The sequence below is a fragment of the Borostomias antarcticus genome (assembly GCF_949987555.1).
Source record: "Borostomias antarcticus genome assembly, chromosome: 2".
Lineage (NCBI taxonomy): Eukaryota > Metazoa > Chordata > Actinopteri > Stomiiformes > Stomiidae > Borostomias > Borostomias antarcticus.
Genome location: NC_140235.1, coordinates 10,755,309 through 10,826,817, shown reverse-complemented (window position 1 = coordinate 10,826,817; position 71,509 = coordinate 10,755,309). Strand labels below are relative to the sequence as shown.

Below are 71,509 nucleotides of genomic sequence, written 5' to 3'. Positions count from 1 at the left end.
GAGGAGTCGGGGGCTCAGAATTCTAGCCTACCTATACGATTATCTCCTGTGTTCGCTCTCTCGGGAGCAAGCAATGAGAGACACTCTTTTTCTTGTTTCCCACCTAGAGGGGCTGGGCTTCAAGATAAACACGACCAAGAGCTCGCTAATGCCAGCTCAGACTGTAGAATATGTGGGTCTCAGGCTGGATTCGGTGTCTCTCTGAGCCAGGCTGTCTGTCCCTCGCGTCGCTTCATTCAACCATTGCGTCAGCCTGTTTCGCAGCGGTCAGTCGGTCAAGTTCAGAATTTGTCACCGATTGCTCGGACTCATGGCATCCTCCCTGTCAGTCGTCCCTCTGGGTCGTCTGCATATGAAGGATTTTCAACGTTGGGTGTTAGGCCTTCGTCTGTGCCCAAGATGTCATTTGCATCGCACTGTGACAGTGACTCCCAGCTGTGTCAGAGATCTCCGGTTCTGGAGAGACCCAACTCTGTGCGAGACCGGGACCCCCTTGGGAGTAGTCTCACCCCGTTCGGTGGTCTCGATGGATGCGTCTCTCGCGGGTTGGGGGGCAGCTTACGAGGGCAGGATTGTGAATGGGACGTGGTCCCCACATCTCCGACATGCCCACATAAACCACCTCGAGCTGTTGACTGTGTTTCTGGCGCTACGGCACTTTCTACCCCTCATACGAGGTCGCCATGTCTTGGTCAGGACAGACAACACGACTACAGTAGCCTACATCAATCGCGAGGGTGGCACTCGTTCATCGAGCCTGCACGCGCTCGCGCGCAAGCTGATCCTGTGGAGCAGCGGCTTCCTTCCCTCTTTACACGCGGTCCATGTCCCGGGCGTATTGAACGTGGGAGCGGACTTGCTCTCCAGGGGAAATCCCCGGTACAGGGATTGGTGTCTCCACCCTCAAGTGGTGAGTGGGATATAAGAGATATTCGGCCGAGCTGCCGTAGATCTCTTCGCATCGCGAACAAACGCGCAGTGTCCTCTGTTCTTTTCCCTGACGGGAGAGGATGCACCTTTGGGTGTGGACGCGCTGGCTCATCCGTGGCCAGGCGCGCTGCTTTACGCGTTTCCCCCAGTCAGCCTCATAATCCCCACTCTAGCCAGAGTAAGAGAGCATAGGCTGTCTCATACTCATTGCGCCGTATTGGCCGGGGAAACTGTGGCTGGCGGAGATCACCCCGCTCCTGTCTGGTCAGCCTTGGCCTCTTCCTTTACGCAGGGACCTGGTGTCTCAGGCGAACAGGGACATTTTCCACCCCAGGCCAGACCTCCTGGCCCTGTGGGCTTGGCATGTGAAGGGTTAAGTGTTCATATGGATGATTTCTCACCCTCTGTGATTAACACTCTTCTCAGTGCCAGGGCGCCTGCCACACGTAAGTTGTATGACAACAAGTGGCGTGTGTTTGTGAGGTGGTGTGCTGAGCAGTCGGTGCCTCCTACCCGCTGCTCTGCTTCCAAAGTCATCTGCTTTCTGCAGTTTTTGTTGGATAAGGGCAGGGCCTTCAGTACTGTTAAGGTATTCCTGGCTGCTATTTCTGCCCGTCACCAGGGTTTTGGGTCCTCCTCGGTGGGGGAGCACCCATGGGTCAGCTGGTTTATGAGAGGTGCGAGGCGTTCTCGCCCCATGTCTAAACCACTGGTTCCCTCCTGAGATTTGTCAGTGGTCTTGGAGGCGCTGTATATGCAGCCTTTCGAGCCTCTGGGGGTTGTGGGAAATGAAAATTCTCTCAAGACCGCGCTGCTCTTGGCTTTGTCTTCAGCGAAGCGCGTGAGTGAGCTAAATGCCTTATCAGTGCATCCTTCTTGTATGCATTTTGCCTCTGGGTTGTCTAAGGTTTCTTTACGGCCTAACCCTGCTTTTGTGCCCAAAGTCGTTAATGACTCCTGCGTCTCCACGCTGGAGCTTATGGCTTTCCATCCCCCGCCTTTTTCCTCGGACGAGGATAGGCGTCTCCACTGTCTGTGTCCAGTGTGTGCGTTGCGCGTTTATCTGGATAGAACCAGAGCGCTGAGGAAGAGCTCTTTGTCTCTTGGGCTCCCCCTCGTTCAGGGTTACCCATTTCAAGTCAGCTTTTATCGTACTGGATTGTGGACGCCATCTCGATGGCTTATGAATGCAGAGGTTTACGTCCCCCAGGGAGTCTGAGGGCTCATTCTACCAGGGGTGTGGCTACCTCATGGGCACTGTTCAGAGGTCTGTCGGTGGGTAATATCTGTGCTGCGGCGAGCTGGTCTACGCCATACACTTTTGTTAAGTTCTACTGGTTGGATGTGACGGAGCCTTCATTGGCACACACAGTCCTGGCGGTAGGGTCCTCTTAGGACAGCTGAGTTGGCTCGGCGATGCGTCAGTGGCTATATTCTGCAATTCGGGAGTAGTCTATATCTGTCCCATAGGTGAGACACCGAAACGAATGTTAGAAAGAGAACTATAGGTTACTTGCGTAACCCCGGTTCTCTGATAACATGAGTGAGGTGTCTCACCAAAATTGCCCTGCTTGCATTCACGGGGCAAGAGCTTTGGCCAAGAAGGACATTCCCATGCGTCACAAGTGGTTTTATACGGGGGAGGTGCTCCCCGCCCACACGTGACAGGTCTGACTACGTCAGACGTTTTAAATATGACTTCCAGGTATATCATGGTTGAGACGATATTCCATAGGTGAGACACCTCACTCCTGTTATCAGAGAACCGGGGTTACGTAGCTGAAAGAGGAGCAGGAGAAAACATTGACCTATAGAATCACAATCAGCTGTATGGCCAGGTAGTTTTTACTCATACTAGGAAATTATTCTGGTCCGTTGTCTCCATCAGTTCTATGCACCATTAGACAGGGTGCAGGGACTAGACTAGACAGTACAAATGAACAGGTGCAAAATACAGAATCCAAAATGGTGTGGTGTGTGTACAGTTATGTGTACAGAGTGTTAATGTGAGTGTGATGTTTTTATATATACAGTGTGTGTGCCGTTGTGATATGTGATATGTACCTTATGAAGGCTTCTTTTTGTTGTGAAAGGTGCCTGTTCTGTGAACAGCCTAGGGTTGTGTGTATTGTTATTTCTAGGTTGATAAGGTTATCATTGTTCCTGTTCTGTGGACCAAAAAAAACAGCCCCAGCTTGACCTGCAGCTTTTTGAAGTCTTGTAATGCACTAGAAACATTGCCAAGGTGAAACCTTTCCTCTCCCAGACTGATACTGAGACAATACATGCCTTTATTACTAGCAGGTTGGACTATTGTAACGCTCTCCGGTCAGGCCTACTGTACCAAGAAAGCGATTAGCCAACTTCTTTCATCTCAGGAGAATCGGCAAGATTAAATCACTCTTGTCATCTGAAGAGGCAGAAGTGCTTATTCAATGCATTGGACTATTGTAATACCCTTCTGTCAGGGTTGCCTAAGAAGAGTTTCCATGGTCTACGAATGGTCCAGAATTCTGCAGCTCGCATTCTGACTGGGTCAACCAAATATTCTCACATCTCACCAATGCTTGCTGCCCTTCATTGGCTCCCAGTTCATGTTAGAGCAGACTTTAAGATGTTGCTGCTAGCTTACAAAGCTGTGAACGGTACTGCGCCATCCTACCTGAAGGAGCTTTTGATCCCATATGTCCCCTCAAGGTCATTGCGCTCCCAGGGGACTGGTCTGCTGACCCTCCTCAAAGTCAAAAAGAAGACGGTGGGTGAGCGGGCTTTTTCTTTCTGCGCACCGAACCTCTGGAACCGTCTTCCAATTGACATTAGACAGGCTTGCTCAGTGGAGGTGTTTAAGGCTAAGCTAAAGACCCACCTGTTATATATGTGTCTTGGAGTATGTTGTTGTTTTATTGATATTAAGTTTTTATTGAGTGTTGTTGTTTTTAATGTGTGTTTTCACTTGCCTTTTTAGCTGCTCTCTGCACTTTGATTGAAAGCGCTGTATAAATAAAATTATTATTATTATTAACTCCAACTGATTCAAAATGCTGCAGCACGTATTGTTACAAAGACCAGAAGGAGGGCTCACATCACACCAGTTTTAAAATCACTGCACTGGTTACCTGTCAGTTTTAGAATAGATTTTTAAGATTTGTCTAAGATTAGTCTATAAACACATACATAATCAAGCACCTAAATACATATCAGACATGCTTTTAAAATATACACCTAGCAGGTCCCTCAGGCCTGGGGAGGCAGCCTTCAGTTCTTATGCCCCCAGCCTTTGGAACACCCTGCCAGAGGACCTGAGAATGTCTGAGACCATGGTAACTTTTAAACAAGATTTTAAAACATGCCTTTTTAATATTGCGTTTACCACAGTTTTACTTGTGTTAATATATTTGTATTCTTAATTTGTATTCTGTTTTTATATTATTTTTTTTTAATTCTATTTTATATTCTCTTTAATTTTTTATTCTTTTACTTTTATTGTTTCTTTTAATTCTGTTCTCACTGTGTTTACATGATTTATGTTTTTATTCATCTCTTTTTATGTAAAGCACTATGTGCTACAATGATTTGTATGAATGGTGCTATAGAGATAAAATTACACTGTACTGATTCCGGGTCTCTAAGTGTTATGGTTGGAGACTGAGGGGGATCACAGTAATGAGTGTGGTGAGAGGGAGGTAAGAGAAGACGAAACGAGGCGTTGTTCAGGCGGCGTGCTGTGATAGGCCACATGGAGATAGGGAGTCCCTTTGATGTTCAATTGGCGCACTAAAAGTAAACTTTGCACACAAAGTCTTCTGTCCTGTGATTATTGTATTGTTGTTTACACAAGCACCAGAAATGAATGAGGGGTCATCCTAAGATCCACACACACAAAATCCTCACCCTTGTTTTCCAGTCGCTCTAGTTACCCTTACATTTATTTATTTTATGGAAATTGGTTTGAAGCGGCAGTATGCAACTTCTGCAGCCATGAGCCTGTCTTGAGCTAGCACTTTAAGCTAGCACTTTTTAAAAGTTTGTCTACAAAAGATGCATTTTTCACAGAGGAGCTCAATCACTCATAGAAATACTTAAATGTTTAAAATCTTAGGACAATCTGCGATACTGCAGCTTTAATGAGATTATTTTATAGGTGTTGTTTTCTCTGTCTCAGGTATCCAGGAGTATGTCGAGGCCGTGTCTTTCCAACACTTCATCCGCAACCGCACTCTGATCACCCTGGAGGAGGTGAACGCCCGGCTGGTGTTCATGAGAGATGACCAGGAGACCGCGGTACGCTCATCTCCACACACATTACATCATGGCTCATTATTACCTCAGCGCAGGACGAGAGGTCATGTTTTCGGTGGTATGGGATGGCTGGTTGGTTGATTGTTTGGTTGGTTGGCTGGATGGTTGGCATTTTACGCAAAAAACTCCCAGAAGGGTTTTCATGGAACCCGGTGGAGATTACTGTACATTCTGGATCAGATTCTAAATCATGCGGCAGATCCACAAATTAAAACAAAACTTTGAGCGTTTGGACTGGCATAAAGCTCTCGACCTAACAAATGCAGCAATACCAAACGTCTTGCTCGCATGCATGTACGCGTGCACAGAGCCGCAAAATGGGCGGAGGCCTATGCTCTTCAGGGACCATTTCTAGTTCTAATTATTCTATCTCTCTCTATTGTAATGTTCATCACCCAGTCTCTCATCACATGTGGTACAACTGAACAGATATATTTCCAGATAAATACAGATAGCTATATTTCCAAAGGACATTGTGTTCCATGCACAATATCACACTCAAATACACCTCAAAGGGAGGTGATGAAAATGGTTTGTTTTGCAATAACTGAAAGTCTCTGTAAACTCTCTCTGGGTGAGGAGGATGTAAACTCTCTGGGTGAGGGGGATGTAAACTCTCTCTGGGTGAGGAGGATGTAAACTCTCTGGGTGAGGAGGATGTAAACTCTCTCTGGGTGAGGAGGATGTAAACTCTGTGGGTGAGGAGGATGTAAACTCTGGGTGAGGAGGATGTAAACTCTGTGGGTGAGGAGGATGTAAACTCTGGGTGAGGAGGATGTAAACTCTCTGGGTGAGGAGGATGTAAACTCTGGGTGAGGAGGATGTAAACTCTCTCTGGGTGAGGAGGATGTAAACTCTCTCTGGGTGAGGAGGATGTAAACTCTCTCTGGGTGAGGAGGATGTAAACTCTCTGGGTGAGGAGGATGTAAACTCTCTCTGGGTGAGGAGGATGTAAACTCTCTCTGGGTGAGGAGGATGTAAACACTGTGGGTGAGGAGGATGCATCTGAGGACAGCTTTCCTCTCTTCCTTTTTCTTTTGTTGTTGTTGTTGTTGTTGTTGTTGGACACATCGTGTGTATTTTGATATACTCACCACCGTCCTAATCTGATGGGTCAGAATCCCTACGCGTCTCCCTGCTGCTATATTTAGAAGGAGATGATGATGATGCCCTCGCACACAGGATGTTGACAAGATTCCTTGAAAATAACGTTCCTGTAGCTGAATGGCAGTGTTCAGTTTTTACCGGAAGCTTACCCGGTGCTCTCCTTATCCACCTGATCTGTAGCGTTATTTCTGCTCTTCCCCTTTTGTTTTTAGACTGCCATGCATCTTTTGGCATATTGCTCCCTTTAGAATTCAGGCTACACAGCACAACACAACAACAGACCCATCTCTCAATCAGTTCATTGGCCTCTTTTGTTGACAAGGTAATTGTTTGTAAGTGGGCTATTGCACACAGCTGTCGAATGAAAAGTTGTCAAGGCATTAAATTGGTGTCCCTTTGTCCTTTCAAATATTGCACACAGTACGCCATCAGTGTTCCAAATCAACTATGTACTGGAGCTTTACATGAGGAAAGCCAAGGATATGGATTTGCAGATGATCTGATGTTGGTTCACTCTCTGTTCCGGTAGGATCCTCCCGAGGGCCAGCCTCCTGGGACGGCAGCGCTCACCTTCCAGGTCACGCCCACCGACTACCTGCTGGGCGTGGCCGACCTGACTGGCGAGCTGATGCGCATGTGCATCAGCAGCGTGGGCAACGGGGACATGGCCACGCCCTTCCAGCTTGGCCAGTTCCTGCGGCAGATCCACGACGGCTTCTCCTACATCGGCAACACGGGGCCCTACGAGGTGTCCAAGAAGCTGCACACGCTGCGGCAGAGCCTGGCCAAGGTGGAGGACGCCTGCTACACCCTGCACGTGCGCGGCTCCGAGATCCCCAAGCACATGCTGGCGGACGTGTTCTCCAGCAGGGCGGCGCTCATCGACCCGGACGAGGGCATGGGCTAACCTGGCCGAAGCTCCCCGCTGCACACGGCCTTGTTTGTGTTGGGGGGCGGTGCTGCTGTTTATTTCTATTTGACAATACGGTAATGTCTGTATGCTTGTTTTTGTGTTTTTTTTTTTTACATTTTTGCATTTGATGCTGTTGTAACATTCTACAGCGTGGTTTGTGAAGGGTTAGTTTGTTTTTCTCATTTGACATGCCGTCAGTAGTACTGTGCCAAACGAGGCTTCGTCAGTCATTCCTCATGTTAGACAAGGAGGTGGAGCTTCATTATCAAAGCATTGACTGCTCCCAGATATGGTTAGTGTGTGGAATGTCCACATGCTCTTATTTTATATTTTCAAACAAGTTCTTTGCATTGTAATGATATGAAAATAAAAAGGTTTTGTGAAGAAAGCTCCCTGTTTCTCGTTAGTGTTCATGTGTGATATGTGATAGTGGAATGTTTGTTGATATGTGCGTAGTCTAGAATGGTTGTATGGGCACAAACGATGCTTGAAGATAACAGTGCCATGCTCTAAATATGACAACCAGCAAACCATCTCTTTTGAGATCTGCTAATCGGTGTGTCTGAGTGTGTGCGTGCGTGTATGTGTGCGTGCGCGCATGCATGTGAGTGTGTGTGCGTGCGTGGCTGAGTTTATTTCTCCCTCCATCTCGTTCCCTCTATCAAGTGATCTAAGGTAGACGTAACGGTTGGCTCTGGTCGCTGCTGGTGCGTAGTGCGAGACGTGACCTCTACTTTGTACGTGCCTGTCCTCTGGCAAGCACCCTGGCACACGCAACACGTCTCCTCCCAGAGCCTGCGTCAGGCAACCCTCACCAGGCAGGAATGAATGAATGAATCAGGAATCAATCTTTGCTTACTGTGTTAGAGTGGCACCTAGTCCCATAGCTCGTGCTGGGCTGGGCGATGAGTGTCTGGGTTCAGTGGCTTTATGTTTGTGTCTCCACCACATTAACCCTGGTTGTGGCTTTCAGCATGTCACAGTGGACGACGATTTTATTATTTTCTGGGACCGAGCACCATTCGGCAGCCCAGTGTATTTATTTCAGAGTCTTAACTGGGAAATATGGCCCAAGTGAAAGCACTGGTCCTGGGCCTAATAATTGAAACCCACAAAAGACTTCTACCTCTGTGTGGAAGAGGACTGTTGTGATCTATTCTGAGCAACACATTAGTATGTTCTCATATCATTTATGATTTGCAGTTTGAATGAATAATACTTAAGTATGTTGAGTACTGTAGGCTACTGTAGACTGTGTATGTGCTCTACATTGTGTTTCATCCTAGGCAAGGCAAGTTTATATGTATAGCACATTTCAGCAACAAGGCAATTCAAAGTGCTTTACACGAAGACATTAAAAGCATCAAGACAAAGTGCAACACATACAAGGTCATATAAAACGAAATGCAAAAAAATGACAAAACAAAATGCAGGAAAAATAAAATACAGGAATAAAAGTTGCAGTGTATGAATGAATAATTATTTGATTCAATAAAAAGCAGCGGCAAAAAAGTCTTCAGTCTTGATTTAAAAGAACTGAGAGTTGCAGCAGACCTGCAGTTTTCTGGAAGTTTGTTCCAGATTATGTGGAGCATAAAAACTGCACGCTGCTTCTCCATGTTTTGTCCTAATGTCAGCGGTGTCAAGGCCAGATTGAATCTGAACATTATGCAAGTCTCCCACCTTGTGATGAATACCGGTATTACACATGGGCAGTCTGATGGCAGATTCAGACGTTTTTTTTTTTTAAGCATATTTACTGACGGCTGGGAAAATACCAGCTAGAAAGAAAAGCAAAATGAGCTGGTGTCAGCTGACAACGGTTTTTTCTGTATGTTACAGAAAATATGTTTGGGCCTGCCTACTGTTGAATCTCCTGAAGTAATAAATGTTATGAGGTCATGAGTTTAGGTCTGCTGATCGTCTGACAGTTGTCTGGTTTGATTGCCAGAAGGCAAAGTGCTTCTGATCTTGAAACTCTAGCCTAGATGTTCACTAGACATCCAAGGTACCATAAACCCTGTTAAACATTTTGACTGAACAGCCCAGCAACGGTGAGCACCACTAACTGTATACTCACCACGCTGTGTTTTATATGTGTTTTGTGTTCGTTTACGTTGTCCTGCTCACTGCAAGTTGTCGTTACACTGTCCCGTATGGTGCCTGTAGGCCTACCCTGTCCAATGTTGTCTGCATGTTATGCACCATTGACCTAAGCAAATGCCTAGCCTATGGTTTAAACTACCTGGCAACAAAACGGATTCTGATTCTGACGAGCTATTCTGGTTTACAGGGTGACTGCTGGGGTTCTCATCTCTAGACTGATCAGCCTAACTGAATGACGGGTTTTGGGGGATGGGAAGCTGTATGAAAAGACTCTGTTGGGGGGCAAGGAGATTTTTCCCATGCATTAGAACAGCAATGAAGGCATTTCATATGCATTTTACTCTAACGAGTCACTAGAAACACATTTTGTAGTTGTAGATTTTTGTTCTTGCAAGATTTATAGAGAATGCATGGAAACTAAAACAGAGAACACTGACTATGAAACAAAATAAGTAATTTTGTCAAGGAATGAGGATGTGTATAGGGCTATCTTTTGTTAAATGTTTGTGAAATGTAGATTATGTGGAAATATAGGTTATATTATGATTTGTCATGTGGCCATCCTTGATCCCTGTTTTATCATTGTTATCCAGTGTTTTATAAGCCCATATGGGCTGGGCATTAGAAATGGTGCAAGACACTTAAATAAACATATCAATGTAGAACAGGTCCAACTCAGAAGCCTTTGCGCAAGGTATATTACTATATAGACATTGTCTTTTCTCTGCTCTGTTGTAATTAAGTTCAAATCCTGTTTTTAAGATGCCTACATTAATTAATAGGCCACAGGCATAATACGTGTCGTCTTGGTTTTATTCTAGGCTAATACCAGTGTAAAATAGCCTACAAATGATCTTTAGGCCCGTTACTCCTGGAGCAACTAGTATTGGCTGTCTCATTTAAAAGGCGGCCTGGAGGAGTCGGGAGTCAAATTCCATCACACGTAGGAGAACAGAACTCCTCACCCCCTCCAACACGCCACATAACGGACCGAAGAGCGGCATGCTGTAGCCTACGCGAATACCATTTCCATCGACTGGATTATAGGCCTAAAGGCATTGATCTATTAGGATACAACGATTGTGATCTATTTTCACTTTCTCTCTCTCTCTTTTTTTTTGTTTTTTTTTTTAGATTCTTGAGTGCCTTTCCTTCTTCCCCCGTCCTATTTCGAGCCGTTAGATGTTTGCGCGCAGGACTGTCTACAATTGATTTATATTGTACTTTATTTATTATCGTTAATCGGAAATACAAATATTTCTTTAACAAGTATAGCAAGTACACGTTTTGAAACGGCAGAGTGAAAGCAATTAGCCTACGTTCCAGTGTGGAAGAACAGTCCACTTTCCACAGCGGAAATGAGATCAGTCGCCGTGTTTGGCTGCGTTTGGCGAGGGGATCCCACTTCTTAAAACATGACCATCTTTCTGTTGTGGGAAATCTAAACATTAATCATTCGCTACATGATCAAGATGTTCGCCGGGTTGATGAGGCTGGAATGTCAAGGTAACTACAATGACAACGGACGCGCTCGGCATCACCATTGCGCACAAGCAATAATGGAAGGTACGGTAGCCTACTAACTATTCCAAGTGATTTACTTTTTTCCAAGTAGTTGCTACAGCCGTTCCAATGTAAACACAAACATATTGAAACGTTAAGATTTGTTTACACGGTGGTTATATTTAAAATATAGACGGACACGCGTTGTCCCCAGCAGTACCGTAGCCAGTTGACTTCACCTCTTCTTATCTTTGTTTGCCTACAGAAGGCCAGAGCCAGACTGCTTTACTGCATTAAGTAGGCTAGACGACATGGCAATATCTTTTGAATTCAATAATTTATACTTGAACGTGTTTATGTGATATGAAGTAGGCTAGTGCATTTTAACACATGCCTGCCAGGCCAATTAAGAGCTCTAGCAAGGGCTTTCTCTACGTCTGATGGTCTGAAGTTTGCTTTCTGTGTCTGGAATCCAGATTCCTTCTGTGAGTGTGACCATAATATTTTCAAGCATATGAATAGAGGTTCACTGAGTGAAGATCACGAGCCTCTGAGCTCTTTGGATGGAGACCGTTTGCCAGGCTGGCCTATTGACATTTTGTCAGGAAACACTTTGTAAGTTCTCCCACATTTATCCAAATTGAATTTTCTCACGAGAGGCTGTTGCCCTCTTTGGTTTTCAAGTCTTTCAAAGACTGTGAGCATGAAATGGGCTTTTGTGATAAAATTATCAGCCAGACTGCTTTGGATCTCAAATCAAACACACAGATGAAATTCAGGCCGAAACGCACATCCCACTGTGGATTTTCTTTTGACATTTTTTTCAGTCTGCACTGTGAGAGGATTTTCACACCGTGTAAGTGGAATAGTGCCATGTTTCAAACTGTGTCCTCTCCTCTGTTTCTGTCAAAAAGAACAACAGTCACCCACCCATGTCTAATAACTTCGATATGCCTTCTGTCTGGAGGGACTATGTCCATGGTCATAATGCACAACACACTAACCAGTGACCTCATTGACTGCTGACCTGTCAGTGCTCTGTTTACACTAGCACACTAATGTATGGTAACGCGCTTACATGTCAATAAAAAGCAATTCAAAAATCAACTGATCCACCTCCTACTGACGTATATGCTGGAACTGTCCTAAATGCTTCAACCGGTCTGGATGATGTGGTAGACTGGCTAACTCAAACACTGCACACATCCCTCACCAATAGTCACTTTTGTCATCTTCTCTGCACTGTTCTTATTGTTGCAATGGCCAGACCCCGTTTGACTATGTACTGCAGTACAGTCCGCACAAAAGAGCAACCCAGATCAGATGGTACTGTCTGTGTTTTGTGAGCTTTTGTGTGTGTGTGTGTGTGTGTGTGTGTGTGTGTGTGTGTGTGAGAGAGAGAGAGAGAGAGAACAGTAGATCAATAACTGAAGACAGAAAAATGGATGGAGAGAGAGAGAGATTGATAGAGAGGGAGAACATGAAAGAGAGAGGCAGAGTGCGTGTTCATTATTTTTAGCTGGTACATGATTCCCATGTGACTTGACAGGAAGTACGTGGCTGTCTGAACCAAATCTACCAAGGAGCGACTGCGTTCACATACTCTCCTGTTCTTTCTCAGGTTCTCTGGAAAAGCTCCTCAGGACTCTGACATGTCTCTCATTACCCACACAGATTTCACCATAAAAGCCCAACAGGATGGAGGACTTAGCATCGTGCGTTCTCCTCTGTCACCCGGTAGGGTCATCCCACAGAACAGCTGAGCATTTGTGTGGCAGAGTGAGTGAGACTTTCACTTCCCCTATTTTTTTTGGTCACAAGTGGCAGAGAAGACATCTAGCCAGCAGTGCTACTTCCCAGGACGCTGTGGGTGTTGCTGACGGGCACATCTGTGCGCGCGAGGCCGATTAGCTTGTTCCTTAAACGTTTGTGTTTTTATGAGATCCTCCACATTCCTGTCCTCTTTGGCCGAAGTGCCTCCCCTCAACCAATGGGATGCTGTGTTTAACATAAGGGGGTAGAGGAAGGCGAGAAGGGCCTCTAATCTGCTAAGGTAAATACTCAGCCTCTCTTCCTGATAGAGACAGAACACTTTCCCAGGCTTGTCTGCTGTGGTTGAGAGCTGCTAGTTTTTGTAGTCTCTGTGACCAAATGTTATTTAACCAAGTTATTAATTCAGTGACATTGAGGCAAATGTTGTAATGGGATTTGGGTTCTTAAAGGATGTCAATGGATTGACACAAATATTTGTTTTTCAACCACAAATCTGCTCGTACATTTAAGATTAGCTTTTTTTTTGCGATTTCTTCCTGAATTCCTGGCAAACAATTTTTAGCTGCTGGCAGGAAGCCACAGTTGACGTGCTCAAGAGCTGCAGGCGCTATGCAGACGGTTCCTTCCTCCTCACAATGGATCGCTGGGAGTTTCCTGCCCCTTTAAGAGGAAGAGCAGTCCTTGTGTAATCCAAGCGTACGCAAGCCCACCCCCACGCTTATCTTTCAGCCTTTTTCTTTCTGATTCTTTACATAGTACAGCCCCCCTGGACACCCTATGTCAGATGGCCATGTCAGATGGCGTATGGGTGGCGCGGTTACAGTGTGTGTTCTCTGGGGGGGGATCTCAGGTTACGGAGGTGGGATATGGTACAGCGACCACGTCTAGAGAGAGAGACAGTCTTAATGGTCTAATGGAGAGGTGGTGTAACCTGACCGGCAGATTGTGGTCTCTGTGGATTAAAGAGTCTCGCTGGCTGCCTGGTCAATACCCTGTCTGTGTGCTGCTGCCCTCTCACACTGTGAGAATACTACATTACAGCCCCGCCCCCCATAACCCCCTCCCCCTCGTCACCCTTCATCGCTCCACGTCTCTCTCCTAATCTCTCTGTCCCTCAAGTGGAGTCTCTGCCCCCTCTTTCTCAGCTCTGGAGTCTCGGGGCATGACATCATCATCTGAGGGTCATGGAGGTCAGTGCGATCATGCAAATCCCTCGTGCGGGCCATCGTGTTCTTCTGACGTCTCACATTCCTTCCATAGTGCCTGACACGTCACTGTACAGGCCCTTTATTATTAGTACTGTGTAAGGGTAGTATTCTCTGTCAGGCCCTGTAGTATTAGTACTGTGTAAGGGTAGTATTCTCTGTCAGGCCCTGTAGTATTAGTACTGTGTAAGGGTAGCACGTCACTGTACAGGCCCTTTATTATTAGTACTGTGTAAGGGTAGTATTAGTACTGTGTAAGGGTAGTATTCTCTGTCAGGCCCTGTAGTATTAGTACTGTGTAAGGGTAGTATTCTCTGTCAGGCCCTGTAGTATTAGTACTGTGTAAGGGTAGCACGTCACTGTACAGGCCCTTTATTATTAGTACTGTGTAAGGGTAGTATTAGTACTGTGTAAGGGTAGTATTCTCTGTCAGGCCCTGTAGTATTAGTACTGTGTAAGGGTAGTATTCTCTGTCAGGCCCTGTAGTATTAGTACTGTGTAAGGGTAGTATTCTCTGTCAGGCCCTGTAGTATTAGTACTGTGTAAGGGTAGTATTCTCTGTACAGGCCCTGTAGTATTAGTACTGCGTGGTTTCAGGTCCTTTATTATAATTAGTTATCCAATCACTAGAATAGACTTTTAATGATGACCCTTGGACATGTTTGAGACGGACACAGTGGGTCGTCGCATCTTCAGAGGGAGGGAGAGCCTTTTCAGCCGTCTCTGGGGAATTCCTGTGCCAGCAGTTCTGAATGACCCCACTGTGGTGCTGCCCTTGTGTTGGAATACAACTACAACTCTTTGTGTGTGTGTGTGTGTTTGTGTGTGTGTGTGTGTGTGTGTGTGTGTCTGTGAATGTCTGTGTGTGTCTGCATGTGTGTGTGTGTGTGTGTGTGTGAGAGTGTCTGTGTCTGTGTGTGTCTGTTTGTGTGTGTCTGTTTGTGTGTGTGTCTGTTTGTGTGTGTGTGTGTCTGTGAATGTCTCTGTGTGTGTCTGCATGTGTGTGTGTGTGTGTGTGTGTGTGAGTGTCTGTGTGTGTGTGTCTGTGTCTGTGTGTGTGTCTGTGTGTGTGTCTGTGTGTGCGTGGGAAGGCCAGAGGGAGAACGAGGAAGCACAGCTGTACACAAAGGGTCTGTTGAAGCCTCCCCCCTCAGCCCGGCGCGTCCTCGGCACCCAGAGACAGGATCCGCAGCTTCTTTGTGTGTGTCCATTCTAAAGACAGGCAGCAGCTGCCCAGCCCTGGACTCACACAGCACTCTCTCCGCTCAAAGCTTTCTGAAATCATTGTTGCCTCTGTTAAGTTTCAGTACAAATAGTGTGTGTACACTGACTGGCGTTCATCAATGAATCTAAGAAACTTGTACAATACAATCTCACATGTCTAAAGCATAATATACAGACGCTCTGTCTGTACTGTCAGCTGTATGCCTAAATAGATGTGCTTGTATCCCAGCCTGTAGCTGAAGACGGTGACAATGACAGTTAGAGTTTGGTATTTTCCCTGCAGCTGGTCCCACCCCTCCCAATGGGAAAACGCACATCCTGCCAGTCTCAGTTCGACTGGACACGCTGTCAGAGCTTTGTGTGTGACATCACTGTGGAATTGTTTCCCTTTCTCTAAGGGAATGTACATTATCGAACACACAACGCTATTGTTTTAGATGCTACTCCTGCCACATACATACAGTAGTTAAAGAGCTGTCGATCGACCGCAGGAGCCGTCACTCCGAGGCTCCTGCGGTCGATCGACACGGTCACGGCTCTTCTCTGTCCTGGCCCCGCAGTGGTGGAATGAACTGCCCACTGATGTCAGGACAGCAGAGTCACTGCCCATCTTTCGTCGCACGCTAAAAACTCAAAACTCGTCTCTTCAAGAAGTACTACAACAATCCTCCCGCCTAAGCACTTATTGTATTTTATTGTATTATATTGCACTGTACTTTAGATTGCTATTCTTGCACTTTGATCAGCACTAGATTATGCTCTTAGTCACTTGTTTTAGAGAGAAGATGCACTTGTGAGTTCTGGCAAGTAGTAGTACATTGGCTTTTCCTACGTTAAATGCAATTATTGTTAGTCGCTTTGGATAAAAACGTCTGCTAAATGACTGTAATGTAATGTTAATGTAATGTTGTTTGTCCTTGTGTTGTAGTTAACATGCTCTACAGCTTAATGGCTAATCTGTGTTGACAGGTGGCTCAGCCTCAACTGAAAGCGCCGGCCGCAAGAGGCTTCATCGGAGGCCGGGGTACATGAGGACAGAGCTGCCCAGGCCACAGAGCGCCTCTGCTGGGGAGGAGGGGAACACCGCCTGCCTTATCAGCGGAGCACCTGACGGTCGCCTCGACCTAACCCCCGAGCCAGCCGACACCTCCACTGCCAAAGTCCTCCTAGTGAACCAGTGGCGATCAGATAAACCCGACTCGGTGCACTGTCAGCAGAGCCGGCGCCTCCTCTCCTCCTCCCCAGCTCCTCCTCAGGAGGGCTGCGGTGGCGTGAGGTGTCCCCCCGGCCCCCAGGGCGACCTCAGGTTGACCCCGGGGTCGGCCTTCAAGCCCCACCCTGCTGAGTCCAGCCCCTCCGCCTCCTCGGGAGACACCTTCAGCTCCAGCTTCAGTTTCATCCAGCAGTCGCTCACCTCCGGCCAGGGAATGCACACCGCTGAACGCTGCCCCCTACTGGAACCCCCACCGCTAGACCAGTCATCCCCTAAGACGCTACCCTGTGGTCCCGGGTTCGTCCTGTCTGCTCCTTCTGGACCTGAGTCTGCGTCTCCCTGTCACTCGGCGTCTAAAACATCAGGAGGTGGGATTTTGGGGCAGCCCGCCGCAGTACCTGTCCGATCAGACCTCGGCCCTGCCCCGGCCGGCCAATCAGAGCTGTCCCTGGGAGAGCGGCTGTGGCAGGACCGGCACTGGGAGGGCCGGGAGGGGGAGGGAGGCCGCGCCTCCGTGACCTCCGACCTGAGGGAGAGCCTGCCTGACTCAGATTCCTGCTCCCTGGATGCGGAGGCCGCCTCCTCCCTGTCTGTGGATTCGGACGCGGGCTCCGCTTCCTCCGTCACGTCCGGCTACGACAGCGCCACGCCCACCTGTGAGCGGAGCCGGGGCTGCTGGGACCGCCTGGCGAAGACGTACCAGGGCGTCCTGCAGGACTGCCTGCACAACAACCGCACCAACACCAAGGTGAGCTGCAGAGACTCAGACTACAGGGACTCGCATCACAATCACATCACAATCACATTACAATCACATCACACCACATCACGACCACATCACCATCACAACCACAATCACATCACCACATCATCACCACATCACCACATCACCACATCACCACATCACAATGACAATGACAATGACAATCACATCACAATCACATCACATCACAATCACATCACAATCACATCACACCCCTTCCCCAGAAGATTTTTGTTTGATTTTAACACATAAACGAAACATTCTGATGCCCTCTGAGAAGGACATAAAGGGAATAGACAACATTTAAAAAACACAACTATATTCAACTACATCACATACATGTAGTTGAATATAGTTGTGTTTTTTAAATGTTGTCTATTCCCTTTATGTTTTGTATTCAACTACATGTATGACATATACTGTCATACATGTATCAGTATGTATCAGACATACTCTGTGTGATATCTATAATACAGAAGGCTTTAGATCCTGTCAGGATCTGAGACTAACTTTCAACCAGCCCAGCTCATCCTTTTGGTTCTATTTACAATTGTGCACTGCAATGGGCACATACAGGGTTCCCTAGACTGTCCATGGTCTACCCATCCTCTCTCACTGGTAACATACGAGGTTCCCTGGACTGTCCAGTCTACCCATCCTCTCTCACTGGTAACATACAGGGTTCCCTGGACTGTTCAAGTCTACCCATCCTCTCTCACTGGTAACATACGGGGTTCCCTGGACTGTCCAGTCTACCCATCCTCTCTCACTGGTAACATACGGGGTTCCCTGGACTGTCCATGGTCTACACATCCTCTCTCACTGGTATTGAGCTGCATACGGGGTTCCCTGGAACTGCCCACTGTCTACCCATCCTCTCTCGCTGGTATTGAGCTGCTCAAGTGTCAAAAAGGGTTTTGTTTCCAGTATATACAACAAGCTACAAGAAAGATCAAATGTGTCCACTGGAAACGTTACAATATGGAACATCGATTTGAAAGCTTTCAACTCAGATATACATTGTCAGAGAGTGTGGAGTAATATTCCTTTAACCTCACGTAACCATAATAACCAATTAATCCACTATAAATTAATACAAAGATATTATTTATCTCCAAGGAAATGCTGTCAAATTCAGATTACCCAAAGCCCACTATGTTCCTTATGTCCACATAAAGCAATGGGCATTGGGCACATATATCCACATGATGTGGGAATGTCCAGGAGTCTTTTCGTTTTGGTCCCAAGTCTCCAATCTTCTTTCTGACATAACAGAGACGAACATACCTTGCATACCCCATATTTTACTTCTGAATGACGATTCAGCCTTAAATCTAACCCCACATATGAAGAGAGTATTCTTGACTGGTCTAACAGCCGCAAAAAAATATTAGTAATAAGATGGAAACCCCCCCACAAGCTCAGCATACATCAGTGGAAAATATCATTTTATGAGTTACTAAAACTAGAAGCATCCAGTGCTCGCAAGGTTGAAAATATACAACTGTATCTGACAGCTGCCCAAAAGGTCAGGGGCCTCATTTATAAACGTTGCGTAGAATCCACGTAACTAAGTTTGCTTAGCTAAGTAAGTATGAAAATATACGCACAAAAAATCTCCGATTTATAAAACGCTGCGTATCACAGCCCATGTTGACTTACGCCACGCCAACGCCAGCTGCCCTTTATAAATCACAATCAACACTTAACTTGGCGCACGTGAACGCGCGTTCTGATCACACCCCAATTAACGCCCACAATTGCCTATAAATGGTCAGTGATACGCCCCTAATACACATGCAACGAATATGGAGCCGAGTGCAAAAGGCAGAAAGAGAAAGAGACATTTTACTGAGTGCGAGGTGGAGGTATTGGTCAATGAGGTAGAGACGTGGCAAAAGGATATTTTCGGAACGATGATTTCACATGTGCACGACTGATAAGAGCACCTCTTAGGCCTGAGTGGTCCCATTTAGATGATAATGAATTATCTATCATGCAGGCTATATTGGCATTTATTTAGTGCGGTAGACCTTATTAGGTGGCTGCTTATATCCAAACTGATAATCATTATAAGCCTATAGTGTTGTTGCATGGGTAATGGGGTTTGGATCTATATTACACGTAGCCTAATGCTTCACAGGGTGGCCCATGAATAAAAGGCCTAACTTATCAACGTATAAATGGGTCAATTTACAATGACATCCATAACAATGCAAACATGTAGGCCTAGTGACTACTTAAGGCAAGTATCCCCAATTTAACTGTACGACAGATCTGAGGGTTCTTTGCAGCAGCCAATTTGTGTATTTTCCGGGATATCATGCATTTCACATACTTTCTATAAACATTCTGTAGGCATATAGAAGCTGCGTGTTCTAATAGATGTTGCGGGATAGCCAAGCACATATTAGAACATCTGTGCCAAGTCCCGGCATATCCAAGGCCCCGTGCGTCATGGCCTACTATAATCCAGCTATATCAGTGCCTGTATCCAGGTCTTGTAAATATATGGGGTCCATGGATGGGTTTCATGTGATTCTATAAAGCGTAATTATAGCTACACAGTACACACATGACGATTCGGCAAATTAATAATCTAACTTGCTCCCTTGTGTTCTTACAACTTGGAGACGCATCATCTCCATGCGCTGTTTTGCGCACAGCTAATTCTACCAAAGCGGCATGTGAGCTTTGGGATGACATGCGTTTTTAGGCCCACATTCCTCGCATGCCTGCTAAATGACAATCATATGGTAATATGAGGATATATGATGATGTACAATAAAGCCTAATGTAGCCTACAGTTGCCTCAAGTAGGACATTTCCATTCACCGCTCAACATCATTGTAATTGCGGCTTGCCTCAGTGGTCATTCGGGGTTACATAAAAGCCTAATCAAATATAGGCTATAAATACATAAATACATTAACGAATGAATAGGTGGATAATTAAACATACGAATAATTAACTAGGCTAAATAAATGATTAACTGAATAAATATACTTCAACGCCGAATGCAACATTTGTTTGGTGCGGTATAGGCCTTATTATAGTTGTAGGCCATCGACATACATCACATGCATTCGTTTCCCTAGCAGAGGAGCTGGTAGTTAGTTTGTAAGAGACTCTGTACTCTCTTTCAACTTTGTCGATCTGGGTGAAGTGTCGAACAGAACAGGATGTCAATGCTCTAGTTCTGAATCTCCGTCTGGGGTGGATGTTTAAAAAGAGATGATCTCTGGACTATTTGGAAATTGATTAGCTAATATTTTTTCTCTCTCTCTGTTCCTCTCTCAGATCGAGTCCATGATGTTGAAACTGCAGCGGCTCCAGCAGAAAGCTATTCTGGATGATGACTATGATACCGGTGAGTTAAAATGCATTCATTATAGATTATGACCTCAGGGGTCCACTTAACCACTTAGCTTTGGTCGGCCACACGGTGACTCATGCTGTGCAGCCCTGACACTGAGGTATGAGGCAATGAGGCATGTGTGAGTCACCATGGGATATAGGATATAGGATATAGGAGCACAATGCTGGATTGTTATAATGGGGTGGGTCTCAGGAGGTAGAGTGGGTCGTCCAGTGACCGCAGGGTCGGCGGTTCAAATCCCGGCTCCTCCTGTCCACATGTTGAAGTGTCCTTGAGCAAGACACTGAACCCCAAATTACTCCCAGTGAGCAGGCTAGTACCTTGCATGGCAGCTGCCACCATTGGTGGTTGAATGGGTGAATGAGGCCATTGTAAAGTGCTTTGGATAAAAGCACGATATAAGTGCATTCCATTTACCATTGCCATTTATAAAACTCACTTGATTTCAATACCGATAGAACAACTGCTGAATTATCCATGCTATGTAGATCAGCCATTTGCACTGTACCATTTAGAGACAACGCCTTAAACACAATATCTATCCTAATTGCATATGACCCATATTTGAATCTGCATCAATCTCTTCTCTGACTTTGACTGATTGAGTGTCTTATAAGAATCCCTCTAATCCCTCACTTCAGAATGTTTCTGAAAGAATGGAGAGAGGGAGAGAGAGAGAGAGAGAGAGAACAAGAGAGAGAGAGAGAGAACAAGAGAGAGTACAAGAGAGAGAGAGAGAACAAGAGAGAGAGAGAGAGAGAGAACAAGAGAGTACGAGAGAGAGAGAGGGAGAGAGAGAGAGAACAAAAGAGAGAGAGAGAGAACAAGAGAGAGTACAAAACATAAGTGTTTTTGTTTGTTTGTCACAGTTTTGTCATGTTTGTATGCCCAGACACATGGGTTCCAGTTTGTCCACTCTGTTTTTTATGAGGGTTCAAATACTGTATGTAGTATATTAGCCTCTCTGTCTTTGCTGTCATTGTGAGTGTGGTTTACATGCTGGTTCTCTCCCTCTCTCTCTCTCTCTCTCTCTCTCTCTCTCTCTCTCTCTCTGTCTCTCTCTCTCTCTCTCTCTCTCTCTCTCTCTCTCACACACACACACACTCACACACACAGACACACCTTGATTTGATTTCATGCTAATAAAATATTGTATCATGAGCTCCTGTTTGTCTTGAAGGACATGTGAAGGCAAACTAAACTTTAGGGAATTGATTGAAATTAGATCTGGGAAAATAAATGTAGATTTGGTTGAGAAGTTCACTTCTGGCTATGGTTTGGGTTAGAATGTTCAGGCTGTTTCTCTTAACAGTGATAATGTTATGTGATATCTGATAACTGAGTTGGTTTGTTCTAGTGACATATAATAATCACATTGAAGCTCAGTTTGCCATCGTTTAGTTGACATTGTGTTGTGCATTGTCTTATTTTGCCCCTAGAGGCCAGTATTGCACTGGAATGTTTTCCTTGTACGTGGCAGAATGTAAGTACTAGGATTGTGGCATTTTGTATTCAAGATCTCCCAAGTATGGACGTCATAACGCATATATAGTTACAGTAGCCCTACTGTATGCTAGTCTGGTCCAGAACATATAGTGATTGTAGGTATTGTCTTGTAGAATGACTATAACATTTTGGACCGGTTCACATTTTTAGCCCATGATCAGACTGTCACTGAATGCTGAATTGGCTCCATCTGGTGTCTGTCATGTCTTCTCTGGCACAGCATAAATGAAGTGTGGAGATATTTAGGTCTGGCTATGTGAGACTAGTAATGTCTTAATAACGCAGTTGAGTGAATTAGTGAATAGTGAATTGGACCCACAGGATTACTGAGTTACTGTGATTGCACACTGTACTGAATATAGACTAAGTTAAGACTGCTTTCTGATCATTCACTGAAGACTGATTGGCCTGAATCAAAAAAAATGTGGTTGGCCTACAAATTCTGTCTCCTGGAAAGGGGAATTAATTTGTTTGAACATGAAGGCTGTGTATACTCCTGACCCATTTCTTGGGCCTTGTGACTGAAATAAATAAGAATATCTGGTCTCTCTCTCTCTCTCTCTCTCTCTTTCCTGCAGACCTTGAGTAATTATGCGGGTCAGTAAGTCTTGTTATGTTTGTTCTCTGCTTCTCATCTCCTGTCGGGTCGGGCTCTTCCAGTTACAGCCCGTGACTGTGTGCATTCCAACTCTCTTACTGAGCAACAAGCAGTAGTGAACATCAATGCAACCGGACATACTACTGTATGTGTTCTTTGTTGGCCTGTGTAATACTTGCATATTACCAGTTGTTGTCTGACTCTCTGGAGGACACGTAAAGTAACCTCTGTTCCCCTCCGAAAAGCATTTTGTTGTCACTAACCCGGTGACGTCGACCCAGAGCCCTGGTACCTTGTGTGTGAGGGAGAACTCCTGCTCCTCTGTCCCGTGATGTGGCTCTGTGCCCGGGACGCTGGGCTCTTTGCTGGTTCCTCGGAGTGGTGCGTGTGTGTGGGGGGGAATGTCCGCTGGGGGTTGTGGGTAGTGGCTGTGCTCATGTCCGCTCCAGGGCAGACATGCTCAGGGCTCTATGGAGAGGAGAAACCAACAGACCGCCTTCTGTCTTCTCGCTGATTTAGGAGAAACATCAGATGAAGCCACAGTAGATACCAGAACCCACACTGGAACTTAGACTTTTATTTGATTTCTTTGGACCTTTCACAGGTTGTACAAAATATAAGCATCCTTGTATGTGTGTGTGTGCGTGCGTGTGGGACATACACACGCTGGGTATCGATTTGATTCCGATTCACAAGGTTCAGAATCGATTATCACGAATCAATTCGATTCGATTCAATATCGATTCGGTTAGTGTTACTAAAACCTGTTTTTTTTAGCTGTAACCTTAATTACATGACTGCCAAGTTATGCAACACATCAATACTAGGGCTGGGTATCGATACTGATTTCCAAAAATGAATGAATTATCTATTAACTATTCATTCTTTCATTTATTCATTCATTCATTAAATAAAAGATCGATTTTGGGATTCATGAATCGATCCTGAATCATTTGAGCCCTGTTCTGTCTCTGCTGTCATGGGCAACCGTCATATATGGAGGAGACGCTGCTACTGGTACCCTTGAAGAATGTGTAAAATAAACCTATACTGCTGATCCATGACCTTGTGACTGTATACTGAGTTCACCGTTCACCGTGTCTCTGTGTGTAATGTTCTCTGTGGACATGAATAAATTATTAAAATGTGTGTGTGCATGTGTGTGTGCGTGCGTGTTTCCAGCGGAGCGCTTTGGGAAGAAGCTGGACGAGCTGCGCGTGGAGAGGTCGTCCCTGCGGCTGGGCCTGCCCTCCAGACATCCCAGGGTGGCCGGCTTCCTGCAGCGGCTCACGGAGGCAGTGCACAGCGCCCTCCGGAGGGCCGAGCTGAACTGCAGGTCAGTGGCCGGAACACACTGCTCAATGCTGCTCATGTCTGAGCAGGGAAGGAAAGGGTTCACCCCTGTTCACCGCCTCGCCATACATGAGATGATTCCTGCTGCAGTGTTACTACGGCTACTACGAGGGGGGGGGGGGGGGGGGGGGCGTGCATCTGAAATAGCTCTCTGCGACAGGAAGGAAGTCAGGTGGGGCTCAGGCAGTGTGTGTTTCCTGTTTCAGCCTACAGCCGAAAATCACACTGTTGCATTGTTCTGTTCTGCCCCCCCCCCCCACACCCTGTCCTGCCCCTCCCTCCTCCCCCCCAAACCAGACGTGTATCATGTATCGGACTGAAATAATGTTTTTATGCAGACTGCAGAACAGACCTGATTATATTCTACCACAGGCTGAAAAGTTCCTGTTATGAATAAGCGTTAGTTCTCCCAGTGCAGGTCTGCGGGGGGGTCTGTGTGAGTGACGGTCTCTCTCTGTCTATGGGGGCTGGTTCTCAGGGTCGGCCCGGAGGTGGACGGAGCAGGGGAGGGGGCAGACTCAGCCCGACCTCGGCTGCAGAGGAGAGACCGTCTGGTCCAGGAGAAATGCCTGGTGGAGGTGACCTGAGCTCTCCTTACACACACACCATACAGTACAAACGCGCACACACGCACGCACGCACACACACACACACACACACACACTAGGGCTGCACAATTAATCGTGAATTAATCGAAATCGCGATTATGACCTCCGCGATTAACTAATCGCAAAAGGCCGCAATTAATGTGATTAATAATTTTGCTTTGAATTGAGTGTGCTAGGACTACACGGACGAATCACAGGCGCTTATACTGTCTGACCAATCACATGCGTTCCCGCTGAGTGCGCTGTGCGCAGCAATTTCACTGAGAAGACAGATAGCAGTAGGTCAAGACAAGTGTCACAAGAGTACCTGCAGCCGTGAGTAGTGAAAAAATTAGAGAAAACGAGGTCAGTGAGTTAGTAGCAAGAAAGGGATCCACGTCCGTGATTTGGGAGCATTTTGGTTACGAAAAAGATGATGTCGCTCAAGCCCAGCAGGTCATATGCAAACTGTGCAGAGCTAAAGCTATTACTTTTAAATATTTTGTCATAATTTTTTTTTGGGTCATAATCGTGCAGCCATAACACACACACACACACACACACACTTACCGCCGTCACTCTGACTACCTCCCCATTGTAAGAAATGTTGAATGTTTGAGTTGTGTGTGTGGTAAAACATACAAACAAACGTACATACTGTACTACATGATATATCCGATTACCACCACCACTCTGACCAGATGTCCATGGTGTGTGGAATTCCTAAGCGATCTAGATGTTTCTGGGATGGGTGTGTGTGGGGCGCTGAGGTCTCTGTCCCTGGGTGTGTGTGGGTCGCTGAGGCCTCTGTTCCTGGGTGTGTGTGGAGCGCTGAGGCCTCTGTCCCTGGGTGTGTGTGGGGCGCTGAGGTCTCTGTCCCTGGGTGTGTGTGGGGCGCTGAGGTCTCTGTCCCTGGGTGTGTGTGGAGCGCTGAGGCCTCTGTCCCTGGGTGTGTGTGGAGCGCTGAGGCCTCTGTCCCTGGGTGTGTGTGGGTCGCTGAGGCCTCTGTCCCTGGGTGTGTGTGGGTCGCTGAGGCCTCTGTTCCTGGGTGTGTGTGGAGCGCTGAGGCCTCTGTCCCTGGGTGTGTGTGGAGCGCTGAGGCCTCTGTCCCTGGGTGTGTGTGGAGCGCTGAGGCCTCTGTCCCTGGGTGTGTGTGGAGCGCTGAGGCCTCTGTCCCTGGGTGTGTGTGGAGCGCTGAGGCCTCTGTCCCTGGGTGTGCAGGAGGAGATGCGGCAGCTGCAGGTCAGACTGGAGGAGCTGCAGGAGCGCCGGCGCAGCCTGGAGCAGCAGCTCCTGCAGGAGGAGCAGGGGCAGGAGCAGCAGGCGGAGGAGGAGGAGGAGGCAGAGGGCTCCGCTCTGCGCAGCTGCAGCCCCGCCCAGCTACGGGACCTGAGCCGAACCCTGGAGGACCTGCTCCCCTGTCAGAGCCGTACCCAGATGTGCGTCTCGCCCCCGCCCGCCCTCCTCAGGTGGGCGCCAGCTGCTGTCGGTCCACTTAGGACCCGCTCCCTATTGTCCTCTCCGGTTCATGGCTGCAGTACACATAGTCACCACACGGGGCTGCTGGAGAGCCATCGAGAGAAGACGGGAGTAAAGAGCTGTTGGTTCAGAACTACAGGAGTCATAGGAGGGTCTTTATAGGAAGGTCTTTATTTGTCTTGAATCAAGCTACTTCTGAATGGATGGATTGGTTGGGTTCAGCTGGTATTGGAGGATTATCATAGATCTCATCTCAGAGGCACCTAGCTTCACCCCACACTCCATTCATCTGCCGTCAAGCACTGACATTTAAAATAAATCACACCTTTTTTCCTGATAGGAAATCAGGATTGAGTCAGAATATCGTGTTCTTCCCAAATGTCAAACTAAAGAATGAGGGCTGCAGTGAGGAAAGAGGATGGAGAGAATCTGTGCCATTTTTTTATATTTGACAAGGTTTATACTTGACAGGGTTCATATTTGACAGGGTTTATATCTGACAGGGTTTATAGGACTTTTTTGGCACCCAGGCGCTTTTTTTAACAGTTTGGTGGAATCTAAATTTAATTATTTGAATTATCCTGGAACTAGTGTCAAGTCAGTTATTTTCCCCCTACTTTTTCCATTTTCCACCCTCAAACCTCTTCACTTTCACCTGCTTGAACCTGTTTTGAATTTTTATTATTTTTCTCTGATGCAAATGAATCCCTGCCTTCAGAGCGTCTGAAGTTAATGGTTTCTGAGCGGGCGTTATGGAAAGCCCTTTCCTGGTCACGCTGGTTAGAGATGTAAATTGTATTTATCGCCATCTCAATGCCACGACCCGCCATCTTTGGGATAATTTGATATCTGACACTTTTACGCCCCGCATGGAGAGCCGCGCCAAAAACCTCTGATTGAAATTGGGGTCTGAGATTGAAGATTGGAGTTTTAGATGTGCATTTTCTGAATAGGACTATGGGCGCTGTTGTCATTAGTAGGGCTGCAAAACTCTGGGAATACTCACAAACAAATTAATGGGAATTAGCAGGAATAACCTGGAAATTTATGGGAATTAACAGGAATATGTGAGAAGAGGAAAGATCCGCACACTGATTTCTCCCGGTCCACTTTTTTTGAGAATATCGCAACGTTTCGACCCTTAGGTCTTCATCAGGCAACTTCAAAGCTTTGAATGACAGGTAGCAGGTATATATAGGCTGAGAGCCTGTGACATCACATCTGACATGTGCCAGTCAATTAGGCTAAAAGGTGCAGTTAGAGGCTGCGCATATATAAACACATAATAATGACATTATGAATAGCCTATATAGGCCTACATCCATCTAGATACAGATACAAAAAATAGATACAAAAAAGATAATAGGGACTTATCACAGTGCAATGAATAGGCCTACAACAATGTAGGCTACACCGTTTGGAGAGTGAACGCACCAAACACCAGTTCACAGAAATGGCTTAAGTCAAACTCCTCATTAAGTCTCTTAGGTGACATGGTATTGAGTTTATAAATCCAAAAGGTCTCACGCTGGAGGAGTTTTCTCTCTAAGACCCCGTTTACACCTTGCATTAAAATGTGTCTCCTATAGAGATTGTATCTAGATAATGATTTAGCCTGATTACATTTACACCTGGCATGCGTTTCGATTACCTTCAACCCGATCCGTTTGAGATCCGATCGACTCTGTCCAGCTGACAATCGAACGTCACATCCTGTTTGTTCTTCAATATTTTCGTCTGACTAAATTGAGAGTAGACACTTTTGTCTCGTCTGGACTCCAACCTTACCAGGATCCATTTTAATGCTTTCTTGCTAGCTGCCATGGAAGCCTGCTCCTTGCTTGTCTGGAACCGGCGCGTTCCAACGGCTACGTATTTCCGCCCACGTTGTTGATATGTGGATTAAAAACGCATTTCCATTTACACTTCTATTAAATGTGGTCGAAATGCGTCCCTGACCACCTCCGGAGGTGGTTTGGCCGATCGGATCGCAATCCGTCCTCAAAACGTTTTGGGCGCATTTACACCTGTATTTTCATGTGGTTTAGCACGATCAGATTGCAATCTGATCACCAAAAACGCATTTTAATGCCAGGTGTAAACGGGGTCTAAGTCTCCCCCCCTACGTGGCTTCTCTACCTTCTCCACTCCTAAGATCCACTCCACTCCTACTCCAAGATCCAGCACCTGGCCTACTAAGGTTGGATGTGCGCACAGCTCTTTTGCCTTTTTGTCAATTAACAGGAATAAACTGGACACTTATGGGAATAAATTATGTTTTCCAGTTCCAGTTTATTCCCATTCATTCCTGTTAATTCCCGTGGGAGATTTGCAACCCGAGTTGTAAGTGGGGTTGTTGAATCCACTGTAGGCTACCGATTCTGCAGTTCCCATTATGATCAATATGTGGCTCTCTGTTCTCATATCAGTTGGAAATGACCTTGGCCGCGTTTCCCGATAAAGAATCTTCTTAAGGAACCCTTCTTAAGCAACCCTTTGTATGGGAGTTAAGAAGTACTTTGGAGTTAAGTGCTTCTTAACTCGTTCAGGAAACCCGGCCCTTAGCTCTCTGTCATCAGAACGAAGCAGTTCCTACATGCCCTTGGTAGAAGACAGACCAGTTAATCAGACGCAGCGTCCAGTGAAAACCCCTCGTAGCGGCTCCGCAGGTCCGCCGTTAGTCTGTGAGGGATGAGGTGTGAGAGCCAAGCGCTTTGCTGTTGGTAACAGGATATTCAGACAAACCCTCCCCTGTCTCTACTGCATCCACTCCCGGTGTCGAGTATGATGCCCACCAGGCGGCCGTGACGATGTTGAGTATGATGCCCAGCAGGCGGCCGTGACGGTGTTGGTCTCGTGGCGGGCAGAGGCGTGATGGCTGGGATGCGAGCCGGCCTGGTCTGTCCTGTCCTGTCCCCGGGGGTCCTGTCCTGTCCCCGGGGGTCCTGTCCTGTCCCCAGCGGTCCTGTCCTGTCCCCGGGGGTCCTGTCCTGTCCCCGGGGGTCCTGTCCACGGCGGTCCTGTCCTGTCCCCGGGGGTCCTGTCCTGTCCCCGGTGGTCCTGTCCTGTCCACGGCGGTCCAGTCCTGTCCCCGGGGGTCCTATCCTGTCCCCGGGGGTCCTGTCCTGTCCCCGGGGGTCCTGTCCGTGCGCTGGGGGGAGCGGGGAGGATTTCACGCTCCATTTTTATTTCATGTATTTCCCAGCGAGGATCTCGCACTGTACACCACTGTGATCTCGCACTGTAAACCACTGTAAATGATCTGATCTCTATGTATGATGTGCTCTGTGTCCCCATGGGGGTGGAAAAATTATGCCACCATTACTCTCTATTACATGGGAACATTATTAACCTCATTAACCTGCTATCTAACGTACGGACCATTAGCTGCTGGTAGAACATGTGGAACAATGTGAGGTGGTTCCATGCGGTTCCACTGACCTGGTAGAACATGTGAACCGGTGTGAGGTGGTCTCATGCGGTTCCACTGAGCTGTTAGAACATGTGAAGCGGTGTGAGGTGGTCTCATGCGGTTCCACTGAGCTGTTTCTTCCCTCCCTCCTCCTCTCTCGTTGCAGACTCCAGGAGCAGAACCAGGCGCTGAGTCTGTCCATCAGGGAGACCACCGCCAAAGTAAGCCCCCCCCCCCACCCTGCCCTCTGCCTAACCTTAAACCTCACCCTGTCCCCCTCCCAACCCCTCCCCTCCCCCTGCCCTGCCCCTGCCTAACCCTACAACGCTGCTGTGCGAATGCTGTTTCACTGCTTTATGAATAGTGAATGAACACAAAAATATGCAATGACATCCGACTCCAGGGTATTCAGTACTGTACGTGTGCTGGTCCGATGATAGTGGGGATGTGTGTGTGTGTGTGTGTGTGCGTGCGTGTGTGTGTGACCTGGCTGTGTTGGTGGGGGAAGGCTGGGGGTTGGGGGGGCAGTGTCACCTTGACAGCTCGGTGAGCTTCTCACACACACACACACACACACACACACACACACACACACACACACACACTTATTCTCAGTGTCTCATGCTCACTCTCAGCCTCCCCGTCTCGTGGGGCGTTCTGGATATATTAGACAGCCTGGAGCTGTTTGAGCATCAGAAGATTGCCACTTTAGCCCCCATGGCCTCAGGCTATCTCACTGTGTGTGTGTGTGTGTGTGTGTGTGTGTGTGTGTGTGTGTGTGTGTGTGTGTGTGTGTGCATGCATGAGAACGTGTGTGTTGTATGTGTCTACATGTCTCTGTTCGTGTCGCTGCATCTCTGCGTGTAGGACTTAGCATGTAATGTGTGTGTGTGATTATATTGCTATGGGTTAATGCATGGCTGCACATGTGCCACTGTACCTCTGTGTGTGTGTGTGTGTGTGTGTGTGTGTGTTTCTGGTATCAGAAGGATCTTTCTTGTCAAAAGGGTGGTTTTTCCTCATATTGATCCACAGGCAGAGATCTGTCAGAGCTGAGAGAGAGAGAGAGGGAGAGGGAGAGAAGGAGAGGGAGAGAGAGAGAGAGAGGGAGGGAGAGGGAGGGAGGGAGAGAGAAGGAGGGAGGGAGAGAGAGAGAGGGAAGGAGAGATGGGAGGGACGGAGGGAGAGAGAGAGAGGGAGAGGGAGGGAGGGAGGGAGGGAGGGAGGGAGGGGGTTGGCGTGGTAAAGGAGAAGAGAGGAACCAATGTCACACTGCCCTCCAGAGCGATGGCGTGCCTGGCTGGGGCTCAGGAATGTACGCTTCTCAAGAAAAGACGGCGCTTTTCAGAAGCTGTGCTGCACTTTGTGGTGGAGACGGATGCTTAAGTGGTCGTTAGCAAAGTTTGTTCACATATTTACTTTGAAGGCGTGGTTTGTAGTTAATTTGAGGCAGGCACAGAGAATATGGATGTGTTTCAAAGCCTATTCTCTATTTGAGTATAAAGAAAACCCATTGAGACGTGTGCTTCTCTAGGAGACTCCCCATGTTTAGCAGCCCATTGAAAGCAAAGCAGAGATCTGAAGGTTAGGCTTCAAAAATGCTCTTTGAAGGTTGAGAGGGCAGAGCGGGGTGGGGTGTGGGGGGTTGGGGGGTTGGGGGGGTGTGGGGGTGGGGTGGTGGGGGGCTGGGTTGATAGTTCAGATTGTGTCTGAGGCTCCCGGGGATCTGACCCCCCCCCCCCCCCACACACACACACACAGAAACACACACACACACACACAGAAACACACACACACACATACACACACACACACACACACACACAGAAACACACACAGAAACACACACACACACACACACACCCATAGTACCACCGCCTCCTCACCTCCTAATGGCATCTTTCATGGAGATTTCACATTTCCCTGTCTCAGCACACGTATGGAGAGCTTCTCTCTCTCTGTAAAGGCTGCAGGACAAGACAACACATTAGCATTCATATGCTCTGGTGTGTAGCATTCATATGCTCTGGTGTGTAGCATTCATATGCTCTGGTGTGTAGCATTCATATGCTCTGGTGTGTAGCATTCATATGCTCTGGTGTGTAGCATTCATATGCTCTGGTGTGTAGCATTCATATGCTCTGGTGTGTACACAAGGAAAGGGCAGAGATGGCCGTCATGAAGTATGATAAGAGAGTGAGAGACAAAATGAAAATGAAAGGGGGCATTTTTGAAAGCTTGCAGAGACCTGACTGTCCTCTCCTCCCCTCTCCTCCTCTCCCCTCCTCCCCTTTACTTTCCTCTCCTCTCCTATCCTCTCCTCTCTCCTTTTCTCCTCCCCTCCACTCCTCTCCTCTCCTCCTCTCCCCAGGTGGTAATGAGTCAGAGGCTGGGCGCTAGCCTCCGCAGGAAAGTCAGCGAGACCGAGACTCAGCTTCTGGCGCTCCACGAAGCCAAGCTGGCCGCCATTGCAGGTGACCCCCCCTTCCCCTGTTTCCACCAACGCATCGTATTCCGTTGGTCATTGGTTCGCCTCATTTAGTTAACATTACCCGCACTGCAAGTAAACGTGTGTTTTTGTGTGTGTGTGCGCGTGTACGTGTGTGTGCGTGTGTGGACACAGGTAACGACTTCAGCAGCGCCAAGGAGCTGAAGGTCGAGATCCGGACGGCGTGCGTGGAGAGGGACCGTCTGGAGGGGCTGGCCGCCAGGCTGCAGCGCCTGAGCGCCGGGAACAGCCAGGATCTGGCCAGGACCAAGCAGCAGCAGCAGCGGCTGAGACTGGAGCTGGCGCAGGGGGAGGCGCTGCACGGTGAGCCCCAGAGCGGGTCGGAGCTACGGGGTGGGTGGGGGGTGCCTGGTTGGCTCGGAGCTGGGGGTGGTGGTGGGCCTGGTTGGGTCGGAGCTGGGGGGGGAGGGGGGGGGGTGGTGGGCCTGGTTGGGTCGGAGCTGGGGGGGGGGGGGTGCCTGGTTGGGTCGGAGCTGGGGGGGTGCCTGGTTGGGTCGGAGCTGGGGGGGTCTGGTTGGGGAGCTCGGCTGAGGCACCCTGAGGTGGATAAGGGGGGGTGGTTAACTTTGTGAGACCATCCTGATTTTGCGAGCTTACATTCTGTTTCTCTCGCAAAGCCAGTCTGGATATTCTCTCCATTAGAGATCCGTTTGTACCAGATCAGAAAACGATCTGGCCAATCAGCGTGTCTCTGAGTAAAATTGAAATACAGACAGCTACGCTGGGCGGGTTTAGGTGTGACGACAGCGAGGAGCGGTTGAAGTTAGCACGTGATAGACAGTGATAGACAGACGGTTCATCCAATCACCTGCCATGTATTTTTTAAAGTACCCTTTTCCAAACAGTTTCCAACAGAAAGTTCCAAGACGGTATTGCGAAGCAAACCATCTGGTGCGTAAGTTGGGGGGCGGGGGCGGCGTTACTTCCTGTATTCAGTCGTTGGTTCAGCCGCCCCGGCCAGAAACGGTCTTGTCACTTGATGGTACACAGGCATGTTTAGACGAGTGGTATTTTCAAACGGTGCCCGTCCCCGAGTCTACCTTGGAAACATCCACTGGGGCGTGGTGAAGCCTACAGGCACTGAGAAGAATACAAAAGAAAGGGTCTCTTTGAAAAATAAATTATCTTGTCGCTGTTGCCTCGACGCCGCCGAGGGCCGTCATCAATTAAAGAGGAATTTATTTTCCAAACGAAGGAGAAACGGAGATGTGCTGTCGACTGCCGCTGACCGTCAGATGAGTCGTCAGCGGAAGTGAGCTTCAGATGATGTAAAGTGTCCAATTACCTCTGTGGTAGAACCAGCGTTTCCGCTGGTAAGGTTTTGCCGTGGCGCACCGCCATGGCAAGATCCTTGCTGCCACACCAAACATTTGATACAAAAAACAATAATACAAAAAATTAGGTTATATATATAAATGTCTTAAAATAATCATCCTAAATTTTCTAAATATTTCTGCCTAAATGCACTTTCAAAACCACTGTCGCGTCCACATTAGGACTATTTATTTTCAATAAGACTATTAAGAGCCTATAGGCCACGCGCTCTGTGCCGCTCCATGCTGCTCCTTTCTGCTCCTTTCTGAGGTGATCGGAAGACTCGGCCCGTGAAGGGATTTTTTCTTCAGTGAGCGGCATGAGGTTACAACGAAAGATAGGTAGGCGCTTGCTGCTCAAATACTACCATAGTGTTAACCAGTGTTTGAATTGGGCCAAACACTGGTGCTGGCATCTAGGCCTACTCCTCAAAATGCCTAGTCTACTGTCTAAAATACATTTATGTTAGTAATGCCGACAGCTCCTGCCCATCTCAAGCACGTTGGTAAAGCCTTTGGTTTTATAATTCCCTGATGACAACTAGCGGATCCTATAACCTAATATATCAATACAATTTTCCAGATGGACATATGACGATTTTTGAAGAGGAAGGGAGAGGAGAATGATGAGACCAGTCAGGTAGGCTAGGTTATTGCCGGCTAGACATGATTCACATCAGGGGGATTAGCTACCTGTAGGCTAACGGTTATGCCCGCTTTCAGGGACCAGTGCCTCATGCAGTTGTCTGATCGGACAAGTAAAAAATTAATATGAAAAATTGGCCTTGTGTTGCTAACGTTACGTAACGTTATCTGAAAATAGTTTGAGCCGAAGCGGAGCCTGCTCCATTTGAGCTACGTGCTGCTGTCTGTCTGTCCGTCAGTCAGCCCTTCAAGCGAGCGTTGTCAAGCAGACATACACCACAAGCGTGAGTAGGTTCTGCAACTGCAGCTTCAGGTTCTGCGAGTCAGGCACAGCTCTGCCTGATGGATTGTGCGAACGTCTTTTTGGCTGGCTGAACTAACACTAGCTTGCGTTAATGTTCCTCCAGCCACCTAAAAAGTGGCAATCAAAATAACAGAAAAAGTATTATTTAGGCATGTTTATAGACTAGCTTACCTTTTTAACAAAATCTACAGCTGCTGTTATAATGGTAACCTACAATACATCTGATTAAAATATGTCTATAAACCATATGATTTATGAAGTGATCCCGTCCAGTTACATGTAATTAATTACATTTTAAGCTCTATGACTTCACCAGCCTTATGAGATAAGTTAGGCCATCTTTATAGGCCTACTCTTCAGTTAATTGTTTTTTTTAGGCAGAGGCAGGGATTGTGGTAGGAGAGGACAGGACTGTGGCACAGGCACAGAGTGGAGGCACAGGTGAGAGAAGAGAGAGAGGTTGTTGAGAGGAGCGCAAGAGAGGAGAGAGGAGAAGGAAGGGGACAGGAGAGAGGAACAAGGGAGGAAGAAGGGCGGTCTCCGATCCCCCGCTTTTGAAATTGGACTCTTTTTTTTTTCACACATGTTACGGCCCTCCAGTGGCTCGGGGTGGGACCGCACATGACCTCAGTGAATTATGAAAAGGACAAACCAATGGAGTCGGAGACAGCAGCTTCTTAGAGTTATAGGGCTTTTATTTAGCCAACAAAAGGGCACGTGGGCCAAGCACATAGGCAACGTAGGCCTTACATATAACAAGACATGTTGGGTGAGAGAGTTAGCTAAATGGTGAATGCAAAACAACAAACATAACAAAAACCACCACCTAACAGGCTTCGGAGCCCCAATAAGTACAAGGGTGCATTCACCTCCCTAATTATGTCTTACAGTTCTACGTGTGCAAATGATATATGTAAAACCCAGGGTTATTGTAACTATTTCCTACTATAACTCTCCCACCCCACTGTCATACTAATTAAACAAACATATTAAACAATGCTACATTTGCCCCACGTTGGACAAAGTGCATGTTACAAACAGTGAGTGACAACAAAGTATAACCAGTGACAGAAATGTGTGTGGAAAAACATATACAAAACCAGGTAGTAGGAGGCTTGCCAGACCTCCTGAACTAACAAACAACTGAACCTATATACACAGGGGAATACAGGTTTGATTGGTTGATTGGTGACAGCTGGTGCTGCTGATTATACTGCAGGTTGTCAGCAGACATCCAGGAGTCACTCCAGAATCTCACTCAGAGGGATCACATGACATATGAGGGAGACAAAAGGACAGTATGAGACAATGACCAGTAGGGGGAGACAGACAACCAACAACATACTCATATATATATCTATATATATATAGATATATATATATATATAATAAAGAATAAAGAATATCTGGGTTTTCACCCCTACTATCTGCTACCAGCCGTAACAACACACCACCACACCAAGAGATCAGTTCCACAGGAAACACTGGGTAGGACAGCCCCACAACAGCGCAGTGAGTGGGTGCGTGTGTGTGTGCATGTGTGTGTGTGTGTGTGTGGGTGTATTCGCTGGCCTAGCACACTTTCTCAATAGGGGTGGGAGTGTGTGTGTGTGTGTATGGGGGGGGGTTGCTACTTTAGAACGGCGCTTTTCTGGGGCTTCTGATGGTTCGGTCTCCTGGCGATAGCATTGGCAGAGAGATAAATGGGTTTTGACATCAGCAGCTGCAGTGCTGATCTGGTCAGTCCATCCGTCACAGGCTGATTACTAAAGAAGGTCATCTCTGTGTGAGGCTGGAAACCGCAGGAGATGAAAGGAGAGGAGAGGAGGGAGGGAGCATTGAAGTGACAAACCCAGGATGGAGCAGTGAGGAGAGGAGGGGGCAGCGTTGAGGTGACAAGCCCAGGATGGAGCAGTGAGGAGAGCACATGTGGGCGGGGCCGGGTGGGGGTGCAGCATTGAAGTGACAAGGCCGGAACGGAGCAGCGAGGAGATGGTCCTGAAGCCTGGCATTGCCACCTCCAGGCTCCATGATCTAACACTCTTACTATCTCATTTGCTGAATCCATCAAAGCCTGTCTTTGCAGTCATCCTCGGCGTCTGTGCTTTGTCTGCCGGACATGCTGTATAACCATTGTCACTAGGGGGCACCATATCATCAGAACAGTTTTGGGGATTTGCCGTCATTTTTTGGTGGCTGCATGGCAGCAAATGTATATCATCATCAGGCATTCAGGCATGCTTGCTTGGCCTCTGTGTATTCCAATCGCTTTGAAGCATATGGTAAATGCTGTTTCTTATATTGAAGCATATGGTAAATGCTGTTCCTAATATTGAAGCATATGGTAAATGCTGTTCCTAATATATTTGTACATTGTGTGCGTTTAGTCAGCTCTGGGAAGCAACTATGCTTCCCGCCGTAGCATTCAAGATCAGTTTATTCTCCATGTACAGGTATATGGTTCACACATACTAGGAATGTGACGAGGGTTAAGGCGTGCGCTGTTGTAGACGAGGACAGGGTGCAGGATGGGACAGGACAGGACAGTGCAAAACTGTAAAAAATAACAGTGCAACAAAATGCAGTGCAATGTACAAATTATGATATACAGTTAAAAGTAAATTAAAAATAAAGGGGGAGGCACAATTACAGTATGTGTACTATATACAGAATGGGGTGTGGTGAGTGTATGGACAGTATGTGTGCAGATTGTAGTGTGGTGGGTGAGCGGTGTTATGTACAGTGAGTGCAGTGTGTGTGCGTGTGTGTGTGTGTGCCGTTAACCTATGCGGAACAATCAGGGGTCGTGTGCAAGTGGTGCAGGGGGTATGGAGTCAGAGTCAAGCCAAGCATTCCCTGTAGAAAAGTCAGTGGTGGTTCCTCCCTGTAGAACCTCCTCCTCCGCTCAGTGGTGGTTCCTCTCTGCCCCCAGAGATGGAGCGTCTCAGCTCAGTGCCCTCAACAGACCTCATGCCTGGGGGAGAAAAGCAGCATGGATCTAATGGCTGCCACCAACATGGGACCAGCATGGTTAATATGACACACTCACCTCCCCCACAAACAAAGGCCCTGGAATCAGGTGGGCTCGCGTCATTGTGTGGGAGAGAGACAGGGAGTTAATGATTGGTTGGGCGTCGCGTTAAAGTGCACAAAGTGGGAGAGCACAATGCAGCAGGCGTGATACCACAATGGCTGTCTTGACACGGAGCTGGGGTCTCATTAAAGTGTCGTTTCGCCGGGTAATAGCAGGCTGGCACACACCAGCTGGAAACTGATCGCCCCACCGCAAGCATATCACCATTCCTTTAACGGGGGGGGGGGGGATGGACTGTCAAGTTCAAAGCCAGGACGGTCGTTTTTCCAGCCGTAACTTACAGCGTATCACCACTGGAATAACGTTTAGTTTTACGACAAGGAGACCGCCGCACGGCGCGTGAAGAGGATTATTGTCCTGTCGACAGCTCCAGCTTTGGCTGCTCACAGTTTAAATGTGTTGTAGGCCTAGCTGGTAAGAACATGGTCAATGGTACAGTAAATGGACTGCACTTATGTAGCGCGTTTATCGAAAGCGCTTCACAACAGCCTCTCATTCGCCCATTCACACAAATTCACACACCGATGGCGGCAGCAACCATGCAAACCTGCTCAGTGGGAGCAATTTGGGGTTCAGTGTCTTTGCCCAAGGACACTTCGACATGTGGAGGAGCCAGGATTCGAACCGCCGACCCTACGATCATTGGACTCTCTACCTCCTGAGCCACCGCCGCCCCTCGAACAGTGTGCAGAGCTCAATCTCCACCAAGACGAGAGCTCAAGAAATATCCAGCTGACGGCGAATGTTATCTATGTGTGTAGCCACATGCAGTCCACAGGCCTCGCTGGGTTAGGAAAGAAAGCTTGCAGACACCGAGGGATGTTCTCGGCTCGGGAGACACAGGACAGTAAATGGCCTCCAGCACGAGCGCTGGTGAAATCCTCCTCCTATAAGGACTTTTAATTCCCCGCCGAAGGCCCCCCATTCGGCCCCTCAGAGAGATCTCCATGGAGATTAAATTCACAAATAAAGAATTTAAAGAGATGAAAGAGCAGTGTAAATGGCCTCCAGGAGTCAGCAGACACTAGGAGATCCCATGCCTTCATTGTCCCCCATCCGATGAAATCGAGGGGGTGGGGTGATAATTTGACCCTTTTGTGCATGTGTGGGGAACAATTAAAGTGGGTGTGTAGGTACATTTGCCACAATTCATTTTCCCCATTGACACACATTTTTCTTTGTACATTAAAAACAAAACTATGCTTGGTGTCTCAGTATGTAGTATAGTCTGCTACTCAGGAGTCCGTCTACCTTCAGAGCTTGAGGTGCTTGAGGGGTTTAGTAGCTCTTTTGGCGCTTGTTCTTAGACCCTGTAGAATGCATGGAGCAGATCCACTATGGCGCAGTAACACTATACGGACAGCAGAGGGAGGCACAGACCATGTTTTGAGAACATGCATGGCCTTAAAAAAAAAAAACGATGTTGTTTTCATTACATATTGTTTGTCCTACAACATAAAACTTAAATTGCTTGAGGTTCTTTCTATATTAAAGGACACATCAAATGCAAATTTTCAACAATTTAAAATAAGTCTTTGGGGTCCCCAATACATGTCTTTGAGTATTTTACCAGAAAATACCACTTGGATTGAGTGTTATACCAAGCCCAATATGCCTATTTTGAGCTGCGCTCCAAACCGCCAGGATTGAGTTTTTTTTCCCCTATGCAAATGAGCTTCCCCTCCTCCACGCCCACTCCATGATGTCATTCCATTGTGAACGAAAGCGTGAGAGAGTGTAGCTACGATACTGAAACAGTTTTGTGGTGCAATCATAGTTTGCCAGAGCATGGCGAATGTTACACGGGTTACACAAACACAATATCATTCAACATCGAATCCTTACATTTACTTTCACATTTGCTGTCTAACAGCAGTCCAACGATTGCAGCTAGCCATCGGACCTCAGGCAACTGCAGTCGACAGGCTAAAGAACGAGGACTGTTGACGACGCTATGCTACTAAAATGATCAATATCTAACAAAACATAACGTTAGCTGGCTAGTCTTGACAATCTCCACTTAAATTCCATTGTTCTCTCTCCCCGACTTGACGGTTAGCCTAGCTAGCTCGATACCAGGCTAACGTTATACCATTCGACTCCAAACAATGAAAGCTGGCCGAGGGGAATCCAATGATATCCACATCTAAACATTTGATCAATTCTACTGACTACTAGATCAACGATAAGCCTACCAATGTCTTTCACTAACGTTACATGCATCTGGGGTGAGGCTAACGTGTAGTTGTTAGCTAGCTAGTGTTAGGACTAGGCTATAGCCTAGACAAAGAGAAACAGCACAATTACTTACACTTCCTGCATGATTTACGCGGACAGTAGGTATAGCTTTATCATCCAGTTTGAGATGACTTGAAAATCCTGCGTTGTACTGACCCAGGTTGACAAAGCAATCTGGCAGAAAATGGTGAGCACAGACCAACAGCCTTTTAGAAACTTGAGCGGGTACGTTGCCTTCAAAAATAAACTTAATCCACTCAGCTCTTCTGTCCACTGAGGTTGGAAGACGATGTAGCGATTTATGCTGGTTATTACACCCAAGAACAGAGCATTTAAGGTACGCAGACATTATGTTAGGTTGCGAGGCCAGCAACACTGCGAACCTTTAAAGCCAGGTGAGGCAGGTAGGCGGAGATATTCAAACGAGGGCGGGATTATTATAATGAGTCTATGCTTCCGACGTCAGAAGCATAGATCGAATTAAGTTGCCTGCTGGGAGCTGGGTTTTCTGCATTTCGCCACCCACAACAAAATGAATGGATTGTCTTACCTGATCGTTTGTGTGTTAGTAGCGCCATCAGAGACTCAAATGTATATGTAAAAACACTGAAAAAGGGAGTTTTGCATTTGCTGTGTCCTTTAACTATTTGAATCACTGATATTTTAATTCACTACTTACTTTCGAATAAATGCTTACACTTTAGACGAAAAACATTTGATGGGCATATATGCCATCTGTAGATAATTATAAGCTAGAAAAACCCACTCCACTTACACATTCAACAACGACCACATGCATCGTTGGTGGGGGACGACAGGTTCACTGCATGGATATTATACCATACTGTGTGTGGATCTGTCCATTTTGTTGGATCTCAAATGTTGATGGCAGTTTTCATACTTTCCTATCTTGTGTAGCAGCAATTATAATGTACATGTATTAGTACATTACACATGGCCATATAGTGTACTATACCCATGGGATAATATAATACTAATTAATCTACTACTCCGTCATGCTACATACAGTACAAATAGCCAGCCTTCAGCTACCCTTTTCAGGCTTTTGACTGAATATGGAGAGAGCATGTTGTTTGCTGTGCTTGGATCTCCGCGTCCCCTCCCCCCTCCTACGCCCACAGTCACCCCCAGTGTCACCTCTGTTCTGTGGTGCATGCTGGGATAGGTGTTCATCGTCTGCGTCTCAGCAGGCTTCGGGCTGTTCCTCTGTGCGCTAGCCCAAGTGTCACATCAAAACACCGTGATCTAATCTCATTTGATCTGATATAATTAAACTAAGCCAATTTTAAATGAATGGGTTCTAGGTGGCGAGGCAGAGGACAGGCGGTTTACTCGTGACACTCTCTCTTTCAGGGTACTTTGTTTCGGGGTTTGACGATGCATGGAGGGAATGACTAATTTCTCAGTGATTGAGAGTAGTTAGGAGGTAAAGTGTGGAAGTTGTGTAAGGGCGTCTCCTGTTTTCGTTTCGTCTATAAGGTCATGGTGGGTTTTATCTTCACGTGGTTCGTAGTGCGCTGCAGATGTATCCTTAAATTCATTCTGTTGACTTCAGTACAGAAATAAAGCTGTGTTCATAGTAGATCTTTAGACCCCAGCATTTAAACCACTCCCCTCTGGACATGGATCTTACGTGTGTTCACGGCCCATTATCACGTCTGAACTCCCATCTCGCATCTGGGAAGGCTGATTGTCATATTAGTCCTCATGTCAGTCAAATGCAGCAGCACTAATGCACGCTGACCAGACCCCAGCGCTAGTAATCAATCCTAACAACGGGAGCACCTCCACACACGCCTGACTGAATGGACCTCTCTGTGGAGGAGAGGCCAGCTCGGCTACTGCTGTCGCTGGGTTCTTCGTTTTGAGTGGAAAATGCTTTCGCCTTCTGGTAGCTGGAGTTCTCTAAAGGATGTGGGTAAAATTAGACGAGAGGTAAGTGGAGCAGAGGAGTGCAGGTGATGTGTGGGGGGGGGGTTGTGGAGTGCTTTTAGGACAGGGCTTTTGGGTGAACACTCCTCTACCCGGATTCAATCATCAGAGAGGGCTCGATTATCGCCTGTAGCAAGGCAACTTCAGCATTCCCATTTATAAAACATTCCCTGGTGTGACGTTTTATGTGGAACATGACAGGGCCTTCCCTCTCACTAGTCAGGGCGAATATAGCTTATGGTAACAGCTGTGTGATTTCACAGTACAGTATTGAAAATCATTTCAAGTGAGCGTGCATTATTTGTTTGCGTTTCCCCACTTCTGTGTCAAATGATTTCTTGCGCTGTGCATTATTATTGCATTATCCTTGCAATACACCATGCAGCGTTAGCTGAAATCTAAACAGTTAGCCACGCCGTTGTGTGAGTCCTGAACTGTAACCTGTCATGCTTTTTTGAGTCTCTGTCATCGGCCTCCTGGTCTCCTTCTCCCCCTACTTGGGATGGGCTGCTATTGGGTGGACTGCTGTTGGGCTGGTAAGCTGCTATTGGGTGGACTGCTATTGGGCTGCTGAGCTGCTATTGGGCTACTATTGGTTGGGCTGGTGGGTTGCTATTGCACCATATCACTGGGACTGTCACTGTGACTACACCGTACATTACATGTGACGAATAAAAGGAATCTTGAATCTTGATTCTATTGGGCTGCTTTTGGGCAGCTATTGGGCCTGTGGTCTGTTATTGGGTTTGTGGTCTGTTATTGGACATATGGTCTCCTATTGGGCCTGTGGTCTGTTATTGGGTTTGTGGTCTGTTATTGGACATATGGTCTCCTATTGGGCCTGTGGTCTGTTATTGGGTTTGTGGTCTGTTATTGGACATATGGTCTCCTATTGGGCCTGTGGTCTGTTATTGGGTCTGTGGTCTGTTATTGGACATATGGTCTCCTATTGGCCTGTGGTCTGTTATTGGGTCTGTGGTCTGTTATTGGACATATGGTCTCCTATTGGGCCTGTCGTCTGTTATTGGGCCTGTGGTCTGCTGTACAAGTCAAGCTCCACTATCAGGCAACTATAGCAGTATATTGACTGAATGAGCCTTACAGTAGGTGTCTAAATGTGTCTCCGCTCCCATCATGCTGAGACAGCCAATCCCAGGCTGAGAGACATTAACCACAGTCAGTGGCGTCAACTCAATCACAAAGACGACTGCGTCCACATAAGGAGTTTTCCTCCCGCGATGCGTGGTCTTTGCAGATGCCGGGGGGAGGGGGGGTTATTGTTACAATGAAGGGATCACTGCATTAATCACTTTCAATTAGAAAGCTGCATAAATGCCCCTGAACGCACCAGCGAGCCGAAGCACCTTGCACTCGTTAAAGCCCTCACGCTGTCATTAAAACACATTAGGGCTTCATCATCATGAATTATGCCTTCCTACCATGTTGGTGAATTATGCCTGCTCGGGTTCATCACCATACGCCGCACGGATCGGAATCTCGACTCTATCACTTACTTGAGGCCTCTGGTTAACCCCCGTATCTAATGTCATTAGTGCTCTAACACAGTAATGAATTAGCATTTTGACCTCTGGAGGAAATCTGCTTTTCCCATTGGAGGGCGTCAGCGACGCTTGGCGCTTGTTTATCACGGCAGTTTTGAGTTTTATCACGACCTCCCTGGCAGCAGTGGGGACCAGAGACGGGACGCTGACGAGCTGAAGTGAGTTCGCTTCAGGCCAGAGAGGAAATGGGGCTCGTGAATTAGCAAAGCATAGATTTCTGAGTGGCATTGTGTGATATGCCGCCAAATGAGCGTGTCTCTTCTTCATAAGCTTCTTAATGCAGATTTTATTCACATGACCTGCCAACAGCAACACCCACCCACTGCCTTACAGGAAGTAGCTATTTCACCCAACGTCCTGGTCTTTTTCTCAGTACAGGAAGTGCCCTGCTGTGTCTTGTCCTGTTGCTACAGTGCGTTATTTGAGCGCCGTTACTAGAATATCAGATCTTAATATGGGTCGACTCAACAGTTGGTGGAGGTGGTTTGAAATTCACAATTATCATCGTCATGAACTCCCCCATTTCCTTGTTAGTGGCCTAGGCAACCAAATACTGATGCTGATAGATGGGGATTTTGTCCATCATACAGTACTACAGTAGGCTATACTGTACATTGAGCTGTGTGTATTTTCAACCCCCATCTTCCCTACTCCTTGATTTGAGATGTTTGATTTGAGATGTTTGATTTGAGAAAGATCAGCGGAGGAGGAGGAGGAGGAGCTCGGCCAAGTCGGATCCAGCGCTTTGCCGTCTGTTCTGTTCCACAGACGACGAGACCCAACGCCGCCGTCATGTATTATTCAGTGGATATCGTACTGCACGCCGTTTTTTACACAGGCAGCCTCAGATACATGAGCTGTGGTCGACACACACACATGCACACGCACACACACACACACACAATCTACTAGACACGCAATATCAACCCCACAGGAATCTCATACGCGTCTGACAAATGCATTTAGGTATTTTGAGGTGACACGCACACATACACTGTACACCCCCCCCCCCATCTGCATGCTAGCGTGTGTGTCCACCTTCACATACTTACACATTCAAGTGATTCTACTAAACTAAACACATTTTTCTGGTCCCTTCTCCCCCCCCCTTCTCTCTCTCTGGTCCTACACTCGTCTGCTGGAGCCAGCGCTGTCTGATAGCCACCACTGGAGACAATCGTGAAAATTAGATTAAAAGCCCAGTGTGATTCTCGTTTCAATCAGCGGACCCAATTAGGTTATTTTTTCCCCTCTGTGAATGAGAATGAGTGCGAGAGAGAGAGAGTGATTGAGTGATTTGTGTGTCGCTGTGTGAAGCTGTGCTAGCGTGCCATGTGTGTCTGTTTCCGCGATGCGTGCTGTGAGTGTGCGTCTGTAGCTTAACGGGCCTTGATTGCGGAGGACTGAGATTGCACCGCTGCTGGGTTTCACGTTCATTTGGCCAGCTGTGTGTGTGTGTATGTGCGTGTGTGTGTGTGTGTCTGCAGGGGCCCATCTCTCCCATATCTCATGTTTCATACATGAGCTAATTAACACCACTCAATTTCCCCTCCCCTGTACGGGGAGAGGGGGCTCACCCAGCCCATGTCTAGGACCTGAGGCGGAGTTCTCTGGTTTTGTGGAGGAGTAGGAGACGGCTCCCAGAGAGAGGGTAGCGCCTCACCAGACACCCCCCGCACCCCTCCCAGCCGAACCCCCACACATCCCCTACAGTCAATCCAGCCTCGTAAAGATACTTTTACCGTGAGGTCATTCTCCTCTTCCCCCTCTGGCCGATTCTAATCTTCCACCCACTCAGACCCTTCTAACGTCCAGAAAAGTGGCGTCTGCGCCGCAAAAAGTGCTTTGGCGTTTCTCGGCTTCGCTGGCAGCACAGATGATGATGATGGCCGCCCTTTGCTCAGTGCAGTCTTTCTCTCTGCTGTCTGGTTAATTACTCGGGCATGGATGCGATGATTGGTTGCTAGGCGACCTTGCCGTGGATGAGATAAGTGAATAGAGGGGGTTAAATGAAGTGTGAGTAAGCGCGTTCTTCCCCTCTCTCTCCCCGCAGAACGCAGCCTGAAAGAGAACGCCGCCAAGTATATTGAACTCCTGGAGGACCGGCTGCACAGGTAAGAAGATGGCTGTATGCTCTCTATCTCTCTCTCTCTCCCCCTCTCTCTCTCTCTGCCTCTCCCCTTGTCTCCCTCTCTCTCTCCCACACACACTCACTCTTTTTCTCCCTCTCTCACACATTCATTCTCTCTCTCTCCCTCCCCTTCTCTCACACACACACTCTTTCTGTCCCTCTCTCTTTTTTTCTCTCACACACTCTTTCTCTCTCTGCCTCTCTTTCTCTCTCTCTCTCTCTCTCTCTCTCTCTCTCACAGACACACACACACACACACACTCTTTCTCTCCTTCTCTCTCTCTCTCTCTCTCTCTCTCCCCCCCCCTCTCTCTTTTTCTCTCTCTCCCCCCGTCCCCCACACCTCTCTCTGGTCTTTTCTCAGCTCTCCCTCTCTGTCCTTCCCTCTCTCTCGTCTCTCCCTCCCTCCCTCCCTCCCTCCCTCTCTCACTCAATTATTCTCTCTCCTCTTCCCTCGCCCCTGCCACTGAGTCTCCTGTCTCTCTCTCTCTGATATACACCTATATCAATTGAGGGCAAAGTCTCATGGGTGTTGGGGGGAGGGTGGGGCGGTCTTTTGAAGTGGTGGGAGGGAGCAGGCTGGGAGCAGGCACCCCCGGGGGGGGAAGGGAGGAGGAGGAGGAGGAGAGCAGGCACCCCCGGGGGGGGAAGGGAGGAGGAGGAGGAGGAGGAGAGCAGGCACCCCCGGGAGGGGAAGGGAGGAGGAGGAGGAGAGCAGGCACCCCCGGGGGGAGAAGGGAGGAGGAGAGCAGGCACCCCCGGGGGGAGAAGGGAGGAGGAGGAGGAGAGCAGGCACCCCCGGGAGGGGAAGGGAGGAGGAGGAGGAGGAGGACGGAGGAGAGCAGGCTGAGAGTCCATGTTCTGCCTGTCCATCCCCCTTCAGAGCAGCTCCCGCTCGCTCAGAGCCCCTCTGCCGCTGATCCAGAGTTTCCAGAGGTTCTGTGAGCCGCCGTCCCTCGTGGGGTAGATGGGCGGTCTGTCTGGCAGCCCGCCAAGGCTCAGTGTCCCCTGGTTGTCCTGTCCTGGCGGGGAAGCAGTCCCACCTGGTTGTCCTGTCCTGGGGGGGGAGCAGTCCCCTGCAGTCCCACCTGGTTGTCCTGTCCTGGGGGGGGGAGCAGTCCCCTGCAGTCCCACCTGGTTGTCCTGTCCTGGCGGGGGAGCAGTCCCCTGCAGTCCCACCTGGTTGTCCTGTCCTGGCGGGGGAGCAGTCCCTTGCAGCCCCACCGGCTACCAGGCAGCAACCACCCCCAAATCCATTAAAGCATCCCTTGCTGTTTAACTGACAGATGGCAGTGTATGTGTGTTAGAGATGCGGATATATCCGCGGATATGCGGGTGGATTTGTCAGTTATATTCGTATTTAATAACTACTATAATTATATATATTATATTATAAAGACTGTGAGAAAGTGCGAGACCTGCCAGCAGCTCACTCAAGTACCCTCGACCACTTCGTCAACCGAGATCCTGCGAAAGCGAGCCTATAATCTTCACCGAATCACCCGGATTCGGGTGGGTCAAACTCCATCCGCGCATCTCTAATGTGTGTGCGTGTGTGCGTGTGTGTGTGTGTGTCTGTGTGTGCGCGTGTGTGTGTTTTGATAATACCCTGTAGCGAGGGCATCTCTATACAAACTTGGCCTGCGATATAATCAGGTTTTTCCCCTCCGTTTTTCTGTCTTTCTACCCTCCTGCCTTGGTTTGATTGGCTCCTGGATGCAGCTAGTAATGAATGGGCTCCCACAGACCATCTACTGTAGCTCACCTCTTAACTCCCCACAGCTGATCTGAGGTCAGGGGCAGGACACACCTGCATGCCACCAGTCCGGCTTTGTGGTTTGCAATATTTGAGTTGATTGAATGGGCATCAGGCCATACGCACACACATACACATGCGCACGCACACACACACACACACACACACCCGCACACACACACACACGCACGCACACATACACCAAGCCACACCATCCCCTGTCACTCATCCACTCTTGCTCATCCACTGTCTGTCACGGGGGACTTGCTCTTCCTTCCCCCACCTCTCAGATTGAGACAACACAAGACTAAATTAGCCTCAGACAAAATCTAATATCTACAGTTATATACAGTAGCCCCAGACTCACGAGTCAGTCTATAATCTCCAAAGTCTGGCATCGCGAGACTGATATAGCTTTACAGTAATACTGCTCATGAGGAACAGGGAGAGAGGGGCAGTCTACTGTAGATAGGTCCTGCGCTAGAGACATGTCTGGTCCCCGTGGAGACGGAGGGTGTCAAAAAAGCAATTATCTCCTCCTTTCTATAGAGCCAAGCAGGATGCTAGGATTTACACATCCCAGAATATACCACACCGGAAATAGAATAATGGGCCTCAGATCAGTGAGCTGGGAGTCTATTGAATACACCGTGTAGAAATGTTCAAAGCTAAATCACAGTGTGTCCTGAAGTTCTTTTCTTGTGAGTTTTTTTGAGTGTTCTTTTGTCATATTTACTTTCATGGAAAGCGACTTGCGAACAGATCATCAAACAAGCCCCACTGGGACGATATTCTCTGTTTTGTTCATTTGTAGTTTTAAAAGGCCAGGCGTGATGATGAGCCCTGAGGGCATGTCACACAGCTCAGCGCGGAGCCGTCGCCTGGCGGATACCGAACTCCCCGAGACGCCAAACCATCTCACACACTTCCCCTCGTCTGCCATCCACTTTTACTCAGTATGTTGACAGAAAGAACACAGCATTGTTATGCTCAATTAACACCTGCACTCTGTGGGTGTCATTGTAACATGATAAAGTAAAAAAAAAGAAGAAAAACACTCTTTAGTGTGGAGTATAAAAGCTTTTTATACATTTGCCACTATGGGTGCATGCTATGACGGTGCCCTAGTGACTTCAGCGGGAGCTAACTTTGTTAATCACTGCCAAGTCCCCTCCAGCAGGTGTCTAAGGTGACTGTGTGAACTCTTGTACCCTTGAGCGACTCCCCCTACGCTGGCTCACTACCAGCCCAGTGCATCTGGCTGATCCCTGAGTGTGTCTGACAGGAGTGTGTGTCCGTGTAAGAAGAGCCTGTAGACGCTTTTATACAGAGGCTCCGCTGTGTGTAAGAGGAGTGTGTGTGTGTGTGTGTGTGTCTGTGTGAGAGAGCGTGTGAGAGAGTGTGTAAGAGGAGTGTGTACGTGTGTGTGTGTGTGTGTGTGTGTGTGTGAGAGAGACAGAGAGAGAGAGGGTGTGTGTTTGTGTGCGAGGAGTGTGTGTGAGAGTGTGTGAGAGTGTGTGTGAGAGTGTGTGTGAGAGAGAGAGGGAGAGAGAGAGGGAGAGGGAGGGAGGGAGGTTGTGTGTGTGTGGGAGGAGTGTGTGTGTGAGAGTGTGTGTGAAAGAGCAGAGAGAGAGCGAGAGGGTGTGTGTGTGTGTGTGTGGGAGGAGTGTGTGTGTGTGTGTGTGTGTGAGAGAGTGTGTGAGAGAGCAGAGAGTTACCCTGCCAGGCTCCAAGCTCCACAGGGAGACGGGTGCTTCAGAGGGACTGGGCGTCTGGTTCTGCCCACCTTCTCCTCTCATTACGGAGCCGTTAGCACCGCAGCGTGCCCACTCCCTGGCCCTGTCAGCTGGCCGGGGGCAGGAGGACACCGTCAGTTAACCCAGGGTCAGAGGTTCAGGAGGACACCGTCACTTAACCCAGGGTCAGAGGTTCAGGAGGACACCGTCACTTAACCCAGGGTCAGAGGTTCAGAAGGACACCGTCAGTTAACCCGGGGTCAGAGGTTCAGGAGGACACCGTCAGTTCAGACAGACCGGCACAGGGAGGAACCCATCGCAGGGATGTCTGGGAGACAGGACTTTAACGTCTCCCTGTCTGTAACACACTAGAGAATGTCTCCCTGTCTGTAACACACTAGAGAACGTCTCCCTGTCTGTAACACACTAGAGAACGTCTCCCTGTCTGTAACACACTAGAGAACGTCTCCCTGTCTGTAACACACTAGAGAACTCACAGAGTTCTCTGGCTCTGCATCTGGGTATGATGTGTGTGTGTATGCATGTGTGTGTGTGTGACAGGGTGCCTGCCCCTCTCCATTCCCGAGGAGATGAATAACAATGGCATGGCTCATTGAGTACCTCCCCACTATGCCAGCGCTGAGCAGCAGCAGTGTTGAGTGCTGAATAGGTTTGGGCAGAGGGATGGGCCGGGCCCCTCTGCCAATGTCTGTGTGCCAAACGCAGTTTGATGAGTGGTTTGAAAGCAGACAGTGGTGGAGTGCAGAGGTTGGCAATCTTTCAGAGGAGATTGCCTAGAAAACAACTGACATCCAATTCTGGGGCAGCAGGGAGAGATGGAGACAGAACAGAAGAGGAACAGGATCAAATCCAGAATCAGTTATATGACCCATTGATTCTTGATTTGATCCTCTACCTCTTCTGTTCTATCTTTCCGCTGCTGTAACGCCCAAATGTCCCCTCCTGGGGATCATTAAAGGGATATTCTGGAATTTTTGAACTAGGGACTAATTTTCAACTTACCTATGATGTTTTTGACTGATGGAGATCATTCTCAGTTAATTCCATGCTGTAGATAGCTTTGGGTCGTCCAATTTCCACTGGTGGCTAATGCTAGTGCAACCCTATTAAGTCACGTTAGCCTGTCCAAAAAACATCCCCCAACACATAAAGCGCACCCAAAAACAAATTAAATATGAGTTAAGTCTCTCTGGGATTATTTTGTCTATTTACCATCCTATATCGTGTAATCCATTCTGGTTTGTAGCATTAGCCAGCAATGGAAATTGGAATGACCCAAATCTATCTACAGCATGGAATTAAATGAAAATGATCTCCATCAATCAAAAACATGATAGTTAAGTCAAAAATAAGGCCCTAGCTCAAAAATTCCAGAATATCCCTTTAAAGTTACTTACCTTATTACTTATCTTCTCTTATCTTATTTGTGGTAGTTGCAATAGAAATGGATGCACCTTCCCCAAAATTAAATTGTGGTGCTAAACCAAAAATTGTGAACATCAAAAGGACATCAAAGATGCATGGTAGCACTCACCAATAAAAGATACATGGACAGATCCTCTATTTCACCGGGTTTTTTTTGGAGTCAATGAAACATGCTAATGTTTCGGCCAGAGGTCTTCCTCAGAGCATGAGTTATTACTTACCTTATTACTCATCTTCTCTTATCTTATCTGTGGCAGTGTTTCTTAGTCTGTATGTTTTTCTGTGAACTATATATTTGGTTTGTTTGCAAGGTGGTGTGTGTTGCTGGAAGGAGGTACTGTAGTTTGTGTTTGTTTTATTGTGTTATGAAAGGAAGGATGCTACTCTATTGAGGATTTCTTGACCTTAAAAGTCTAGTTCTAGCTTGATGGGTTCCGCCCAAGTCTTTGAACAAGTATTCCAGAGACCAAATGCACATTTAGGTAATTTTAATTGTAAGCTTACAGGTATGCCTAGCCTCCAGAGAACAAAGAAATGTGTGGTGCAGGGACACCAAGAGACGTGCCAAAACCCCAAAAATGACATCATCACCAGCCCCTCCCAATCATCCTTATATATCTACTGCCCTCTCTCTCATTCTCCAGAACAGCCACACATTCCACAAAAACCACCATTTATAACCATACATGGCTCGCTCCCTCCCTCTCCCTCAATCTCTCCTTCATCCTCCCTCTCTCTCTCCCTCTCTCTCTCTCTCTCTCTCTCTCTCCCTCCCTCCCTGTCCCTCTCTCTCCTGCTCCCTCCCCCCTCTCTCTCTTTCTCTCTCTCTCCCTCCCTCTCTCTTCCTCAATCTATCTCCTTCTCCCTCCCCCCCTCTCTCCCCAGGAAGAGTAGTTACTGCATATTGCAGTACCTAATGGTGGATCCAAATAAATAAACATAAACCCTCCATCTCTCTCTCTTTCTCTCTCTCTCTCTCTCTCTCTCTCTCTCTCTCTCTCTCTCTCCTACAGTTGGACTGCTGGTTGTGTTTGTGTTTGTTTGTGTGGTCATTCTCTGTGCTTGGTTTCCCCTCCATCTGTCAGGGTGAGGGAGTGTTTGTGAGGCAGGTCCTCTGTCAGGGTGAGGGAGTGTTTGTGAGGCAGGTCCTCTGTCAGGGTGAGGGAGTGTTTGTGAGGCAGGTCATCTGTCAGGGTGAGGGAGTGTTTGTGAGGCAGGTCCTCTGTCAGGGTGAGGGAGTGTTTGTGAGGCAGGTCATCTTTCAGGGTGAGGGAGTGTTTGTGAGGCAGGTCCTCTGTCAGGGTGAGGGAGTGTTTGTGAGGCAGGTCCTCTGTCAGGGTGAGGGAGTGTTTGTGAGGCAGGTCATCTGTCAGGGTGAGGGAGTGTTTGTGAGGCAGGTCCTCTGTCAGGGTGAGGGAGTGTTTGTGAGGCAGGTCCTCTGTCAGGGTGAGGGAGTGTTTGTGAGGCAGGTCATCTGTCAGGGTGAGGGAGTGTTTGTGAGGCAGGTCCTCTTTCAGGGTGAGGGAGTGTTTGTGAGGCAGGTCCTCTGTCAGGGTGAGGGAGTGTTTGTGAGGCAGGTCCTCTGTCAGGGTGAGGGAATGTTTGTGAGGCAGGTCCTCTGTCAGGGTGAGGGAGTGTTTGTGAGGCAGGTCATCTGTCAGGGTGAGGGAGTGTTTGTGAGGCAGGTCATCTGTCAGGGTGAGGGAGTGTTTGTGAGGCAGGTCATCTGTCAGGGTGAGGGAGTGTTTGTGAGGCAGGTCCTCTGTCAGGGTGAGGGAATGTTTGTGAGGCAGGTCCTCTGTCAGGGTGAGGGAGTGTTTGTGAGGCAGGTCATCTGTCAGGGTGAGGGAGTGTTTGTGAGGCAGGTCCTCTGTCAGGGTGAGGGAATGTTTGTGAGGCAGGTCCTCTGTCAGGGTGAGGGAGTGTTTGTGAGGCAGGTCCCCTGTCAGGTCAGAGGCAGCCCTATACAGTATGTGTGATACATTATGTATTTTCTGTATAACTCATTATGTATTTTCTGTATAACTCATTATTATGTATTTTCTATAACTAGTTGCGATACCTGGAGCACTATGGACACCATCTAAATACTGTACATCTGCCATCACTCCAGCTTAGCCCATCCAATCAACTTATATGCTACTGTAGTTCTGATTCCCGTTGGAGCCATCAGTAATATTGGCCATTTAGTCTATTATATGCCCATCTCCCCCCCAGAACAAGTTTGGGAAGTCCCGTCTGAATGATAGCTTGATGGCTATTGTTTGCAAGCTAGCTATCTACTACTACTATTGGATGGACAATAGAACGTACTAATGTTGGGCACAGCTGGGCAGCGAGAGCAGGCTGGCGCGAGGTAATGGCTCAGTGTTTGTAACAGGGCAAACGCTCTAATTTTGGGCAAAGCCGCAGCTCGTTGCAGCTGATGAGCAGGCTAGATAATTCTAGAGTGGGCAGCTGGAACACTGGGGGCGGGATTAGCACCAGCATTGGCTGGTGTCTTATACGTTAAAATGAGCCCAAAACATAAATCAATATTGTGCCAAATATGAATGCTGTCAGGCTGACGGTGTCCGAGGAAAGTCTGGACAGAGGGACGGACAAAGGACAGCCAGCTGTGGGTCATGCTTTTATATGTTAGATAGTAATGACCAGCCAGCACGCATATTTCAATACTGTAAGTTGTTCTTTTAAGCGCTGGAAGTGCAGCCACCCATCACTCGAGCAGCATTTACACACCCATCATAATTTCGACCTACTTAAATCCAGTGTGGTGCGTTTCCGTCTGTTCAACTGCCACTTACAATATTGAATAGCTGAAATTACCCCTGTTGTTGCCATGGTGTTTTGTGATGACGTTTTATGGTACTGGAAGTAGACTTGGGAGAGGAGCTGAATAGTTCTGCCTCACTGACACACGTTCAGTCAACCGCAGTTCCATGGCTGCGTTCCGAATCACATTCTTCCATACTACTGTATATAGTATGCCAAAAGAAGGATGTTAGTACAGTATGTCCCAATACATAGTGTGCCACATGCAGTATGGCAAAAAATACCATGATGTCCTACTACATACGGTCGTATTTTGCTGTATGCAAGCCAGCAGACTTTTCTGATTTGCTGATTCTGACCCACAATCCTGTGTGCAGCGGAACAATTGACAATTGATGATATTTCATAGAGTAAACAAACTCCAAACCTCCCTAACAACCCTGGTTCTGTGAGATCCAGCTGTGAGGAGACGACCCCCACCGGGGCTAACCTCCGTCTCCCACCCCGGCGGCCTCTCTTTGAAGAGCTCTTCTCTGAAGAAACAGTACAGTCTCACCACACATTAGTCTTTAAGTCTACGACCGAGATGACTGAACAGACGGTTCATTGTCCTTTGTGTGCGCGTGTCAGATGCTTTGCTTCTCTCTTTTCACCCTTCGTTCGTTTCCTTTTGTCCCGTATGAGCGGACTTCAAGAGGTGACCAGATAAAACTTTTGTACAGTGTTGTATACCTACCGAGGCGAATTACTTCAGGCCTGATGGCCATTCTATTACCTTTCAAAGTAACTGGCTTGGGTGTCTACGGTATCCTGTATAATAGTGATGGTGTGTTTGTGTGTGTGATAACGCATGCTGGCGTCTCTCTCTGCAGCTGCGGCTGCCCAGCACTGGAGCGGGTGTGGGAGGCCGATCTGGAGGCGTGTCACCTGTTCTTACGAGGCCTCAAGCTGGGCACCCCCAGCCTCGGCGGGCCCGACGTGGAAGACCCCCCCGCCCCGGTGGTCCAGTCCCACAGCCAGCCATGCACCAAAGAGGAGGAGGACTGCGCCATGCTCACTGCTCTGGGGGGGCGCTGGTGTCCTGAGGCCAACCTCCAGAACTCCGAGTTCACCAAGGTAAAGCAGCAACGCATGTTTCAGAACGCTGTAATAAGGGTCAGTTGTGCTCACACACACATACTGGAGTGTGTGTGTGTGTGTGTGTGTGTGTGTGTGTGTGTGTGTGTGACAGATTGTCTGTGTACTGTTTGCAGTGATTTGGAAGCAAAGCATTTGAATGGAGAGGAAGGGCTGTGACACATTTGGCATGCTTTTTATACAAAGTACATCCAGAGAGGCATTTTACTAATTTACACGTACGCATTTGCTACATGTAACTCATGTTTAACCAGGATAACACAAACCAGACTGGTTTTCCTGACATTTCATTCTGTGACGTGTTTCAGTCACTTAGCACCATCACGCAATCAGTAGTCCATGGACGTGGAGGAACAGAAAGAGAGCACATTTTGGAAACATTTTATCTGTCTTGGAGACTTCTCTCCCAGAGTCTCCCCTCCCTGGAACAATATGTTATGGGCCTCGCTGGGATACTTGTGTGTGTGTGTGTGTGTGTGTTTGAGTGTGAGAGAGAGAGAGAGAGAGAGAGAGAGAGAGAGTACTGTATGTGTGTGTGTGTGTGTGTGTGTGTGTGTGTGTGTTTGAGAGAGAGTAGTGTGTGTGTGTGTGTGTGTGTGTGTTTGAGTGAGAGAGAGAGTACTGTATGTGTGTGTGTGTGTGCGCTCTGTGCTGGTCTCTCCCGTAGTGACCGGAGCTCCAAAGCCCCGGGACATGACCCAACCCAGCCTCTCCTCTCTCTGCTGACAGGCCTGTCTGAGATGGGAAATCAGCCAAAACAGCTGTGTGTGTGTGTGGGTGTGCGTGTGCGCGCGTGCGTGTGTGCGTGCGTGTGCGTGCGTGCGTACGTCTTCCAAAATATGTTGTGTGAGAGCTTGGTTATTTTGGCCCGTGCTGAGGGAGGATGGAATCTGTTTGCTTGTCAGGGTCATGAGCAGGAAGCTGGTTTTTGTTTGTACGTCCTCATACTGGCAGCTCCGCTAATTTGCCTCATACTTTCATTCGTACAGTTATTGGCTGAATGGACAGAATGTGAATGGGCTTTTCCGATCCGCAAGACTCTGGGCGACTAGTATTCTCTGTAACACAAACCCCTCTATCTTCTTCTGTTCTTCTTATCCCTATAACTCTTGGACAGGTCAGCAACTCCCTCCTTAGTTACCACATATTCTAACCCATTTCTTTGTCCTGCTCAGCCCAATAACCTTTGACCTACATCTGTTCTCTATTTTTTGTCTTTCTCCTTGTTCTTGTCTTTCCCTCTCTCTCTTCCTGAAGCCTGGCCTCCCCTTCTAACCTCTCCCCAGGAAGATGAAGGTGAGGTCTCTCTCTCTCTCTCTCTCTCTCTCTCTTTCTCTCTTTCTCTCTCTCTTTCTCTCTCACTCTCTCTCTTTCACTCTCTCACTCTCTCACTCTCTTCCTCTCTCTCTCCCCTCCATCTAGGGCATTTCCTGCTTTCTTAACCTCTAAAAACCTTTGTAAAATCAGTCATTCACATGACGCCAAACCAACCAAATCGCAACCAACCCTCTCAATACAACCCTTGTCTCTGAGTAGGAGTCACCCTACCACTACTCCACAAGCCAGAAAAGGCCATTAAAGTCCTCATTATTTTTCATTTAAAAATTAATTAACGATGAAATCACATTATTATTATTTTTTCCAAATGTCTTTCCCGCCTTAAGTCACAAAAAATGTTAGTTACCCTGAAAGGTAATTACCTCCCGTTTTAGCAGCAGGGTGTGAATACAAAATAAGGAACACACAGCAAGGTCCGTTAATTCATTCTCCTCACTTCATCTAGTGAATAATTATCCAGCCAGGCTTAATAATGGTGATGCAGCATCCGTACAGTACACAGAAGGCATAATTGCATTTTCAATAATTCATGAAGATGTTTATCACTGTATGTAGGGTCAGTCAACAAATGTTTCTCTCTTTTGTTCCAGAAATTGGAGGAGTTTCTGTTCTGCATGGAGGAGCATCACCCGGAGGTACGGCTGGTTCCTCTACCGCAGGTCTACTACATGCTGGTGCAGTCTGGGAATTGTAGTATTAGACGAACATCAGGCTCGAGGCATGTTTAACATGACCTCAGTTTAGATCGTGACCTCTTAACTCCTGATTCCGTTATAGAGGATCGATTCGTTTTGGGCCCATCTGCATCGCGTGTCTGGTGCAGTCACAGCCCACGCCGGGAGCGTGCATGCTGATGACTCGATGGCGGAGTACATCTGTAGCGCTGATGATTACTCAGATAGAACTCCTCTGTCTGCAGACAGGCAGCGGCTTCCTGGAAAGCTGGGTGTGCCAGACGCCTGCGGCCTAGCTGGACTGAGCTTCGCTGCAGCCTGAGTAGAATAATAAGTAGTGTTGTTAACATGTGTTTTGGTTAAAGAGAAAAAAAAAAGTATAACGCAGCGCCCTGAGATTGATGTTTGCTCTGTGTGTGTGTGTGTGTGTGTGTGTGTGTGTTTAGGAGTGTGTTTAGGACATAGCCAGTCCCTACCTCACCTTGTCTGACCCCTCTCTCCTCTTTGAGTAAATGAGTAAATGATTTCCACTTAACCCGCCCAGCATATTGCCCCATGGGACATCGGTGTGTGTGTGTGTGTGTGTCTTTGTGTGCGGATGCATGTTCTCACTTCCTCTCAACTGTCCTATATTCAATTCCTTCTAAATGTCCTTCCTCAGTTCTGATCTCAACTCTCCAAGTAACAATGAAAGTCACTGGGCTGATTTAACAACCAACCCCTTTCATACGAGTTGTGGAACACCTACTTTAGGGAATATTTCCAAATAGTTCACTTTCTATTCTTTGGCTTCGTCTGTTATTTTGGTGTGGAAACATTCATACTAATGGCGACCCACAGGACCACAGCCATCCCACTTCTGTCTCCTTGTTGCACATTTGGACGGGCCTTTCATCAGCCTATAAAAAGATGTTCCATTCCAGGCCACAGGAATTCATTTCCGACAGCCACACACACGCACACGCGCGCACACACACACACACACACACACACACACACACACACACACACACACACACACACACACACACACACACACACACAAACCACGATGCAGAACCAGTGCTGGTCCTTTGGGGCGGGATATTTTCTACCTGCAGTCATGAGTCAGGCTAGACTTGTCTCTCTGCTGTCTGACATGGTGGGAAAAGCATTGAATCACTGTGTGTGTGTGTTTGTGCGCTTGTGTTTGTGCGTGTGTGTGTGCATGTGCATGTGTCCACGTGTGCGTGCGTGCGTGTGTGTGTGTGTGTGTGTGCGCGCTTGTGTTTGTGCGTGTGTGTGTGCATGTGCATGTGTGCACGTGCATGCGTGCGTGTGTGTGTGTGTGCGTGCATGTGGTGGAACTGGGGCACAGCGTCCGCGAAGGGGTTTGATCTAATTATCGCCCAGTTTGCCCTCTAACCAAACCTGGTGTCCCTCTGCTCAACCTCACCCTCCCAACCTCTACCAACGCAGTCTCTGTCCACACACACACACACACACACACACACACACACACATGTTCATACGCCGCAGGATATTGCGTCATGACGGTCGGCACAAATTGAGGGGTTACATAATGAAAGTTTTGTTGCTCGTCCCTTTCTCTCCCCTCCTCTCCTCCTCCATCCCTCTCTCCCCTCCTCTCCTCCTCCATCCCCCTCTCCTTCCTCTCCTCCATCCTCCTCTCCCTCCTCTCCTCCTCCATCCCCCTCTCCCTCCTCTCCTCCTCCATCCCCCTCTCCCTCCTCTCAGGAGGAGTGCGGTGAGGCTGCAGACCTGACGGAGCGCTGTGAGCTGATCAGCGACAGGCTGATGACCTTGGAGGATGACCTGCAGACGGCCATTATGAACCGGGATCAGGCTCTCACCCATATCCTTTCATCCTTACATCCTTTGTGTGTGTGTGTGTGTGTGTGTGTGTGTGTGTGTGTGTGTGTGTGTGCGTGTGCGTGCGTGCATGTGTGTGTCTTTCTGTCTGTCAGTCACGCTGGATAGTTTCTGATCCTAAACACTATATCTTGCTGCATACATAGATCTTTTGATGATAGATGTCTTATCCTCCAGGTAGGCAGAGAGGGAACAAAGATGACCTCTTGCAGATTATCAGATTATTACTATTCTCTCTCTCTCTCTCTCTCTCTCCCTCTCTCTCTCTCTCTCTCTCTCTCTCTCTCTCTCTCTCGCGCTCGATATAGCCTGTCTCCGCTAGCACACTCAATGGATCCATAGGTGCATAGACAAAATCCCTCAAAAACACCATAGACTCTCGTTTTCAAAGAGGTCACTGGTGTCCGTTGACGTTCTGGCAAAAATATTGCCACAAAGTATGCTTCTGATCGGGTTTTATTGATCATATTATATCCTTCCTCCTACCCTCCCTCCATACCCCCCCTCCCCCGGCGCCGATTTCATCTGGAGGAAATCACAATTTCCTTGATGACGACTCAAATGGAAAAATTGAAACTGATTACAGGTCACAATACATCACTCTCCATGTTAATTAGTAAAGCTGATTGGAAACAGATTACAATGTTATTCTCTGGCCCCACTGCCTCCACTTCTACAGTGAGACCTCATTAAAAGAGAGGTGAAATGTCGACGAGGGACTGGAGAAATCCTCTAGACTTCTCTGTCAGCGCCCATTTTACTGAGTAAAGACACTCAGTGTTTACACAATCTGCCCCAAATAATAATAATAACACCCCAAAAAAACATGATTGGGATTTAGTCCTCACCCACCCCTGCCCTTCCCCTATACGGTGCTGTATGGTACGGTGCTGTATGGTACGGTATGGTACGGTATGTGGTGTGTGTTCTGCCCTCGGCCGTTGTGCCAAGTGCTTCCTGTCTCCTGCTGTGCCGGCTGACAGAGCTGTGGAGAAAGCTGTGCTGCCTCCTCCCCTCAGCCCTGGGCGGCATCCAGTGGTGTGGTGGAGGGTATATATCCAGTGGTGTGGTGGAGGGTATATATCCAGTGGTGTGGTGAAGGGTATATATCCAGTGGTGTGGTGGAGGGTATATATCCAGTGGTGTGGTGAAGGGTATATATCCAGTGGTGTGGTAAAGGGTATATATCCAGTGGTGTGGTGGAGGGTATATATCCAGTGGTGTGGTGGAGGGTATATATCCAGTGGTGTGGTGAAGGGTATATATCCAGTGGTGTGGTGGAGGGTATATATCCAGTGGTGTGGTGGAGGGTATATATCCAGTGGTTTGGTGGAGGGTATACAGAGGTATACTCAGGATGCACTTCTCTATCCATGTACCCACAGTACTTCTTTAACAGCACTAATGTAAAAACTACAGTAACATTTCTGCTACAGTATACCCCCTTCTTTAGTGAGAATATACCCACTTCTTTAGTCACTATATAGTGACCCCAGCAAGCGGGCATGCGCTCTAGTCGTCTACTCTAGACAAACGCAGATGGACAGGTTTGATTTAAGTACACCCCCCCCCCTCCTCCACCCTAAACATGGATATGTGAACTCCACCGCATTTGGCCGTTTAGAGTATACCCACTTCTTTAGTCAGAGTATACCCCCTTCTTTAGTCAAAATATATCCACTTCTTTAGTCAAAATATACCCACTTCTTTAGTCAGAATATACCCACTTTAGTCAGAATATACCCACTTTTTTAGTCAGAATATACCCACTTCTTTAGTCAGAATATACCCACTTCTTTAGTCAGAATATATCCACTTCTTTAGTCAAAATATATCCACTTCTTTAGTCAAAATATATCCACTTCTTTAGTCAAAATATACCCACTTTAGTCAGAATATACCCACTTTTTTAGTCAGAATATACCCACTTCTTTAGTCAGAATATACCCACTTCTTTAGTCAGAATATATCCACTTCTTTAGTCAGAATATATCCACTTCTTTAGTCAGAATATACCCACTTTTTTAGTCAGAATATACCCACTTTTTTAGTTTGAATATACCCACTTTTTTAGTTTGAATATACCCACTTCTTTAGTCAGAATATACCCACTTCTTTAGTCAAAATATACCCACTTCTTTAGTCAGAGTATACCCATTTCTTTAGTCAGAATATACTTACTTCTTTAGTCAGAGTATACCCACTTTTTTAGTCAGAGTATACCCACTTCTTTAGTCAGAATATACCCACTTTTTTAGTCAGAATATACCCACTTCTTTAGTCAGAGTATACCCATTTCTTTAGTCAGAATATACTTACTTCTTTAGTCAGAGTATACCCACTTTTTTAGTCAGAGTATACCCACTTCTTTAGTCAGAATATACCCACTTCTTTAGTCAGAGTATACCCACTTCTTTAGTCAGAATATACCCACTTCTTTAGTCAGAGTATACCCACTTCTTTAGTCAGAATATACCCACTTCTTAGTCACCACAACACCCCTGTTGCAATCATATCTGCCCACAGGAGCTGGATGCACAGACACCGACTGGACAGGCCCTCCTCCTCTCCCCCGTTTGTCTGTCGGTCTGTCTGTCTGTCTGTCGGTCGGTCGGTCGGTCGGTCGGTCGGTCTGTCTCAACCCAGAGGACGTAGGACAGGACATGTGGACCGCGCAGACAAGGTTGTGTTATTCCGTGCAGAGGTAGCGGGCACGTGATTCACTTAGCTGCAGTAGGTTGTTGATGGGGAGGCGGAGGTTGCCATGGAGACAGGAGGCCAGGGCTCTCAGGGTGGATGGTGAGATGGAGAGAGAGAACAGGAGGAGAAAGAAAGGACCCCAGCAAGCGTGCATGCGCTCTAGTCGTCTACTCTAGACAAACGCAGATGGTCAGTTTTGATTTAAGTACACCCCCCCCCCCCTCCTCCACCCTAAACATGGATATGTGAACTCCACCGCATTTGGCCGTTTGCTGTCGTTGGACGTTAAACCCTGCATTATTCACGAAGCACTCTTTAACAGCGGGTTAATTATGGATGAGGACAATCTGTGTCCATTTGGAGAGCAAAACGGACCGTCGGGCTCCATCTGCCGCGAAAGGCATCCCTCTGATCTGCCACTTAAGCTGGACACTCACACCATTAATTTGGGTCCCTAAGCAGGTTAAACAATCCCTCTTTGATGAGGGAGCCTCCAGCCCTTTCACTGAGGACTCATGAATTATTCAGCTGGCTGGTCTGTTTGCGCGGGTCCGGCGTTCGGAGAGAAAATGAGCTCATGAATAGTGAATCGAACGAGGTTAAATTGAGTATGACTTGATGGTTCGGAACCAGTAATCAGAGTTTGGTGGCCAAGTGGAGGGAGATTGATGACTTCATCAGCCTATGCTCTCTCTGGGTGGATGCTATGACCATTAACCAGTGGGGACCACCTATTTCACACACTGGAGTGCGTGTGTGTATATACAGTATATGTGGGAGTCTGAGTCATGTCTGCGAGTGTTAGTGGATAAGTGTGTGTGTGTGTGTGTGTGTGTGTGTGTGTGTGTGTGTGTGTGTGTGTGTGTGTGTGTGTGTGTGTGTATGTGTATGGTTGTGTGTGGAGTGTCTTATCTGTGTGTGTGTGTGTGTGTGTGTGTGTACACATGCCTGCTGGCATTCTGTGTGTGTATTTCAGACATTTCCAATGTGGTTTTCCTTAACTCCAGCTCACAGGCCCTTGAGAAGCAGGTTGGGGAGGTGAAGGCTGCTCTTCAGACCATGCTAGCGCAGCTCAAAGAGGACGAAGAGGAGGAGGAGGAACACAGAGAGGAGGACAAGGACGAGAATGAGATTGAGGAACAGGAGGAAGAGGAGGAGGAAGACCAGTACTTCAGTGACAGCTGGGAGATTTGACACGGTGTCTGGTCTCTGGTGTCTTTCATGAACACTCTGTCTGAGAGTCTCTCTCTAGTGACTGACCCACCGCCATGGCTGGTCTGGGAGGTTGATCTCTAGTGACTGACCCACCGCCATGGCTGGTCTGGGAGGTTGATCTCTAGTGACTGACCCACCGCCATTGGCTGGTCTGGGAGGTTGATCTCTAGTGACTGACCCACCGCCATGGCTGGTCTGGGAGGTTGATCTTGCGCTGCAGCAAAAATGACCCCATATCCATACTGTAGACTCACCCCCCCCCACCCTCAATACAACATGGTTTTGCTGAAAAAGAGAGGCATGATTCTCAAGTCACAGAGGGATGTCCTTATAGCATCTGTGTAGAAATGCAGTATATTATAAAAGACAGGCATGAAGATTTTTTCTTTACATTCTTGGAAAAACGTTGTTGTGTTTTTTCCAAATATTTTGTCAGCTAGAGTTTAACCAGCCTAAAACAGTGCCTTAGGCAGCTAAGCAAACAACTGTGTTTGGGTTCTGCAACACCAGGTAAATTCTGGTTTTCTTGTATGATTTGAATAACGACAGGCTGGAAACACAATCACCACAACCAAAAAGACAATCCAAAATGTATTTTACTATAATAGTCTTTACTTAGTCGCACAGGTGCAAAGGATTGTATGTGCAACAGTGCACGTGTTGCCTCTTTGACGACTGGACTACAAACAGTTGTGTTTTAAGTCCATGATTCTTAAGTGTGGTGCTACAGAGCTATAAGCTAACTTGAGCCAGTCAAGTTATCAGTCTGGCATCTTCTAGAGGTTGGGACCAGGAAATGGTGTTGATGCCACTTAATACTGTCCACTCAACTCACCATGATGTGTGTGAAAGGAAGAGATTGGAGAGATTCTATACACTTTTTGTAATTGTGTTTCAGCAGTGCAGACTCAAGTTAATGTTTGTCATAGGAGACAATGTCCTGAGCAGAGAAAAACTCTTTAGAAACTGCTGTATGTTGTCTTTTGAGGGGGAAAAAGCACTTTTGTTGTTTGCGGTCTCTGTTGCTTTGTTTAAAAAGACAGGACTTTTGTGTGTTTTTGTTCAGTCAAATTGCGTATTATATTGCAGGGTTGTTCATACTCTGTGGGAGGACCTCACCACTGAACAACAAACATGTTCGTTTCACCGCTCTCTTCCTACCACAGTATCTTGAGTGTCTTTCCTATTAATCAGCATTCACTCACAAGCTCTTGTTTACTGTAAGGCTTGGAACCACAGTATTTAATTTCATATTTATTCATTGTAACTCCTCCGCTAAATACAACATGTACCACTCAACTCTGCCCTCGTGTCATGTTCTTGTATTGATCTGCTGCTCCCTGGATGGCGCTCTTACACAGTCACACTTTGTGGGCAGAGTGCTGCACAACCACACAACTACTGATGTCCAGGAGACCTCACACGATGGTTCTGATGTCCAGGAGACCTCACACGACGATACTGATGTCCAGGAGACCTCTGGAAGGTCCAGTACTCGTGACTGAATGAGTACTAGCGAGGTCCGGAGGGGAAACGCTCTGTTTGTCTGAGCCCTCTGTCCCTCTCAGCACTGGGTGGCTAATAGACAGGCCGCCACCAGACGACATGGGGATGGTGTGTGCGCGTGCGTCTGCATGCGTGTCGGGGCCGAGGATGGGCGTGTGTTGGGGGGGGGGGGAAGCACGATACGTACCCTGTATCGTATAAACACATCTGAGTGTTCAGGGTTTCCTCCGTTGGAACAATGGGGGCTTTTTCACCTCCGCCCATCCAGCCTGCCAGCGCCTCTGAGCCGGCCGCTCTGCCTGCCAGCTAGGGCCTCCAGACTCCACGTCTATCAGCGTGCGCCGGCGTACCGCGCCCAGAGCCTGGCACCGCCAGACGAGCAGCCCCGCTACACAGCCCTGCGCATAGTCCAGTCTGAGTCCTGCGCCACACTGCTCACCGCCACCAACTGCTTTGTTCTGGGAACGGCCGCTGAGGGAATCCAGATGGTGTCGCGGGGGGCAAATTGGAGGGATGAATTGCTTCCATGAAAGATGGGTCGGGGGGTCCGGGGGGGGGGGGTCAGGGGGATGACGTGTCTGCGTGCGTGGTCAGTGTGGTGAGCAGCAGAATATAGCAGCAGAATATACCCCCTGAGCTCTACTTTTGACTGTGGGAAGGTCTGCACCCATCCGTGGTAAATGGACTGCAGTTATATAGCATTTTTATCCTGTGCTTTACAATGAAAGCCTCTCATTCACTCGTTCACACACACATAGACACACCAGTGGCGGCATCTGCCGTGCAAGGTGCTAGCCTGCTCATTGGGAGTAATTTGGGGTTTAGTATCTTGCCCATCGACATGTCGTCAGGAGGAGCCGGGATTCGAACCGCTGACCCCACGATCATTGGATGACCCACTCTACCTCCTGAGCTACAGCCGCCCCGTCCATGATTGGATGGAATAAATAGATGAGGATCCATTTGATAGACTGCTAGACTACAGAGAGTAGATTGCCAATTTGGGAACCTTATAATCATAATATCTGGTTGCATACCTAGGACTGGAATGCGGAATTGATTAGTGTTGATGTTGTAAGGACAAGTGATGACAAGAATTCCAATGTACCTGTACTGGTTATATATGCCCAATAAACTTTCTATTCTATTCCACTGTACTGTACAGTAGCATCTCCTCGCTGGTAGCAGCGAGTACCTGGATGTATTTCCTGTACCTGTCATCTGAAGAGATCTTCTATGCTGCCTGACTGGGACAGCATAGAAGCACAGGGAATTTGTTTTACTGTAACTGTACCCAGCATCCACAGAAGCGCCCTATTTACCACAGTCTCATCAATATCACTAATGAATGCAAATGGTGCCTTTGTTGCGCTGTTCATGAAATTCACACCCTGACAGATGTTTACAGTTTGACACTGACACCGCGATAGTTAGTGGCTGACTGTCTGTAATGCTTTCAGATTCAGCCAGGGTTGGGTTTTGATGGTGTGCGTGCGTGCGCGCGTGCGTGCGTGTGGCAGCTGGATATGATGGTGGACAACTGGACACGAGATACAGTCAAACTTGATTCCAATGGCTTCTCATTTTGGCTTTTCATTTAAACTAAATGAATCACACACTCATCAAACCATATTTGACTGAATGCAAGCAACTGTGGAACGCTGTCAACTGGGCAATTAACAAGGAAGGCAACTCCCTTGGAATAAATTCATTCAGAAACCCATTCTCTCGTTCGTTCTTTCTTTCTTTCTTTCTCCCTCTCTATGCATCATTCTCTGAAATAGAAAGGGGCTACAGAAGAACAAGTAGAGAGCAGGAAATGGCCTGCCTCGTTCTTTCACCCCCCATGTTCTGATCTTGATGTTGAAAATCACACAATTATGCACACAATACCGGTGGGAGCCGGGCTGCCTCTATTCAGAAACAGGCCCATTTCCTGTCATTTACAGCTGGGAGAAGTGACAAGTGGAGGGGGGCTAAGAGGAGGGAGGGAGGGAGGGAGAGTGATGGAAGCACCACGCTGAAAAGAGTTTTCTTTCTTTCTCTTTCTTTCTTTCTTTCTTTCTTTCTTTCTTTCTTTCTTTCTTTCTTTCTTTCCCTGTGCCATTTTTCAGCACGTGCTTGAAATGTTTCATGCAATTGTTTTGTTATAAACAGCATTTTTCATTCTGCTAAATTCTGTTACTGCTCCTGCTATTACTGTTCAACATAAGGCACATGGGCACATGTACAGTGTAGCCTACTTTACATCCAACATGTATAGGTTGAACACGTACAGGATTTAAAGGTTGTACCTGTATAGGATGTAGATGTGTACAATGAGCACTATAGGATGTACCTGTATACTATACAGGTAGGCCTACATCCTATACTGCTCATTGTATACATGTACATCCTATACAGTGTATAGGATGGCCAAGTATAGAATGTACATGTATAGGATGTACATGTTGTGATTAGTGTTGTGATTTTTACTGTCTGCATTATCCATGCTAAAATCAATCAACCAATCAATCAATCAATCAATCAATCAATCAATCAGGGAGTTAATTTCCTCCATCTCCTTTAGTGAAAATACAGTCACAACATTGGAATAACAATATTGCCCCTTTCAAATTGGCATTCTGGCATTCTGTCTGATAGCATATGCTGAAAGACTTGTCAGATCAGCTCCAGGGTAAGCATGTCAATCAAGCGTCATTTAATATGACATTCTCCTTACAGCGTCTCCTCTCTACAGTGCAGTAATCATTATCATCATCATCGTCATCATCATAATCATCATGTGTGACCGGAGGTCATGCCATCACTGTCACACATAAAATTCACTGCAGAGCTACAGTAGCTCATTACTCCATATCACTGTTCATCCTGTCACTCGTGTGTCTGACCAAACCCACTCTCTCCTCCGATTTGTGTTTGTCACCAGCACAAGCTCTCCTCACGCAACACCCGTGCTGTTTTTCAACTGTAAACCGGCATGAAATGGAAAACAGTCTTACTGTCAAAGACACACATCATCCAAATCCATATCTACTGTATGTAGTATGTTCCAATGTTACCTCACCATGTCTTCTCATTAGAGATTTGTCTGGTTTCCATCTGTCACTAGTGCATCTTCCCCTGTCCTTCCAGGTCCTTGATTATACAGGGAATTAAACAGCATAGTTGAGCCTTGGAATCACTGGTACAGTACAAGCCTTGTCAAGTGAGGAGGAGTGTTTTGTGGAGAATAGCCCATTGATTGACACATATATTTTATGCTGTTCATTAATCTGAATGAGTCTGGGGTCTGGAGTTCTAGTGTGACGATGTTTGGCCAGTCAGTCAGTATGTGCTCTCTCTACAGTAGATAGTAACACCGCAGAAGTAGAGTTCATGCATTCATACATGTATGAATATACAGATTATAGATTGTTTTTGATGATCTCAACCTCAGGGAGAGGAATGTTGTGGTGGTTGCTGGTGTGTCTGGACAGTGGTTGGTGTCATTGGTGTTGTGTTGTGATTGACTGGACAGGGTGGTTTTGTGTTTGAGGTGGTGGTTGGTGTCGTTAGTGTTGTGTTGTGATTGACTGGACAGGGTGGTTTTGTGTTTGAGGTGGTGGTTGGTGTCGTTAGTGTTGTGTTGTGATTGACTGGACAGGGTGGTTTTGTGTTTGAGGTGGTGGTTGGTGTCGTTAGTGTTGTGTTGTGATTGACTGGGCAGGGTGGTTTTGTGTTTGAGGTGGTGGTTGGTGTCGTTAGTGTTGTGTTGTGATTGACTGGGCAGGGTGGTTTTGTGTTTGAGGTGGTGGTTGGTGTCGTTGGTGTTGTGACTGGACAGGGTGGTTTTGTGTTTGAGGTGGTGGTTGGTGTCGTTAGTGTTGTGTTGTGATTGACTGGACAGGGTGGTTTTGTGTTTGAGGTGGTGGTTGGTGTCGTTGGTGTTGTGACTGGACAGGGTGGTTTTGTGTTTGAGGTGGTGGTTGGTGTCGTTGGTGTTGTGACTGGACAGGGTGGTTTTGTGTTTGAGGTGGTGGTTGGTGTCGTTGGTGTTGTGACTGACTGGAGTGTTTGAGAGAGCAGCCGAGTGTAACTGAGAGTGATCAGCACTGACAGTCCTCGCTTGCCTGGGTCTTATCCACACACCCAGGATCACGCATTCATCTCCCTGGACACACACACACACACACACACACACATACACACACACACACACACACACACACACACACACACACACACACACACACACACACACACACACACAGAGACTGCTCTTGTCTCTTACTTACTGACAGGGAGAGGGTTTTAACATGGTTTTTACAGTAAGGTCATCAGAGATTCGGACTATTTTAAAATGGTTCTCTCAAAGGAGATCACTGTGCTTAACCACATCCCAAAAACAACACCAGAGTAACAAAATCAATGGCACTTGGAACTCTGACAGAAAACTACATCTTTCTAGTTGAAGCATGACCTCCTAACCTCAGTACTGTAGAGGGATGATTGGATTGAGAGAAAGAGAGAGAGAGTGTTTGTTTTTCTCAACTTCAATAGTGTTTGTCCTCAGAGAACTCTAGGGTCTGGTTGGGTCGTATTGATTATATGATTGTGAAACTAGGTTTCCTTCAGCTACTGCCTTGTTCTAGGTCACACTTCTCTTGTTCAGCAGTCCCCTGACGGAGTTAGGTAGGGACGGGTCAAACGTGTCGTCTCACTCCCTCACAGCCGATGCTATTCCACAGATGGAGTGAGGTAGGGGACGGGTCCAGCCTGTCGTCTCACTCCACGGATCTAATTCACCACAGGATGTTTCCTCCCGGCTAAACACTAGCATCAACAACAGGGACCTGAGTTCAGCCAGGAATTCAAAAACATGAAAAACATATTATCAGTGGCACCTACTAGGGCCTCCTTTATTCAGATCTGCAGAGAAGAACGTTTTGTTGTGGAAAGGAAAACAGCAGTCAGGGACGCCGGGGGGAGGGGGCGGGGGCGGGGCCGTCGCCAGAGAGCTGAAATATCCGCGCCGCCATCCTTCCCACTTAGCCCTAGAAGCAGACAGATCCCACGCCGGCGGAGGGGGCGTGGGGGGGGGGGGGGGCAGGTGGATCAATGCAGCTGATGGATGGAGCTGGCTGCCTTTAGAATGGGAGGAAGAGAGGGAGGGAGAGGGAGAAAGGGAGAGAGAAGGAAGGAGGGAGGAATGGAAGGGAGAGAGAGAAGGAGGGAAGGATGGGAGGGAGAGAGAGAGGGAGGGAGGGAGAGAGATGGAGGCAGATGGAGAGGGAGGGAGAGGGAGGATGGCCGGAGAAGGGCTGCTTGGGTGGATGGCTGCCTGTAATGAGAGGCCCTCTGAGCGATGGAGGTTGGGCACATGACCCTCCTTCCCCAACACTGAGCTGCTGGTTTGGGCTAATGAGATTTAGAGAGGGGGCCCTGTCCCGGAGCCTGGCATCAGCAGACCCAATTCACAAATGCAAAGGGGTTCATTTTCGATTTCCAAGGAGCGTTATCAACGGGTGCAGACCAAAAAGCTTCTCTCCGGACGCAATTGAATAGACCTGCAACCAATCAGAGCAGCGAAATGTGAGTTAGTCATCGTATCAAGTGGGTACAGTCATCGTATCAAACCCGCCACACATTAGATAAACGATTGTGATTGGCCCAACAGACCAAGACCAGGTCGGGTGGAAATCTGACTGAAGGGCAGAGTTACCAAGGTCACGTGATCAGGATGGCGATGCCGGCTGCTTGTCCCGGGGAAGGAGTCTGTGATAAGGGACGCCGCCTCCGGCATTGCTGCTGGGTCTGACAGCATCTGCCCACTGGTCTGCTGGTGAGGATGAAGAATATCTCTTTCATGTGTTCATCTTCATGGTCAAAATGACATGCGATGTAAGTGGTTGTGGTCCATTATCTGGGTTTTCACAATGCCTGGGAGCCTGTCGTCATAATTCATGTATTTTTATACAGAACCTGGCGTCACCTGCTGTTCAAGCCTCTCTGGTCACCTGGTGTTGATGTCAGTGCACATTACTACAGTAAGTCAGTGCTCTCAACCATAAGGCCAAGCTGGGGTCCCTCCCTGGCCCCGCAGTGGTGGAATAAACTGCCCACTGACGTCAGGACAGCAGAGTCGCTGCCCATCTTTCGGCGCAGGCTCAAAACTCATCTCTTCAAGAAGTACTACCAGATCCTCCCTCTTAAGCACCTATTGTTTTGTTTTTTATTGTGCTACTCTTACACTTTAGCTTCAGCACAAGATTATGCTCTTAGTCACTTGTTTAGAAAGGAGAGTTCTGGTGAGTAGTAGTACAATGACTACGTTAAATGCAATTATTGTAAGTTGCTTTGGATAAAAGCTTCCGCTAAATTATTTCTATGTAATCGCTGTGTAGTATGATTCACCGGATGTAGGTTTTGGGGATAAGCCTTAGATAACAGCGTAGACGAAGTGTGGAGATAGGTCTCTAACCCAGCTAAAAGGGTCTGCGTCATGGTCATGACGACCTGGTCACGACATACATACACTTCACTGTAAGTATGCACTTTCACTGTGATAATGAGCCACCTTTGAAGGAACCAAGGGGTTTTCACAAGATTAGATTGCTATTGACTGAGTCACAGACGCAGACGCACACACACACACAAACAAAAACACACATGCACAACACAGGTGTATACACACACACACACACACACACACACACACACACACACACACACACACAGAATAATGCCTGAGCCATGTGGGGGTGGGGGTACTAGGATTGGCAGGAGATGCTCAGCACCAGAGGGTGTTGGCTCTTGCCAATCCTGACCCAGTGAGGCATACAGCACTAATCTCTTCTCCATGATGTGTTAATGAACCCTATTCCTGCTGGGTGGAGGACATTAAGCACAGTGTGCCGTCTCTTCAAACACACACACACATGCACACATACACACACATACATACACACACACGCGCACACACACACACACACACAAACATTGTTGGTAAAAATGAAACAATTGTAAACGGACCTCTATGTCGTTTGGGATTTTTTTGAAAAGAGGGGGAGACAGAGAAGAAGAGAGGAGGGAGAGTAGGAGGAGGGAGGGAGAGAGAGAGGGAGAGAGAGAGGGAGAGAGGAGGGAGAGTAGGAGGAGGGAGGGAGAGAGAGAGGGAGGGAGGGAGGGAGAGACAGAAGGAGAGCGGGAGGGAGGGAGTGAAGGAGAGGAAGAGAGGACAGGGAAATCACAGATGGCGATGGCGACGTCGCTGCAGGCAAGGAATTAAAAGGCGAGATGAGCCGTCTTGACCATCAGAGGAGGGATGACCTACTGCTGGTAGCATTCATTCATTCTCACTAATAGAGTTTTTGTACACAGGCCCGCACTGCACACACACATCGCAACCGCACACATATTGTATATATAAAAACATCGTACACACATGGGCACACTGTACACACACTGTATACACACATCCCACACCATTTTGTATTTTGCACTGTAATTTGCACTGTCCTGTCTTTACACTGTCCCATCTAGTCCTTGCACCCTGTCTAATACTGTCTATACATTATTGTTAGTGCACCAACAGTCCAGAACAAATTATTTGTACAGTATGTGTAAAAACCTCCCTGGCAATAAAACTGATTCTGATTCTAATGTACTGGTAGATGACGTGCTACGTGTGAATTATTTACAATTCATGTTGTAGGTTAAACCCTTTCACATGCAGCTTGGAAGCTTTGATAAAAACAGAATAGATTAAAAAAGGTCACAGATTAAGATGCACAGGCACACCACAATCTGTCGTATAATCTATTGACCCCAGTTCACTGTCATACCTACAGTATAATATATTGACCCCAGTTCACTGTCATACCTACAGTATAATCTATTGACCCCAGTTCACTGTCATACCTAGAGTATACTCTTGTGTTCATACCACTGTTCCATGTCACTCCCTTCTATTAATCCACATGTGTTTATGGTGTATACATGATTTATAAACAGGATTTAGCAGCGCATGAACATGATTAAGCATGAACATGATTTAGCAGTGCCAAGCCAACACATCCCTCTGATCATCCAGCATGTGTGATAGTATTTTAGACTTGTCTAGTCAAAAGATTTACCAAGATACGTTCAAAAGGTTGAGTCTGGTTTATTGTGGAAAACATTACGAGCGCAAGGACTTCCTGAGAAACACAGCAAGGGTGGTTAGTCAGAGAAGTGAATTCAAAGCTTGTCCTGCCCAGTCTTATATTCAAGCAAAC

At 47.6% G+C, this 71,509-nt stretch overlaps 2 protein-coding genes across 2 annotated transcripts in view; both read left to right on the top strand.

Moving 5' to 3' along the window:
* tsnax (translin-associated factor X) overlaps positions 1 to 7,321 on the top strand; it is a 21,397-nt gene extending 14,076 nt beyond the window's left edge. The window contains exons 5-6 of the mRNA XM_084450464.1: positions 5,093 to 5,211; positions 6,866 to 7,321. Coding sequence (XP_084306590.1) covers positions 5,093 to 5,211; positions 6,866 to 7,243 — 497 coding nt within the window. The 3' untranslated portion in view covers positions 7,244 to 7,321. The remainder of the gene's footprint in view (positions 1 to 5,092; positions 5,212 to 6,865) is intronic.
* Positions 7,322 to 10,818: 3,497 nt separating this feature from the next.
* Positions 10,819 to 61,724, top strand: disc1 (DISC1 scaffold protein; the record flags this gene model as incomplete). Its single annotated transcript, XM_084453232.1, has 15 exons — positions 10,819 to 10,861; positions 16,030 to 17,021; positions 20,337 to 20,406; positions 23,702 to 23,855; positions 24,351 to 24,450; positions 25,681 to 25,769; positions 25,800 to 25,928; positions 29,517 to 29,571; positions 31,722 to 31,824; positions 31,974 to 32,162; positions 45,022 to 45,082; positions 53,682 to 53,925; positions 55,875 to 55,919; positions 57,696 to 57,815; positions 61,545 to 61,724. 15 exons carry the CDS (start codon positions 10,819 to 10,821, stop codon positions 61,722 to 61,724), a joined length of 2,574 nt encoding a protein of 857 aa, XP_084309358.1.
* Positions 61,725 to 71,509: the final 9,785 nt, after the last annotated feature.